At 43.9% G+C, this 71,569-nt stretch overlaps 2 protein-coding genes and 3 long non-coding RNA genes across 7 annotated transcripts; 2 read left to right on the top strand and 3 right to left on the bottom strand.

Moving 5' to 3' along the window:
* Nucleotides 1-82: 82 nt before the first annotated feature.
* Nucleotides 83-7,109, bottom strand: LOC103880047. Of its 2 annotated transcripts, none has more exons than XR_004180334.1 (3): nucleotides 7,025-7,109; nucleotides 1,360-1,472; nucleotides 83-351 (listed from the first exon to the last, which is right to left on the bottom strand). It is a non-coding gene; the product is annotated as an uncharacterized LOC103880047 (long non-coding RNA). The 2 variants fall into 2 exon arrangements; XR_004180335.1 differs by having other exon boundaries at nucleotides 7,009-7,048.
* A 22-nt stretch (nucleotides 7,110-7,131) lies between these two features.
* On the bottom strand, nucleotides 7,132-14,192 carry LOC116271671. The gene is made up of 3 exons (XR_004180336.1): nucleotides 14,106-14,192; nucleotides 12,023-12,193; nucleotides 7,132-7,171 (listed from the first exon to the last, which is right to left on the bottom strand). It is a non-coding gene; the product is annotated as an uncharacterized LOC116271671 (long non-coding RNA).
* A 366-nt stretch (nucleotides 14,193-14,558) lies between these two features.
* On the top strand, nucleotides 14,559-17,657 carry LOC103880048. The gene is made up of 2 exons (XR_640905.4): nucleotides 14,559-15,688; nucleotides 16,947-17,657. It is a non-coding gene; the product is annotated as an uncharacterized LOC103880048 (long non-coding RNA).
* Nucleotides 17,658-34,617: 16,960 nt separating this feature from the next.
* On the top strand, nucleotides 34,618-53,147 carry ZNF30 (zinc finger protein 30). The gene is given in 5 exon segments (XM_031659665.1): nucleotides 34,618-34,931; nucleotides 37,573-37,646; nucleotides 39,822-39,954; nucleotides 41,897-41,992; nucleotides 51,347-53,147. Coding segments are annotated over 4 exon segments (1,854 nt in total). The 5' UTR covers nucleotides 34,618-34,931; nucleotides 37,573-37,637; the 3' UTR covers nucleotides 52,963-53,147.
* Nucleotides 53,148-62,501: 9,354 nt separating this feature from the next.
* ZNF792 (zinc finger protein 792) lies at nucleotides 62,502-70,740 on the bottom strand. Of its 2 annotated transcripts, none has more exons than XM_003915315.4 (4): nucleotides 70,049-70,649; nucleotides 67,331-67,457; nucleotides 66,383-66,505; nucleotides 62,502-65,719 (listed from the first exon to the last, which is right to left on the bottom strand). In XM_003915315.4, exons 1-4 carry the CDS (start codon nucleotides 70,079-70,081, stop codon nucleotides 64,098-64,100), a joined length of 1,905 nt encoding a protein of 634 aa, XP_003915364.1. In that variant the 5' UTR covers nucleotides 70,082-70,649; the 3' UTR covers nucleotides 62,502-64,097. The 2 variants fall into 2 exon arrangements, with proteins under 2 accessions (XP_003915364.1, XP_031515524.1); XM_031659664.1 differs by lacking the exon at nucleotides 70,049-70,649 and adding an exon at nucleotides 70,660-70,740 and having other exon boundaries at nucleotides 63,584-65,719.
* Nucleotides 70,741-71,569: the final 829 nt, after the last annotated feature.

Here is a 71,569-nt window from a genome sequence, read left to right as displayed (position 1 = left end):
TGCTTAAGGCACCTTTGTCACCTGCCCAGGCTTCCTTTGGAGACCGAAGTTTGGGATCACCAACTCGTTCATTTTCTTCTAGTGAAAGAAACAATATCTCATCAACTCTAAGCAAAAGCTATCCAGAAGTAGCTGGTAGTGGTGGGGGACCACAACTTGCCATAAATGGACCTTGCTCCATTAGGAAGAGGCTCCGCCTCTTCTAGTTATGTCAAACAAACTTAACCTGCCCTCTATTATCCTAAAGAAAGCTGGCAGCCCAACCCTTCAGGGTGTTTTGTATATATGTTAAAGGGTGTGGGTTCAGATGAGGCTGGTCAGAAGTCAACACACTGGCCTTGAGGCAGTCTACTGTGGAAAGAAGAAAAAGATCAGTAAGTATCCACCACACCACACCCAGTTTCAACTATCAGTCTGGTAGAACCAAGCTATGGGTCAGTTTTCCTCCCGTCTTACACTGGCAGGACCCCCTGCTGCCTGTAGCTGCCTCCTTTTGTCTGGCCCATTTGCCTCAATGGGCCCTTTTCTTTCTTTCCTAGACTGATAAACACACACACACACACACATTATATATATGTGCATATGTATATATACACACACATACACATTATGTGTATGTATACATATATACATCGTGTGTATATATATATAGAGAGAGAATGCCTTGTTTTTGTTCATTGATCCTCTCTGCTCACATGTCTTTGCTCTTTTACTCAATTGTGGAAGAAAAATTGACTTCTATAAGTGGTGCTGTGTTGAGGCAGAAACAACTTTTCAAAGTTCTGTGGCTCAGCAAATAGGATGTGGCATAGCCACACTTTACAACTGCACAGGCTGACATCTGACATCTCTGTGTTTTGATGTAAGGGATAGCAGCCATGAGGAAGAGAAGCTCAAAGGAGGAAGGGATGGGTGACCCTCCCTTGCCTTTTCCCTCTTTGCTTCTCTTCCATCACTCTGATTTGGTCATAGGCTAGACCACCCCTGATGTGTGTAAGGGAAACAAACTTAACAAATTTGGTCTTTTGAAAATAATTAAATGTCTCCTTTGTGTCTTTCTCTTTCATTTAGACGTAAGAAAATCATCCCCACATATTCACACCTTGACTAGAGAGGATAGGTATGGCATAGAGGCCCTTATGTCTAGAAGAAAAAAAGGAAGAAAAAGCTCATGGCTCCTTTGTGATTATTGGAAATTTTAAGTCTAGGATGTCACATATTATATAGAAGTGTTTTCATGCTCCATGAAAATTCAGAAAAGATTATTTTTTCAAGAAAATACCTAGATAAGGTCTATTTGGAAAAGTAATTGGTCTGGCTCTAGTATAAAACCCTAAAATAGCAAATTACAGTCCTTACCATTTTATCCAAATCTAGCTGTCTGTGGAGTCCTGCTGTGTCTCTACTAGACTTAATTCCTGAAAATACAATCTTTCCTAAGATAATTCATCGTTCAGGAGAACCAGCTGAAGCTGGGGGGAAAAGAAAAATATAAGCATTTCACTTAGCTTACACATATTATTTTACTAAATGTTTATTCAGAGTTGATTCTACACTAGACATTGTGCTTGAGCCTAGTGACATATAGCTGAAAGGCATCTATTGCCTCAAAGGAATTTACAATATAGTAGGAGTGATGGGTGAATATATCAAAAGTAAAATTGGAGGGGTTACTAGTAGGGATATGGGAGCAGTAAGAACACTAAACTAAGAATATCATTTCTTCAGAAACTAACAGAACTAGACTAACAACAATGAAAAAAAAATAGTAAATCCTTCCCTATCGATAGTTACTTTAAATATAAATAGATTAAATTTCTCAATCAAAAGACACAGAGTAGCTGGATGGATAAAAAGAGTTACCGCCGGGTGCGGTGGCTCACACCTGTAATCCCAGCACTTTGGGAGGCCGAGGCAGGCGGATCACGAGGTCAGGAGATCGAGACCACGGTGAAACCCCGTCTCTACTAAAAATACAAAAAATTAGCTGGGTGAGGTGGCGGGCGCCTGTAGTCCCAGCTACTCAGGAGGCTGAGGCAGGAGAATGGCGTGAACCCGGGAAGCAGAGCTTGCAGTGAGCCGAGATTGCGCCACTGCACTCCAGCCTGGGCGACAGAGCAAGACTCCATCTCAAAAAAAAAAAAAAGAATTACCCAACTACATTCTGTTTACAGGAAACTCACTTTAGATTTAAGGACATACATCGTTTGAAATTGAATGAATGAAAAAAGATATTCCATGCAAATAGTAACCAGAAGTGCGTCAGGTGGCTACACCTATATTGGACAAAATAGACTTTAAGTCAAAAACTACCGTAAGAGACAGAGAAGGACATTATATAATGATACATGGGTCAATTCATCAGGAAAATATAACAATTATAAATATATATGAACCAAACATAAGAACACCAAAATATATAAAGCAAATATTGACAGGACTAAAGGGAGAAATAGACAATAATAGGAGACTTCAATTCCTGACTTTCTGTATGGATAGAAAGAACATGCAGACAGAAGATCAATTATAAACAGAAGTTAGTAAACAGAAGACTTAAACAACACTGAAGACCAAATAGACCTAACAGGCATATACAGAACATCTCACTCAATAGCAACAGAATACACATTATTCTCAAGCCCACATAAAATATTCTTGGGAATAGATCAATTACAATTTTATCTAGATCTGGCTGGCTCTCAAGTCCTGCTGTCTCCACTAGACTTAATTCCTGAAAATACAGTCTTTTCTAAGATAATTCACAGTTTAGGAGAGCCAGCTGAAGCTGAGGGGAAAAGGTCAGATAACAAATTTAAGAAGATCATATCAAGTATCTTATCTGAGCCAAATGGAATGAAACTAGAAATCAACACCAGAAGGGAAACTGGAAAATTCACATATATGTGGAAATTGAACATTGAAGAGGAGAGTACACTTCCAAACTCATTTTATGAGGCCAGCACTACCCTGACACCAATGCCAAAGATAGCACAAGAAAAGAAGACTATTGGCCAATATCCCTGATGAACACAGATGTGAAAATCCTTAGCAAAATATTAGCTAATTGAATTTAACAGCACATTAAAATAATCAGGTACCATAATCAAGTGGGATTTATCCCTGAGATGCAAGTATGGTTCAATATATGAAAATCAATTAATGTGATTTACTGTATTAACATAATCAAGGATAAAAATCATTTTATGTGGCTCTGAAACCCAATGGCAGCACAACTCCATCAGCTTTTGGAAATTGGAATATGCAGAAAAGGCATTTGATGAAATTTAACACCGTTTCGTAAGAAAAAATATCTCAACAAATTAGGTTAGACGGGATGTATCTCAACACAGTAAAGGCCAATAGGAAAAGGCCATAGCTAACATACAGTCAACAGTGAAAAACTAAAAGCTTTTCTTCTAAAATTAGGAACAAGGCAAGGACTCCTGCTCTTACTACTTCCATTTAACTTACTACTGGAAGTCCTGGCCAGAGCAATTAAGCAAGTAAAATAAATAAAAGGCATCCAAATTAGAAAGAAAGATGTAAAATTGTCTGTTTGCAGATGATATGATCGTACATATTGAGAATTCTAAAGAATCCATAAGAAAACTGAGAACTCAGCCCGGGCACGGTGGCTCACACCTGTAATTCCAGCATTTTGGAAGGCCTAGGTGGGCAGACCATGGGGTCAGGAATTCAAGACCATCCTGGTCAACATGGTGAAACTCCATCTCTACTAAAAATACAAAAATTAGCTGGGTGTGGTGGCGGGTACCTGTAATCCCAGCTACTTGGGAGGCTGAGGCAGGAGAATCGTTTGAACCCGGGAGGAGGCAGAGGTTGCAGTGAGCCAAGATTGCACCGTTGCACTCTAGCCTGGGAGACAAGGTGAGACTCTCAAAACAAAACAGCTGGGCATGGTGGCTCATGCCTGTAATCCCAGCACTTTGGGAGGCCAAGGCAGGCGGATCATAAAGTCAAAAGATCGAGACCATCCTGGCCAACATGGTGAATCCCTGTCTCTACTAAAAATACAAAAAAAATTAGCTGGGCATGGTGGTGCGTGCCTGTAGTCCCAGCTTCTCAGGAGGCTGAGGCAGAAGAATCACTTGAACCTGGAAGGTGGGGGTTGCAATGAGCGGAGATCACGCCATTGCACTCCAGCCTGGGCAACAGAGCGAGACTCCATCTAAAAAAAAAAATACTGTTCAAAAAAGCAGAATTCAGAAAATGAAAAGGTAAACCTTAACAAGAAAAAATATTTGCAAAATATGTGTCTAACAAAAGACTGCTACAACTCAATTATAAAATATCAGGCCATTGAATAAAAATTGGCAAACTTTTAGCTATACTGACCAAGATAAAAGGAGAAAAGATTCAAATTACCAAAATCAGAAATGAAAGAGGAAACGTTACTACCAACACTATAGAAATTAAAAGAACTATAAAGGAATACTAGTGCAATTTTATACCTAGAAATTCTATAATTTGGGTGAAATGGACAAATCCCTAGAATCATAGAAACTATGAAAGCTAACTTGAGAAGAAATAGGATCATCTAAATAGGCATACAACAAGTGAGGAGTAATTAATTCATAATCAAAAAACCACCCACAAAATATTCCAGTTCCAGGCCAGGAGCAGTGGCTCATCCCTGTAATCCCAGCACTGTGGGAGGCTAAGGCAGGCAGATCACTTGAGGTCAGTAGTTCAAGACCAACCTGGCCAGCATGGTGAAACCTATCTCTACTAAAAATACAAAAAAAAAAAAAAAAAAATTAGCCAGGTGTGGTGGTGCATGCCTGTAGTCCCAGCTACTCAGGAGGCTGAGAAAGGAGAATCGCTTGAACCCAGGATGCGGAGGCTGCAGTGATCCAAGATCACTCCACTGCACTGCACTCCAGCCTTTAGAGCAAGACTCCATCTAAAAAAAAAAAAAACCTTCCAGGTCCAGATGGCTGAATTTTGTTAAACATTTAACAAAGAATTAATACCAATTCTTTGTGAACTGTTCATTTTATGGACAGTTAACTCATTTTATGAAACCAGTATTACCTTGATACCAAAACAAGACAAAGACATCATAAAAAGAGAAAAGTACAGACCAATATGATTCTTATAAATATGGATGCAAAACTCTCAACAGAGTACTAGTAAACAAAGCCCAACAATATATAAAAAGAATGTATGCCAGCAATGCAAGGTTGGTTTAACATCCAAAAATAAACTATTGTAATACATAATATCAGTAGAACAAAAAACAAATCATATGGTCATTTCAACACATGCAGAAGAAGCATATCACAAAATTCAACATCTTTTCATAATAGTAATTTTTAAATTATTTTTATTTTTCAATATAGAGATGGAGTTTTGCCATGTTGCCCAGGCTGGTCTCAAACTGCTGAGCTCAAGTGATCTGCTGGCCTTGGCCTTCCAAAGTGCTAGGATTGCAGGTATGAGCCATCATGCCTGGCCATAATAATAATTTTTTAAAACTCAACAAAGTAGTAATAAAAATGAACTTCCTCAACCTGATAACAGCAAGTACAAAAAACCCACAGCAAACATCATAATGACTAAAGTTGGATGCTTTCCCTCTAAGTTTAAGAACAAGATTATAGGCTGGGCATAGTGGCTCATGTCTGTAATCCTACCACTTTGGGAGGTTGAGGCAGGCAGATTGCTTGAGCCCAGGAGTTCGAGACCAGCCTGGGCAACATGGCAAAACCCTGTCTCTACAAAAATTACAAAAAAATTAGCCAGGTGTGGTGGTGGGCACCTGTAGTCCCAACTACTTGGGAGGCTGAGGTGGGAGGATCACCTGAGCCCAGGAGGTCAAGGCTGTGGTAAGCTGTAATTATGCCACTGCATTCCAGACTGGGTGACAAAGTAAGACTCTGTCTCAAAAAACAAACAAACCAAACGAAACAAAAAAACAAGATTATAATGTCTACTCTCATCACTTTTATTTATTATTGTACTTGAGTCTGTAGCTAGGGAAATTTGCAGATTAGAGTTATTTTGTGGGAAATGTCCAAAAGAATCCAGTGAAAAATCTATTAGAACTAATAAACTAGTTCAGCAGTATTATATAAATTGATATATAAAAATCAATTGTATTTGTATACACTTGCAATGAATCATCCAAAACTAAAATTAAGTAAACAATTTCATTTACAGTAACATAAAGAATAAAACATTTAGGAATAAATTTAACAAAAATTTTCAATATGTACTCTGAAAACTACAAAACATTGTTTAAAGAGAGTCAAAAATATCTACAGAATAGGAAAAAGAATGCACATTCACGAATAAGAAGGCTTGATATTGTTAAGATGACAATATTCCCCAAACTGATCTACAGATTCAATGCAGACTCTAGCAGAATCCCAGCTGACCACTTTGTAGAAAGTGATAAGCTGATTGTAAAATTCATATGGAATCGCAAGGAACCCTAAGTAGCCAAACAGTTTGAAAAAGAAAAACAGCCGGGCATGGTGGCTCACGCCTGTGATTCCAGCACTTTGGGAGGCCAAGGCGGGCAGATCACCTGAGGTCAGGAGTTCGAGACCAGCCTGACCAACATGGCGAAATCCCATCTCTACTAAAAATACAAAAACTAGGCCAGATGTGGTGGCTTATGCCTGTAATCGCAGCACTTTGGGAGGCCAAGGCAGGCGGATCACAAGATCAAGAGGTCGAGACCATCCTGGCCAACATGGTGAAACCCCATCTCTACTAAAAATATAAAACTTAGGCAGGTGTGGTGGCACGTGCCTATAATCCCAGCTACTGGAGAGGCTGAGGCAGGAGAATTGCCTGAATCACGGAGTTGAGGTTGCAGTGAGCCGAGATCACGCCACTGCACTCCAGCCTGGGTGACAGAGTGAGACTCCATCTCAAAAAAATAAAAAAAAGAAAGAGAAAGAAAAAGAAGGAAGGAAGGAGGGAAGGAGGGAAGGAAGGAAGGAAGGAGAAAACCAAAGTAGGAGAATTCACACTTACTGATTTCAAAACTTACTGCAATGGGCCAGGCATGGTGGCTCATGCCTGTAATCCCAGCACTTTGGGAGGCCAAGGTGGGAGCATTGCTTGAAGCTGGGAGGTCAAGGCTGCAGTGAGCCATGCTCATATTACTGCACCCCAGCCTGGATGACACAGCAAGACCCTGTCTCAAAAAAAAACAAAAAAGAAAACAAAAGTTATTGCAATATAATGGTAATCAAGACTGTGTGGTGTTGGCACAAGGATAGACATATAGATCAATAAAATAGAATTGAGTGTCTACAATTGCATGAAATAAACCCATAAATCTTCTGTTCGATTTTTTAATTATTTCAATCATTTTGTTACATTTCTCTGATAAATTTCTGAATTGCTTTTCGGTATTATCTTGGAAATCACTGTATGATTTCCTTAAATCAAAACTGCTGGTTTGAATTCCTGATCATAGAGCTTGCCTATTGTCATCTTGCTAGGATTGGTCACTGGCTCTTTACTTTGTCCTTTTGGGGAGGTCATGGTTCCCTGTCTGCTATTGTTTCTTATGGATCTATATCTATGTCTTTGCACTGAAGGATGTGTTAGTTATTCCAGCTTTCTCTGTCTGGTTTGTTTTTGTTTTTCTTAGATATGTTTGCTTAGAGATTCTTTGCAGTTTATCTGTTGAGTATCTTTTTCATTAGGTCACTCTTTCCTTTATGGTGCTAGGTGGCACCTTAAGCCCAGGTGTGTCTTTGCCCTAGCAAACATTTTGAGATCTGCCCATCCTGAATGAGGGAGTCCCAAAGGGGCTACCCTGGCAGGGTAGGAAGGCTGGCTAGGGGTTTCTGCCCAGGAGACCCTCTCATCTGAGTTCTGGGATATTGCTGGTGATTATCTTTGTGCTGGATATTTGTTTCTGTTTTCTTGGTGAGAGTGAAGCCAGCTTGCTTCTACTCCACCATTTTGGACCTAGTACCAGTGCAAAACCCATATATCTTTGGTCAACTGATTTTTTAATAAAGGTGCTAAGACCATTCAATGAGGGAAAAGTAATCTTTCAACAAATAGTGCTGGGGCAACTGGATAGTCACATGCAAAAGAATAAAGTTGGACCATTGCCTTGCACCGTATACAAAAATTAACTCAATGTGAATTGACTACATAAATTAAGAGTTAAAACTATAAAACTCTTAGAAGAAAACATATAGAAAAAGCTTCATGACATTGATTTTGGGAATGGTTTCTTAGACATGGCAGCAAATAAAAAGCAAAAGAAAAACTAGATAAATTTTTTCCTACATCAAAATGAATAACTTTTGTACTTCAAAAGATACCATCGCCGGGCGCGGTGGCTCACGCCTGTAATCCCAGCACTTTGGGAGGCCGAGGCTGGCGGATCACAAGGTCAGGAGATCAAGACCATGGTGAAACCCCGTCTCTACTAAAAATACAAAAAATGAGCCGGGCGCGTTGGCGGGCGCCTGTAGTCCCAGCTACTCGGGAGGCTGAGGCAGGAGAATGGCGTGAACCCAGGAGGCGGAGCTTTCAGTGAGCCAGGATCGCGCCACTGCACTCCAGCTTGGGTGACAGAGCGAGACTCCGTCTCAAAAAAAAAAAAAAAAAAAAAGATACCATCAAGAAATTGAAAATAAAACCCATAGAATGGGAAAAAAAATTTGCAAATCATATATGTGGTAAGAGGCTTGTATTCATAATGTATAAATAACTCTTACAACTCAATAATAAAAGATAAAAACCTATTTTAAAATAAGCAAAGGATACGAATAGACATTTCTCCAAAGAAGACATACAAATGGTCAATTTGCAAACAAAAAGATGGTTAGCAACATTAGTCATTAGAGAAATACAAATCAAAACCACAATGATGTGTCATTTCATACCCACGAGGATGGCTAGAATCAAAAAGTCAAATAAGCAAAAACCTGGGGAAATTTGAACCTGGAACCTCGAACACTGTTGGTGGGAATGTTGAATGGGGTAGCCACTTTGGAAAACAACCTGTCAGTTTCTCAAACTATCAAAAAGAGTTACTGTATTACCTAGTAATTCTACTTCGAAGCATGTACCCAAGATAAATGAAAGCAACCCATGCCCACACAAAAACTTGTATATGAGTGTTTGCAGCATTATTCATAATGGCTGAAAGGTAGAAACAATCCAAAGTGATAAATGGGTAAAAGAAAGTGGTACATCCGGCCGGGCGCGGTGGCTCAAGCCTGTAATCCCAGCACTTTGGGAGGCCGAGACGGGCGGATCACAAGGTCAGGAGATCGAGACCATCCTGGCTAACACGGTGAAACCCCGTCTCTACTAAAAAAAAATACAAAAAACTAGCCGGGCGAGGTGGCAGGCACCTGTAGTCCCAGCTACTCGGGAGGCTGAGGCAGGAGAATGGCGTAAACCCAGGAGGTGGAGCTTGCAGTGAGCTGAGATCGGGCCACTGCACTCCAGCCTGGGCCACAGAGCAAGACTCCGTCTCAAAAAAAAAAAAAAAAACAAAAAAAAAAAAAAAAAAAAAGAAAGTGGTACATCCATATAACAGAATGTTATTCGGTCATAAAAACACATATTTGGCCATAAAAACATCCATGCTACAGCATGGATGAGTCTTAAAAGCATTATGCCAAGTGAAAAAAGCCAGACACGAAAGACCATATATCATATGGTTCCATTTATATGAAATGTCCGGAACAGGGGATCCATAGAAACAGAAAACAGATCAGTGGCTTCCAGGGGTTGAAGGATACAGACTCGTAGCTGAAAAGTAGAGGATTTTCTTGAGATGATAAAAGGTTCTAAAATTGACTCTGGTGATGGTTGTACATATCTATGAATATATTACAAAACATTGAATTATACACTTTGAGTAAATTATATGGCTATGTGAACTACATCTCAATAAAGTATAAAAACAAAACAAGAATTACCAATATCATGAATAAAAATGGGGCATGAATGCAGATCTGAAAGATATTAAAGGAACAAAAAGGAACTAAAAATATCTTTCCAAAAAGAAAACAGCAGGTCTTAATGATTTTAATGGTGAATTCTATGAAACATATAAGAAAGATGTTTTACCAGCATTAAACATAGTCTTTCAGAGAATAGAGAAAGCAATTTTTCCTGACTCATTCTGTGTAACTGACATTACCCTAATATAAAAACCGAGCAAGAAAGGGATACAACAGATTAATAAACCTCATGAACATAGACATAAAATTCTTTTTTTTTTTTTTTTTTTCTTCTCACTCTGTCACCCAGGCTGGAGTGCAGTGGCGTGATCTCAGCTCACTGCAACCTCTGCCTCCCAGGTTCAAGCAATTCTCCTGTCTCAGCCTCCCAAGTAGCTGGAACTACAGGCATGTACTACCACACCCAGTTAATTTTTGTATTTTTAGTAGAGACGGGGTTTCACCATATTGGTCAGGCTGGTCTCGAACTCCTGACCTCAGGTGATCCAACCGCCTCAGCCTCCAAAAGTGCTGGGATTACAGGCGTGAGCCACTGCCCCCAGCTGACATAAAATTCTTTCACAACATCTTTGGGAATTAAATTCAACCAAATAGAAAAGAATGACCTAGCATGACCAAGTGGGGTTTGTTCCAGATATGTAAGGTTGGTCTAACACTCAAAATTTAAAATGTAATTCACCATATTAAGAGAACAAACAAAAAGTCATATGATTATCTCAATAGCTTTGGACAAAGTAATTGAAAAAAAAGTTTTAATTCTGAATATCAATCCCTTCTCAAATATATGATTTACAAGTATTTTTTCCAATTGCCTGGGTTGTCTTTTCACTCTGTTAGATAGTGTCTTTTGATGCACAGAACTTTTTTGCATCATGTATTTTTTTGTGGCCTGGCACATTTGTTTTTGTAGTTACGGCAAGAGTTCTTAGATTAATTTTTTTTTTTTTTTTTGAGACGGAGTCTTGCTCTGTCACCCAGGCTGGAGTGCAGTGGCCGGATCTCAGCTCACTGCAAGCTCCTCCTCTCGGGTTCACGCCATTCTCCTGCCTCAGCCTCCCGAGTAGCTGGGACTACAGGCACCCGCCACTTCGCCCGGCTAGTTTTTTGTATTTTTTAGTAGAGACGGGGTTTCACCGTATTAGCCAGGATGGTCTCGATCTCCTGACCTCGTGATCCGCCCGTCTCGGCCTCCCAAAGTGCTGGGATTACAGGCTTGAGCCACCGCGCCCGGCCGAGTTCTTAGATTAATTTTAATACACCTTTGACTCCAGACACAATAGCTCACAACCAATCATTACTTAATTTATAAAAACATCTTTTCTATGACAACATGGGTTTCAAGGAATAGTTTTATTTTTCTTTCCAACTTTTATTTTAGGTTTAGGGGAGTACATATGCAGATTTGTGACATGGGTTGAAAAAATTTAACACCTCTTTCAAAAAATTTCACAGTATAGAAAGAATTGGAGAGAACAGCCTTTACATGATAAAGCACATCTATAAAAGCCTTAAATTAATAGCACACTGAGCACTTCCCCCGCTCCCCACTCCCATCAGGAGTTGGAAAGGTTATCTGTTGTCTCCACTTGTATTGAACATTTTACTGGAGATCATAGTAACGGTAAAAGGTAAGAAAAATAAAATCATACAGATTAAAAAGAAAAAGGTGTCTTTATGCATAGAAAACATAATTGTATATGTAGAAAACACTACCCGATATACAAAGAAATTACAAGACATACGAAGGGAATATACTGAGGTGCCATATAAAAAAGCGATTACTTTTGCTGTATCCTGCTACATACCAATAGATAGATAGGCAAAGATATATACGTGCATGTATATACACACATATATGTGAGCACATGCATATATATGCGTATATATATATAAATGTCTATCTATATGTACACACACACACACAAAATGCATACCATGATAGTGGAGTGGAAAAAGTTAAGTCATCCACTTAAGATGACGTTTAAGAAAGGTAAGTCATCCATTTCAACTAGGACCCTGAAAGTTGTCTATGAAATTATTACCAGAGATATTGGTGTCCATGGGGATAAGGCTTTTAAGCCAGGATAGATCCTGCACCCGTCATCTCATGTCCTTGCCCCCAGGAGGAGATGCCACACAAAACTGTGTAGGTAGCTGCAAAGCTCGGTTAGAAATGAAATGCTCAGTTTTGCTGTGCTGACAGTTGTTGGTCTCTGCAAACGTAGAAGATAAGAGAAATAAATAAAAGGCATACAGGTTGAAACAGAAGTAAAACTGACTTTATTCATACATGATGCATGGAAAATATATGTAGAAACCCCAAAGGAATCTGCACAAAAAAAAAAATCTACCAAAAATAAACAATGAATTTAGCAAGATCCCAATAATATAAGGTGTGTGTGTATATATGTGTGTGTGTATACAAGTACCATATATATACATATATATTTAATGCGCTTTCTGTGTTCTACTAATGAACTATTTGAAAATAATATTTGCGGGCCGGGCGCGGTGGCTCAAGCCTGTAATCCCAGCACTTTGGGAGGCCGAGACGGGTGGATCACGAGGTCGGGAGATCGAGACCATCCTGGCTAACACGGTGAAACCCCGTCTCTACTAAAAAAAATCCAAAAAACTAGCCGGACGAGGTGGCGGGCGCCTGTAGTCCCAGCTACTCGGGAGGCTGAGGCAGGAGAATGGCGTGAACCCGGGAGGCGGAGCTTGCAGTGAGCTGAGATCCGGCCACTGCACTCCAGCCTGGGCGACAGAGCGAGACTCCGTCTCAAAAAAAAAAAAAAAAAAAAAAAGAAAATAATATTTGCAAATCCCATAACATACTTAGGGATAAATTAGCAAAAGCCAAGTAAGACCTATACACAGAAAACTACAAAAGAGTAGCTGCAAACTTTCTCCATAAAGGGCCAGGGAGTAAATAATATAGGTTTTATAGGTCGCGTATGATCTCTGTCACATATTCTCTGGAATTTTCTGTTGTTTTTAAAGATCTTTTAAAGACATTAACATCATTCTTAGCTAACTGGCCTTATAAAAACAGGCTGTGAGTGGGGCATGGTGGCTCACACTCTTAATCCCAGCACTTTGGGAGGCCAAGGCGGGCGGATCATTTGAGGTCAGGAGTTTGAGACCAGCCTGACCAACATGGTAAAACCCATCTCTGCTAAAATACAAAAAGTAGCCGAGCGTGGTCACGGGCGCCTGTAATCTCAGCTACTCAGGAAGCTGAAGCAAGAGAATCACTTGAACTCGGGGGTGGGTGGAGGTTGCAGTGAGCCAAGATCATGCCACTGCACTCCAGCCTGGGTGACAGAGCGAGACTCCCCCTCAAAAATAAAAATAAAAAAGAAAATAAAACAGGCTATGGGCCACATTTGGCCCATGGGCTGAAATTTGCTGACCCTTGGTGTAAAACATTGCTGAGAAAAAATGTAAAAGATTGAAATATATGGAGATATATCCCATGAGATGGATTAGAAAAGTTAATATTGGTAAGTTTTACATTTTGGCCAAACTCTGAAATCTGTTCTGTGGAATTATTACGGAAGATCCTGGTCCCTTGGGGCACAAGGATGTTAAGCCAGGGTGAATCTTGCACCCGCCTGATGTGCCATCTTCTATGTTTGCTGAGACAGCTGTGTGGTTGGCTGCTGGGGTCCATTTGAAGAGAAAGGCCCTGTGGCCTATGCTGACAAGTGGAACTCCCTGCCCTACATCTTCTGAGGAAACTGGAACCCAGCCAAAGAAGACCTTCCAGTAGGCAGTGCCTGTGATCACTGTAGGTGTGCATGGTGCTAAGTACCCTACAGGCTATAAAAAATAGTAATGCACGATGCACACATGATAAGGCGGCATCACAGTACAGGTGGTTAAATTCAGGAACTCTGGAATCCGAGAGCCTGGGTCAAATCCTGGCAGGGCCACTACCACCTGTGTGAGCCAAGGAAGGTTCTAAAGTTTTACAAATGCTGTTTTACCAAATTTGCAAAATGAAGAGAACCTGCCTGCCAGGTAGAGCTATTGTGGGAAGCAACATCCAGGAAGGTCTGAGCACCTGGTCCCCAAGTCAGAAACCTTCACAGCCCAGATGGGGATGCCCTAAGTTCATACCCTTCTAGGCGACCACAGAGAAGTGCCGCCTGGCTCCAGGACTCGGAGAGGCGCTAGAGAGCTTCCTGGAGGAGGCGGCATCCTCCCATGCTACCTGCCTAGAGAGGAGAGAAGGGAAACTGGGTCCTCTGTGGCGGCTGCCTGAAAGGAAGCAGCTGGGGGCTCTTGCTCCCTGCCTGCGCTGGCGTCTTCTCCCCACGTTAGCCCAGGCCGGCTGCAGCGGCTGGGCTGCCTGGGCGGAGTCAGGAGACAGCACCGCCCGGCGCCTCCCCAGGCACCTTCCGTGTGAGCCAGCTCCCTACTGTGGGAGGATCTGGGGAGATCCCGCCTCCAGCTTTGGGCAAGGTCTGCCTCCAGAGTCCCCAGCGGCAAGGGCGGGCGCACCCAAGGGCACTGGTTGCCAAATCTCCCGCCCTCAGGCCAGGTGCCGAGCAAGCCTCTACAGTCCTGAACAATCCCCACTTAACGGCGGGGAGCCGCTGGGAGCCTAACGCTTGCAACCGAGTGAGCTCGAGTCCAGCTGGCATCGGACAGTTGGACCTCCCCGTTGGCCCTTTGTTGTATTTCTTCGCGCCCTGGGCTCGCGCAAGCGTTCTCTGCCGAGCGTTCCAACGGCCGCTCACCGGCATCTGGCTGAACAGGGTGCACTTCGCCTCGGAGTTCCCACTCCACTCCAAGGATCCAAGAGCGCACAAGCTGCTCTTCACGGGCAACTACCTCTGCAAGCTTCACCCCCGGCCCCGCCACGCCCCACAGGGTTCCCTGTCTGGTCTGGATCACCTCGCTCTCCCTGCGCCTCTCTCCTTGGCCTAGCTCGACAAGTGCTTCCCGCGATCCTGTGCCTCTACCCCTCGGTTTCGTCGCCGCTAAGGGGTGGTGGTGTCTGATCCATCAGGCTCTGCGCTCCTCCTTCGGATCCATCCTCAATGTCCAGGCAGGAATCTCACATGAAGCCGGTGCTGTCTGCTGTTCACTCTAAGATGCTCAGCCACTCAGGACAGTTACGATCTGTCATCCAGGGCGCGAACCGACTCTCCTCCATTGCTATCTGAGTAGGCAGTCTCCTCTGTGAGGTCGGTCCCATCCTTACTGCCTAGATCCCTGCCCAGGAAGACTGAGATGAGGACCCTAGGAGAGAGCAGCCAGGCATAGTGAAGGTGAAGGATGAGTATAAATAGTGATCCCAGCGCGATCAGAGCAGCTCCCCTACCCCCACCCATCGCAGTGGGAGTGAGTCATCAGATCTATCCCCAAGACAAGGAAGTCCTAACTTCATTCCCTTGCAGTCCCGGGCCATTGAAGGGAAACCTCCACTCCAACCCCCGGAAGACGCCTTAGATGAGAAAGTGAAGAGATATTGTATGAGCTCATTCATCAAAAGCCATGCCAACACCAGCTCAGGCAGTACTGCTAGGGGTTTCCTACCTCTCTGGAGGTCCAGTTCTCTCTGAAGACAGAGAAGATGAAGGGAAGAAGGGTTTCAAACAGGAACTCTCAACCCACGTCTGCCAGTTGTAGACTCTGTAAACAAAGTTCCAACTCGCCTGCTGCTGCCACTGCCGCTGCTATTTTTTGAGGTCAAGGTGAGCTGCCCAACCTCTCCTAAGCTTTTTTGTATAGTCATTGGAGAAGATGTAGGCTTGAAGAAGAAAGCAGAGCCCCAGTCTAACCACATGTTCTTAGAAGAGAAATCAAGGCCCCTTCAGATAGCAGTGCAGTGCCCCTCAGCCTGCCCCTTCTTTCTTCCTGCTTGTTGCAGGGACAGCAGGCACCCCACCCTTGGCCATTTTCACCTTGTAGTTTGCTGATACTATCATGTTATCAGCCACTGACTTGGCTGTCCTGTCTTCCAGGCCCCCAGTCCCTTCTGCCCCTGTACTAGTCCTCACCCCATACACAGATCATTAAATGAAATGCCCATATCCTAACTCTCCTTTTTTTTTTTCTTTCTGTTCTTGTTTCTCCCCTTAGGTTCAATATCATTTTGGGAGTTCCCCTTTATGGGAATAAAAGCCATTTCCATTTCTGTCCCTCATCTGCAGATTTTTTTTTTTTTTTTTGGAGGGGGTACACTATTTATCCATCCCAGGCTGGAATGTAGTGGTGCAATCATGGCTCACTGCAGCCTCAAACTCCTGGGCTCAAGTCATCCTCCCACCTCAGCTGCCAGAGCAGCTAGGACTACAGGCATTATTTTTTTGTAGAGATGGAGTCTCGCTATGTTGCCCAGGCTGGTCTAGAACTCCTGCTTTCGAATGATCCTTGTGCATCAGCCTCTCAAAGTGCTGGGATTACAGATGTGAGCCACCATACCCAGCCCAGACCATTACTTTTTTTTTTTTTTTTTTTGAGACAAAGTCTCGCACTGTCACCAGGCTGGAGTGCAGTGGTGCGATCTTGGCTCACTGCAACCTCCACCTCCCGGGTTCAAGCGATTCTCCTGCCTCAGCCTCCAGAGTAGCTGGGACTGCAGGCGTGTGCCACCACACCCAGCTAATTTTTGTATTTTTAGTAGGCAGTCTTCTCTGTGAGGTCGATCCCATCCTTACTGCCTAGATCCCTGCCCAGGAAGACTTCACCATGTTGGCCAGGATGGTCTCTATCTCCTGACCTCATGATCCGCCTGCCTCGGCCTCCCAAAGCGCTGAGATTACAGGTGTGAGCCACCACGCCTAGCCTAGATCTCTACTTTTGACCTCACCACATCTCCTAACCCCTTGCCCTTTGCTTCAAGTCTACCTCCTGCAGATTTGAGTCATCTGTCAGTCTAGTCATCTAATCAGAATCTATCTAGTCATCTAATCAAAATTAATTCATTGTGGATTTTTCTTTTTCTTACAGATTCTTCCACCTGTATGCCCATCTTCACAGACCAGTCCATCACTGGTGCCTCAAGCATTTTCACTATTACAACCAGTAATCTGCAGACGTAACCTCAAGCATACTTTGTACTTTGGTATAAACTATATGGATACCAATCCTTTTTCACAGGTTTTCATCTCCTGGTCTCCCCTAGGATCCAGGATGAGTATTCCCCCATTTGACCAGTTCCATCCCAGTATGGAACAGATATCCCTTGTAAGGAATGCAGTCTCCACCAGCCCACCTGTTTTTATGGTCAACAGCCCTACCTGAATTTCCAACATTGCCTTTTGACCCAGGAAACACCTGTCAGCTGAAATCTAGGGTTCCTGACAGGCCTCAACAGGAAACCACTCTCTTCAATGCCCTATCTTTTCTGGCCCTCCTACCACTGCTTCTGCAGTCACTTCCACTATAGTAAGCAGACCCTCTTCAGACTGCCTTTGACTCTGATGAAATCAACATGGATACCATGCCCATTTCCCCATCTGCTATCTTCCTGTCTCTCCCTGCAACATTAACAGCTGTTTCCCTTTGAAGAACCTGGCAGCCCCCCAAAACCCTTCAAACTTAACCAATGACAGCACCTGTCAGCTTTTGGGAATTTGACTCCCCCATGTCCACCTTTGGCATCTGCTATGGTTTGAATGTGTCAACTAAATTTCGTGTATTAAAAACTCAATCCCCAAATTCCTATGTCAATATGTTTGAAGGTGGGGGCCTTTGGGAGGTAATGAGGATTAGATAAAGTCATCAGGGTGGACCCCTATGATGGGACTGGTAAGAGGAAGAGACACCTGAGCTGACAGGATCTTGCTCTTGCCATGTGATGTGCTCCATCATGTAATGACGCAGCAAGAAGGCCCTCACCAGATGCCGGCACTGTGCTCTTGAATTGCTATCAGAAGGGACAGTGCCATACATCTGGTTGGAGATAGATGACTTACGTACAAAGCCTATGACCTCAGTCAGAGTGCCTGGGGTTCAAGTGGGTGTAGCACATCTGTTGCAGGTGCAAATGTGTGTTTAAAAGTCCCCATATTCCTGTCTCCCAATCAGAGTAGTAAGGGCTCACCTGGACAAAGCACAGAGCTATAATGGGTAGAGACCACACCATACCTGTGCTTGTCTATATGTCTCTTTCTACAATGACTCAGATATTCCTGACCAGACCATATTTGTTGTAATCAGAGGGTATAAGAGCATATAATTTTAGGGAGCCACTCCTATTCTTGCCTTCAGTGAGAACACCCAGAGTCCATCCATTCAGAATAGCACCTTTGACTTTTTTTTTTTTTTTTTTTTTGAGATGGAGTCTTGCTCTGTTTCCCTGGCTGGAGTACAGTGGCATGATCTCGGCTCACTGTAACCTCCACCTCCCAGGTTCAAGCAATTCTCCCTGCCTCAGCTTCCGAGTAGCTGGTATTACAGGTGCCCACCAACACACCTGGCTAATTTTTGTATTTTTAGTACAAACAGGGTTTCAGAATGTTGGCCAGGCTGCTCTTGACCTCCTGACCTTGGGTGATCTGCCCACCTCAGCCTCCCAAAGTGCTGGGATTACAGATGTGAGCCACTGTGCTCAGCCCCCTTTCAGAACCATTGAGAAAATTCATGTGCTTGGAAGCATTTGTGTTCCTAGCTTTGGTCAGAGCAACTTCCTTTCTGGTGTGGACATGGCGAGCAACAGTCTTGCTTTTGGGGCACTTTTTTGCATGCTCAGGGCTCACTGGAGACAGAGATTTGGGGTGGCCAATTAATTTATTTTATTTGGTGAAAGAATGAGGATCTCACCAACTAAGGAGCAAAAGCTTCCTCTAGAAGCAGAGAGAGGCCACTATCAGTCATGAATAGACCTTACACTTTAGGACGGAGGCTCAGTCCCACCTAGAGATGTCAAACAAACCAAACCTGCTCTCTGTCCTGCTAAAGCAAGGTGGAAGCCCACACATTGTGAGGCAGATGAGACCAGTCAGAAGTCAACACACTGGAATCAAGCAGTTCCACTGTGGGGAGTAGAGAAAACTAGTTAGGTATCATTAACCATGCATCCCTGGCTTTGACTGTCAGCCTGCCAGACCTAACCCCTGGCCCAATTTTCCTGTCTTGAAACTAGAAGAAAAGAAAAAAAGAAAGTAGCAGGATGCTCCATGCTACCTACAGCTGTCTCATTTCCCATCACCCATTTGCCTTGGTGGGCCCTCACCTTTCTTTCCTCGATTATATATAAGATGGGATGACTTGTCCTTTCCTCCTCCCTCTGTGCTTCTCCCCCGACCATCTGACCTCAATGTAGGCCAGATATCCTGGACATGTGTTAGATGACTCTTGACAATTTTATCCTTTCAAAATGCTTAACTGGCCGGGGGGTGGTGGCTCAAACCTGTAATCCCAACCCTTTCGGAGGCCAAGGTGGGTGGATCACCTGAGGTCAGGAGTTCCAAGCAGCCCGGCCAACATGGTAAAACCCCATCTCTACTAAAAATACAAAAATTAGCCAGGAGAGGTGGTGCATGCCTGTAGTCCCAGCTATTCAGGAGGCTGAGGTAGGAGAATCACTTGAACCTAAGAGGTGGAGGTTGCAGTGAGCCAAGATTGCACCACTGCACTCCAGAGTGGGTGACAGAGCGAAACTCTGTCTTGAAAAAAATAAAAATGCTTAAACATCTGAAGTGTCTCTTTCTTTCACTTTGACTTAAGTCAATCATCCCAAACATTCATACTTGAACCAGAGAGAGTGGATGTGGTATCCAGGCTCCCGGGCCTGTAGAAACAAAGGAGCTAAAAGCTCGTACTCTGTAATTACTGAAAATGTTAAGCCTAGGTGAGCGTATTTTTCCATTTCATCTAGGAGAATATGTATATACACATATATATGACAGATATGCACAAATATCCTGTTTTTAGAAGCTGTTACCATGCTGCTTTAAAAAGAAATCATTATTTGGCCAGGAGTGGTGGCTCATGCCTGCAATCCCAGCACTTTGGGAGGCCGAGGTGGTCAGATCACGAGGTCAGGAGATTGAGACCATACTGGCCAACATGGTGAAACCCTGTCTCTACTAAAAATACAAAAATTAGCCTGGCATGGGGGCGCATGTCTGTAGTCCTAGCTACTTGGGAGGCTGAGGCAGGAGAATCACTTGAACCAGGAGGCAGAGGTTGCAGTGAGCCGAAATCGCGCTACTGCACTCCAGCCTGGTGACAAAGCAAGATTCCCATCTCAAAAAAAAAAAAAAAAAAAAAAAATCAAGGAAATGCCCAGATGAGACCTATTTGGAAAACTAACTAGGCTGGCTGTACTCTAAACCCCTAAAATATTACCCCACAAGTGCTACAATTTACAATTTCATCCAGATCTGGCTGATGGTAGAGCAGTTCTCATCTCTGCTAGACTTATGTGCTAAAGTAAAATATTTTCATATGCCAGAAGAACCATCAGAAGCTAGTGAAAGTGATGCATACAAGCATTTCCTCAGCTCCTTACATATTAGTTTATAAAACAGTTATGATTCTACATGAGAGTCTTTCTCAGGCCTTACTCATATTGAGTTCAAAGACATCTCTTAGCCAGGCACAGTGACACATGCCTATAACCCCAGCACTTTGGGAGGCTGAGGCAGGAGGATCACTTGAGGCCAGGAGCCGGAGACTAGCCTGGGAAACATGGTAAGACCCCATCTCTACAAAATTAAAAAAATTAACTGGGCTTGGCATGCACCTGTAGTCCCAGATACTCAAGAGGCTAGAGCAGGAGGATCACTTGAGATCAGGAGGTCAAGGCTGCAGTGAGCTGTGATTGCACCAATGCACTCCGACTTGGGTGACAGAGTCAAACCCTGTCTCAAATTTAAAAAAAATAGAAGAAGAAGAAGACATCTTTCACCCCAGCAGAATTTACAAGGCAGTGTGGGAGATAAATGAACAACCAGAAGGAATGGTGATAGGGAGAAGGGAGCAGGTAAGGAAGAAGGACATAAAACTAAGTCTGGGGGAGATAAAACATGAACTGCACCTTAAAGAAGGAAGAACAGCGAAGTAGGTGGAAAAGGGCTATTTCCAAGGTCAAGAAAATGGCATGTGAAGAGGCAGGGAAAAAAGAGAGCCAGTGGGACACCAGGAAGATAGTCAGGTATGCATAGAAACTGAAACCAAAGGCCGGGCGCGGTGGCTCAAGCCTGTAATCCCAGCACTTTGGGAGGCCGAGGCGGGTGGATCATGAGGTCAGGAGATCGAGACTATCCTGGCTAACATGGTGAAACCCCGTCTCTACTAAAAATACAAAAAACTAGCTGGGCGTGGTGGCGGGCGCCTGTAGTCCCAGCTACTTGGGAGGCTGAGGCGGGAGAATGGCGTGAACCCGGGAGGCGGAGCTTGCAGTGAGCCGAGATCACGCCACTGCACTCCAGCCTGGGAGACACAGCGAGACTCCATCTCAAAAAAAAAAAAAAAAAAAAAAAGAAACTGAAACCAAAGTGGGAGATGTGGCTGCGGCATTTGGCAAGGACACATTTTGACAAATATATATACAATCATGGGACATTTGTTCATTATCCTGAGCATATAGGGAGTCACCAAGGGATTGGGAACAAAAAAAAAGTGGCATGATTCTATGTACACTTGAGAAATACACTTGGCTACCTGAGAGGGAGATTAGATGGGTGTCACACCAGGGGTGAGGAGGCTAAGGACTCCTTGCAGTGACTAAAGCAAAGTGAGACAATGGCTAAAGCTGTGACTAAAGCAAAGGTGAGGACTTGACAGTGGGGATGGCGAGGAGGCAACACAAGATAAAGTAGAGTAAGTGACAGCAAGGCCAAGGCTATTCTAGCCATCTGGTTGGACAAATGGACATGAGTCATTTGGACAAACATATAGTGAGTTCAGTTTTTAGCTGTGAAGTCCAGGTACTACTAAGAAGGCCATTCATTCATTTATCTATTTTTTTTTTTTTCTTTTTTTTGAGACAGAGTCTCACTGTCGCCCAGGCTGGAGTACAGTGGCGTGATCTCGGCTCACTGCAATCTCTGCCTCCTGGGTTCAAGCGATTCTCCTGCCTCAGCTTCCTCAGTAGCTGGGACTACAGGTGCCCTCCACCATGCCCAGCTAATTTTTTTTTGTATTTTTAGTAGAGATGGGGTTTCACCATGTTGGCTAGGCTGGTCTCGAACTCCTGACCCTCAGGTGATCCACTCACCTCGGCCTCCCAAAGTGCTGGGATTACAGGCGTGAGCCACCGCGCCCGGCTCATTTATCAATTTAACATACTTATTGAATATCAAGGACGTACTTGGGACAATTTCAAGTAGCATCAATTGCAAAAAAACGTAAATCCCTGCCTTATTGGTGCCTCTATCTTAATGGGGCGGGGGGAGAACAGGAACAACACACATAAAAAACATGTGCATTATTTTGTAGATTAGCTAGTTAATGAGTGCTATAGAGGATAAAGCAGTTTGTGAGAAACTAAATTTGGGAGTAAGGAGAATCATGGGTGTCTGTTTTTACACAGGATGGACAGAATGGGTCCCACTAGGAAGGTGAAATTTAAGCAAAATCAAGAAGCAGGCAGTTGAGGGAACCACGCAGATATCTGACAGAAGAACAACCCAGAGAGTGGGAATAGCCACTGCAAATGCCCAGAGGAAGGCTGCCCGGGGTCCCAGGGAGTAGATATTAAAGCCAATGGAGATAGCATGGAGCCAAGTATGACAGCAAGAGGAGGAGAGCGCAGAGGACAGGGCACAGTCTATGAAGGCCTAGTTAGAAGTCATAAGAAAGGGGCCTTTAACTTAGAGATGGGAATGATTGGAGGACTTAGGTTTTTTTTTTTTTTTTTTTAATTTTTATTCTAAGTTCCAGATACATGTGCAGGTTTGTTACATAGGTAAACGTGTGCCATGGTGGTTTGCTGCACCTATCAACCCATCACCTAGGTATTAAGCCCTGCATGCATTAGCTATTTTTCCTAATGCTCTCCCTTCCCCCACTGCACTCCCCAACAAGCCCCAGTGTGTGTTGTTCCTCTCCATGTATCCATGTGTTCTCATTGTTCAGCTCCCACTTATAAGTGAGAACATGTGGTGTTTGGTTTTCTGTTCCTGAGTTAGTTTGCTGGGGATAATGGCTTCCACCTCCATCAATGTCCCTGCAAAGGACGTGTTCTCATTTCTTTCTATGGCTGTATAGTATTCCATGGTATATACGTACCACATTTTCTTTATCCAGTCTACCACTGATGGGCATTTAGGTTGATTCCATGTCTTTGCTATTGTGAATAGTGCCTCAGTGAACATACACGTGTGTGTATCTTTGTAACAGAATGATTTATATTCCTTTGTGTATATAATTGCTGGGTCAAATGGTATTTCTGGTTCTAGATCTTTGAAGAATCGCCACACCATCTTCCACAATGGTTGAACTAATTTACACACCCACAAACCATGTAAAATTCCTGTTCCTGTTTCTCTGCAACTCTGCTAGCATCTGTTGACTTTTTAATAATAGCCATTCTGACAGCATTGTTCTGTAGCTGGGCAGGAGCATGGAAGCCAGGAGAACACCAAGATGCTAAGGCTGTGGTCAGGGCGAGGGACAGTGATGGCTCAGATTTGGCAATAGTGATGGAATATTACCTCTGGTCTGTCTCTATTTCCTTTCCATTTGCTGCTCCCACTAGGTTCATGTTGCTGTGCTTAGAGTTCATCAGAGAAGTCATCCAGTCTGGGCTTTTCTTTGTGTGGGGTTTTTGAAAACTGGCTCAGTCTCTTAAAATTTATTCAGATTTTCTATTTCTTCTTGAGTCAGTTTTGGTAGCTTGTGTGTTTCCAAGATTTGTCCATTTCATCTAGGAGAAAAACATACACACACACGTATGTGACATATATGTATATATATCCTGGGATTTTTTATATGACCATTTTTTACTTAGAAATGTGTATTCTTCCCTTTTTGTGTCAGTAACAAACAAAAGATATACGAAGAATTTGAGTACACTAAAGAGTTTCAGATATGGATGAAAGATACCAAGAATAGGAAGAATGAATCTGCTCCCTGGGTTGCACATGATAATCAGGTAGGAGCAGGAAGGTCACAACAACCTTGAAGAACAATGAATTAGCTTTGACAGAACAAGGGGTTGCATAACATTTTTAAAGTAGAAAAAACATTAAGCATTTTATTGTTAATATTTTTAAACATTTAATAATAAAGCAATGTTTTATTATTAAAGAAAATATAAAGTTTAGATTGATTGTTTAAATAATCTTATAAGGCCAAGCATTCATGCCTGTAATCCCAGCACTTTGGGAGGCTGAGGTAGGCAGACTGCTTGAGGCCCAGGAGTTCAAAACCAGCCTGGTCAATATAGCAACCCTGTCTCTACAAAAAATTTAAAAATTAGCCAGGTGTGGTGGCACATACCTGTGGTATTAGCTACTCAGGAGGCCGAGGCAGGAGGATCGCTTGAGCCCAAGAGATGGAGGCTGCAGTGAGCCGTGATCGCACTACTGCACTGCAGCCTAGGTGAAAGAGTAAGATCCTGTCTCTAAATAAATAAACAATCTTATAAGTATAAAAATCTTAAAAGGTCTAGCCGGGTGTGGTGGCGCATGCCGATAGTCCCAACTACTTGGAAGGCTGAGGTGGGAGGATCATTTGAGCCCAGGAGTTTGAGTGTGAACTGTAATCACAACAGTGGACTCCAGCCCGGGTAACAAGAGTGAAACTCTTATCTCAAAAAAAAAAAAATAATAATAATGATAACAGGATAATTGACATAGAGAATTAAAATAAATAGCATCTATCAATTAGATAAGTTGATCACTCATTTAGAGGTATGCAGTGGAAATCCTGCACTGGCACTCTGTGTTACTGGGTTTTTTGATCACATCATTGGGGTGATTCTCAGTATTTGCATCCTGTCCTCAGATATGTGAGATTTTTCCTATATGTATATCAACACTCAGTTTGGCAAAATACATTCATCCTACATTTCGGAGAGTATATGTCAACATACAAACACTCCTTCTCCTTATTCATATCTACTGACCAACTTCATAGAAATAGAAAATAAAACTGAAATCACAGATAATGTAGACAGAACAATGAAAAGACAGAAGGCTCTAAGACAGCAAAGATGAAGCATGGGTGCCTGCGAGGGTCTTCAGGGAACAGAACAGGTTGACTCCAGCACTTTGGAAGGTTGCAGGTGAAAGGCTGATCACTGTGAGCTCCACTTGTTGTTCCCAAAGACTACTTCTCGGAGCACTTCAAGGACTGGCGATAACCCCGTACCATACTGGCAAAAATGACAAAAAAAAATAGCCACATGTAGGTAAGGCGAAAGCACCTGCATGTCCCAGCTACCCTGCCAGGAGGCAGGAGAACTTCACTCTAGAATCCTGAGAGAGGCTGTCAGGTTGCAGTGAGCTATTACAGAGATCACACCACTGCTACTGCAGCCTGGGCATACAGAGCTAAGATGCAAGGGAAGGGGACATTAGCTTGGAGTACCCATACCTTTAGGATCTGCTGGGTTAGTGGTCCTAATTCCAAAAGAGGCCACTGTTGACTGGGACACAGCAGGATCCTTTTGAACTAGCTAGCAGTCATGGCTGCTCCCCCTGGGGACTTTGGAAGAGCTGCTCCATGAATGTGCCCAGGGAAGTGGCTCTGTGCAGCACTAGGGTGGACTGTGGTGGCCATGGAAGTGCTCCCTTGGATCTACCTTCATGAGACCTGTTGGGGCACAGGCACAACTAATGGACAGCTTCCAGGAGCTGTGCTTTAGATCCACCACAGGGTTTATTCCAGGCCTCCCTTCCCCTAGGCTCCTCCCATCTAATGACCATGTACAGCAAAGGTACAAGAATCTGGCCTTTCCTGCCCAATGGGCTAATCCTTTACAGGGTTTGTGTGGCTCCAGGACTCCCCACTAGCCTGGTCAAAAACTTATCAGAAGTGTGCTGAGATGTGACTCATTTGCTACCTAGTCCTTCCTTCTTTCACTGCTTTCACAGGAGGAGGAAAAACTCTCTCCAACCGTGTTTTTCCTCTGCACTCACACCACCATCACAATCATCAACACAGAATAAGCCTTCTGTGACCAAATGTGGGGGTTTTCCCCACACACCAAGAAGTGGACACCAGTTGGGTGTCTTCCAATTCAGTTCCAACACTACCTACCTGGAGATAGCTCCATATCCCACAGGTGATAGTCTCAGTCCCCAAGACTGCCCCCGCCGCCCCATACCCTCAGACACCAATCACAAGTCCAGTTCTCCAGAACTTCTGACCAACAGACTTCAAGTTACAGTTCCCATGGCCCCCTCTTTGGGTTTGATTAATTTGCTGGAGCAGCTCACAGAACTCAGGGAAGCACTTATTTACATTTACTATTATACTTTATCATAAAGGGCATTACAAAGGACACAGATGAAGAGATGGTATGGGGGAAGGAGCACAGAGCTTCCATGCCCTCCCCATGCACACCATCCTCCAGGAACCTCCATGTGTTCAGCGATCTGAAAGCTCTCCAAAGCCAGCTGTCTTGGGTTCTTATTGAAGCGTTTCTTCCCCCAGCATATGAGGCAGGACCCTCTCAAGAGAGGGTCTTAAGACCCACAATCAGAAAGGCAGGGGAATGTTTGAAATGCTTGTTTCCTGGTGCCATAAAGAAATAGCACTTGAACATAAATTTAGTTTTCTCAGCAAGGCCATTTTTATGCTTTCTGCAGAAAGGGTACACTCGCCAGCAGTTTTGCCACAAGAGTACACCAAACAAAGGAGACAGGGTCATTTATAACCTGATGCGTCCACCCTACTGCTGTGTCCAGTTTCCATTGGCTGGAACGGGACCTCACATTCTGTATTTGTCCCGATTGGCTAGCAACTTAGAACTTTTTAAGAGGCAAAGGCAGAGGAGAACAAAGGAAGGAGGAAGTAACTTGTGGAATGCTGAGCATGGTAAAAACACCTTCAAATAAGGAAGAGGAACATGCTATGACCTAATGCTTGCTTGGACCAGTATAAGCATGCCAGGGCAAATATTTAGGCTAAATTGTGGGAGCTAACAACATAAAGTACATTGATTTCTTTATTATGGTTAGCAGATATTTAAGAATGTTAGCACAGGTCTTTGAATAAATTTTGCTTCTAAGAGAAGTTACTATTTATTCCTAATTAGATGGGGAGGAAAATCTTTGAAGAGAAACCTCTACTTTACTTTTCACAGGAAGATTACAATCGTGCCTTGGGACAGATTAAATGAGGGCAGGAGGGAGATTCTGTTTCCTGAGGCCTGCCCTTCAGGCCCAACACACCCAACATTATACCAAAGACTGTAACAAGAGCTACGAGAGTTATGAGCCAGGAGCCGTGGATGAAAACCAATATATATGAAACTGCCTTTGCAAAAAATTGTAAGAGAAAATTCTGGCCAACTCCATCTTGCCTTTAACCTCCAAACTGCCCTTGGTCATTCCTGGGCATAAGTCAGCCTGACTTTGGAAGACAATAGCTCTTCCCAAGAACTAAACCACTCTTGTAAAACTAATGAAAGGCTACCAGGTTAGGAAAATCAGAGGGGCCTGAATTGTACTAAGATGTAGGTGTAGTTAAACAATTACCAGCCATTATTCCAGAGGTCCCAAGATCTGCAACTTCCCCAGCTCCTCCTGTGTTAATTACTATGTTAATGGTAATTAACATTACTATTGTGGAATCTAAGGCCTTTTGAGATGTCTTTTCAGGCTTTTGCATTTCTGACAACCAGATGGCTCCACCCACCCTGTGACTCAAGCAGTCCTGTTGCCCCCACACAGAAGCAGACTTAGTGAACGAGGACCATTTTCCTCATCCCTACAATTGCATTCCCCAACCAATCAGCAGCACCCATTCCCTAGTCCCCTGCCCACCAAAATATCTTTGAAAGGCCAGGGGCGGTGGCTCAAGCCTGTAATCCCAGCACTTTGGGAGGCCGAGACCATCCTGGCTAACACAGTGAAACCCCGTCTCTACTAAAAAGTATTAAAAAACTAGCTGGGCGAGGTGGCAGGCGCCTGTAGTCCCAGCTACTCGGGAGGCTGAGGCAGGAGAATGGTGTAAACCCGGGAGGCGGAGCTTGCAGTGAGCTGAGATCCGGCCACTGCACTCCAGCCTGGGCGACAGAGCGAGACTCCGTCTCAAAAAAAAAAAAAAAAAACAAAAAACAAAAAAAACAAAATATCTTTGAAAAACCCCAGCCTCCAAATTTCAGGGAGATTGACGACTAATAATTCCATCTCCTCGTGGCATGGTCAGCCTCTCATCAAACTTTTTCTTTACTGCAAAGCCATGGTCTCAGCGGATTGATTTTTTTCTGTGCAGTGGGCAGGAAGAAGGGGCCAAATTATATATATATATATATAATAACACAAAAGGAATCCCACAAGTACTGAGTTTTGCTTTGTTTTGTTTTGTTTTGTTTTGAGACAGAGTTTTACTCTTGTCATCCAGGCTAGAGTGCAGTGGTGTGATCTCAGCTCACTGCAACCTCCACCTCCCAGGTTCAAGCAATTCTCCTGCCTCAGCCTACCAAGTAGCTGCGATTACAGGCATGTGCCACCATGCCTGGCTAATTTTGTATTTTTAGTAGGGATGGGGTTTCACCATGTTGACCAGGCTGGTCTTGAACTCCTGACCTCATGTGATCTGCCTGATTCGGCCTCCCAAAGTGCTGGGATTACAGGCATGAGCCACCACACCCAGCCAGGGTTCTGAAAGCTCTCTCTCTGCACTTCTAGCTTCCCTTTATCCTTTAAAGGTGCTTTCCCCCAACAATTCCCTTGCGTCTAATCCTATTGTTGTATCTTCCCTTTGGGGGACACCTGCACTGACAGAACATGTTATATGTTGGTTTGGGACAAAATACGATTTCTAGTTGTCACGCTTACACGTAATTTGCTGCCACCATGTCAGCTGGAGAAAAGTCCTTCCCTATACCTTTAAAATGCTTGTCCACTTCCACTTGGAAACTGAATGGCACCAATGCCAGGCTAGTGGTTTTAGAGAGTAGCTCTCCAGATCTAAAATGTTTTCATGGGTAAACTCCCTGTGTCCTTGTATTCCCCTATTAGCTTTTTAAACTCTTCTGATTTCCACAAAATAGAAGTTGCATATGGAAATATGCAGTTAGATGGGCCACTGGACTCCAATTTCAGCCCTCAGTCTACCATCTGAAAAAGCCCAGGAGATCTCAGAATTCTCCTAGTCTAAATTGACCCTTTTATTATAATTATTTTTTCTTGAGATAGGGTCTCACTCTGTTACGCTGGCTGTTAAATCAATGACTCAAAACACAGCTTCTTGGTCTTCCTCTGAATCTGCAGTACAAAAGATTTTCTGCTCTCTCTATTTCTGATAGCCTCTTCCTATATTGATACTTTCTTTCTTTTTTTTGCTTTTTTTTTTTTTTTTTTTTTTTTTGCTTTTTTTGAGATGGCAGAGTCTCGCTCTGTTGCCCAGGCTGGAATGCAGTGGTGCAATCTTGGTTCACTGCAACCTCCACCTCCCGGGTTCATGCCATTCTCCTGCCTCAGCCTCCCAAGTAGCTGGGACTACAGGTGACTGCCACCACGCCTGGCTAATTTTTTGTACTTTTAGTAGAGATGGGGTTTCACCATGTTAGCCAGGATGGTCTCGATCTCCTGACCTCGTGATCTGCTCGCCTCGGCCTCCCAAAGTGCTGGGATTACAGGTATGAGTCACGGCGCCTGGCTTGATACTTTCTTTACTAACATACGTAGATTGCTTGCTTTAACAATTCAACCAAATATTTGATAACATCAAATTAATTTAGCTGTATCACAGGTTGGGTTCACAGGCAAGCAGACATTCAGATGGAGATTATCACACAGGACAATTATTTGGAATGGCTCTTGGCCTCAGTACCTGGGGAAGGCGAAGGAAGTAAACAGTATTGGGCAGAGGGAGTAGACATGTTATACATTCACAACAAATGCCTCAGCCAATCCCACAGGAAGCTCTGGATCTGTAAAAGACCTTCAATGTGGTCCCAAGTTGGGGAGGAAACCCTAGATTTTATCTTCTCACATTAACTAGTCAATAAATGTGGGCATCCTCCTGCCAAAAGGGCATTGTTCTGACCACTTCTTCATGGAACATCTTCATGTGTCTCCAAATCACTCATTCCCTCGCCTCCTTTAAATATTTGCTCAAGTATCATTTTCCCTATAAGATCAACCCTACCCCCTCTATTCCCTACTGGAGTCCCTCCTACTCCACAGGCTCCTCATCACTCGGTTCTGCTCCTCATGTTTCCTTTCCTATTGCACTTTTCACCTCATAAGTCACTATGTAACTTACAGCATTTCTTTGTTTGTTCACACATCTAGAAAGCATCTGCAACAGGGCGGGTGCTCAGTTAGTATTTGTTAAAACACACGGGAACCGGCCAGGCGCGGTGGCTCACGCCTGTAATCCCAGCACTTTGGGAGGCCGAGGCGGGCGGATCACAAGGTCAGGAGATCGAGACCACAGTGAAACCCCGTCTCTACTAAAAATACAAAAAATTAGCCGGGCGTGGTGGTGGGCGCCTGTAGTCCCAGCTACTCAGGAGGCTGAGGCAGGAGAATGGCGTGAACCCGGGAGGCGGAGCTTGCAGTGAGCCGAGATCGCGCCACTGCACTCCAGCCTGGGCGACAGCGCGAGACTCCGTCTCAAAAAAAAAAAAAAAAAAAACACACGGGAACCATGGCTTTGTACCTGTTTACTCTCTCTAAATCTACCCTCAACAATTCCTTTCCTTCCACATTTATGATTGTTCAATGTTATCAGGAAGAGAAATAAATCATAATCTGAAGGAACAAAAATTTAATGGTAGCCACAATTCTAGTAGAACCATTACCTCAACTAAATTTCCTCACATCTCAGAACTCAGTATTCTGTACTTACCTCCCACTGGGACGTATCTTTTCTCAGGCATCACAGATAATTTTCTCCTCCAGTTACCTTATGATTCTTTTTGTATAATTTCATTAATCAACATTAACAGCCTTCTGGGAATCACTCACTTCACAAATGTTTTTTGGAGGTAATCTCAATTCCTCCTGAAGACTCTGCACTTACAGATGAGAGTCTCTGCACTTACAGATGAGAAGAAAATCACTCCCAGAAAAAGATGAGAGCATGGAATCCCAAGACTTTATCTCAGTGTTCAGATGACCTCTCTTGACAAATGCACAAGATACTACAACTGCGGCCACTATCCTAGTTGGAAACACAATTTGGTAAGTGGCTGTTCTTTTCAGATAAACATATGGAACTTAGATGAAACGTATTTCAGGAAATGCAGTGAGAAACATTATATGGGGGAAAAATTCTGCTCTCCTGGATTAGAACATCACTGACAGAGGTCAGAGAAAATTTCCTGAGGGATCAGGGACTGTAATTTTCCACTGGATGCTAAGATTCCAGCTGTAGGGCTCGTAAGTATCCTTCCTCCCTCTTCCCTGAGACAGCTTCGTCTGAAATCTCCAATTTACCCTCAACGATTAAACACCTAGAACCTCACTAGAGTCACGCAAGTCTTCACTCAAAACACAAGGGCATAGCAGTAAGATTGTGATCCTTAGCTGTCATCTTTGGAGTGGGCACTTGGTATTTGAGGGGCACTTTTTGAATAAATAATTTCAAATCATTTCAAAAATTTTCTCAAAAACACCTGTGATTTAAACATTTCTTTGAGATTCTAAGTATTCTACTAATCTGTTGCATTTCTACCCACCAGGGAACTCACATTCCCCTCTGCAAAATACAAATTTCTATTGTATTCACCCCTCACTCCTGAACATAAATTTATCCTCACAAATTTCTGCCCAGATGACATTTTGATGGCTATTTACACATCCCCATCTCAGACCGCACAGTGTACATAATTTGGCCCCTAATGGAGCCTCTATGAAAAGTCCTTTAATCAGGGGAATAGATGAGTCCTTATTTGTCTTGAATGTCTCTACTTCCTCCAGGACAGAAGTGATCAGTGACCACAGCTGGTTCAGGAATCACAGGATCTTGCAAAGTTGTCTCCGATTGACATGAACTGGCTGGATTCTCACTCCAGGTCTATCACCTTCTTATTTGTTAATGAAATATTTGTCTTCAGACATTATGACAGATACCCAATGAGTTTCAGAGGGTTTGAAAATGATGGACACTTTAGACATGAATAGCCTACATGGTGAACTTACAGAGGCGAAGCAACTGGTCAACAAACAGCTGCTCTACCAAAAAAGCCTGGAATTACAAAGCGGACGAACGTTTTTGCAGAGCTAGAAACTAATTCCAATAAGGCTAAAAACCTGCTACTGCTGGTAGGGAAAATCCTAACTATTCACAGTCAAATGCTTTTGTTGCGAGGTTATTTAGGTTGATGTTGATAAGGGAAAAGTTCCCTTGTCCTCCTGGCAGGGCGTGCGATGGGGGTGTGGCTCGCTTCTTCAGTGCCCCGCTGCTCAAACCTCCAGGGGAATATACAGACGGGTGGGCTGTGGGGCTGCGAACCCATGGCAGTGTCTAGGGGTGAATGTTTACAGCTGAAGCCCCAGTGGGCATGTTACAGGGTGCCCTTTTAGTTTAGCCGTCAGCAGGCGGTTTATGTTAGTCAGCTCAATTAGATCCCTGCCTCATCGCAAGGACAGAGGGCTTTCTGTATCCCGGGGTTCCTGTCTTGGTGTATCAGAAGAATCAGATCACACATGGGCTTGGAGGATGACTGCAGGGTTTTGAGTGGAAGTAGCTCTCAACAGTTAGGGGAGCCAGAAGGCAGATGGTTTTCCCCTGGAGTCGGGCTGCTCTGCAGCACCTGCTCTCCTCCGACTGCCCCAGCCAAACTCTGCGTCCTTCTGGTGGGTGGCCTGCCCGCGTGCCAGCGTCTGTCACGTCTTCTTCCGCCAACATGTTCCTCTCGATGTCCGGTGGCATGTGTGTCTGCTTCCTAGGGTCTCGGAGTGTTTATAGGCACAGGATGGGGGCGGGAACAGGATGGGGGCCTGGCAGGCCAGGGCGGTCTTGGGAAATGCAAAATTTGGGCAGGAAAACAAAAATGCCTGTCCTCAACTAGGTCAGTGGGCACAGGGCCAGGGGTGGAGCCCTAGCCAGGGACCACACCCTCCTGTACCCAGCACTTCCCTTCCCCCCTTCCATATCATTTAAAGGGACCCCGACCTTCCCTCCCCAGCACTCCCCTTCACCGCTTCCCTATCAATGTCATCACCCTGGACTGACACCAGGAATCACTGTAATGTGGGCTTAATAAGAACAGAGCTCAGCTGGCCGCGGTGGCTCACCCTGTCATCCCAGCACTTTGGGAGGCCGAGGCGGGTGGATCACTCGAGCCCAGGAGTTCGAGACTAGCCTGGGCAAGATGGCAAAACCCCATCTCTACAAAAAATATATAAAAATTAGCCAGGTATAGTGGCGCGCGCCTCTGGAGGCCACTACTCTGTAGTCCCAGCTACTCTGGAGGCCGAGGTGGGAGAATCACTTGAACCTGGGAGGCGGAGATTACAGTGAGCCGAGATTGAGATCGCGCCACTACATTCCAGTCTGAGCAACAGAGGGAGACCCTGTCTCAAAACAAAACAAAAACAAAGCAAACAAACCAAAAGCGGAGCTGACAGTCAAGGTGAATTTCACGTTTGCCTGTATTCAGTTTTAGCATTATATAAACCAAAAGAAGAATGCCATAAAGGCTACAGGCAGATAATACAGAGAAGTATTACTGGAAACGGAACCAGAAAGAGTAAATATCTCCTAAACGTATGATGGGACAGAAAGATAAATGCCTTTTACATATAGTTAATGTCTGTTTGATTCGTCTTATTTACATTCTCCTTTTAAAAGGTCTTACATTTAGTATCTTAGATAGAACACACAAAATTTAAATATTTAATAGAAACTTAAAATTTCTGTATCAGAGAACAGAAATATATTTTTCTCACACGTGATCAGTCAAATTGCCACTATTAATCGTGTTATGCCCAGACCGTTTGTTCCCCAAAGAAGACCACCAGAGTCCAGAGTCAAAGCCAAGCGGCAAGGATCTTTACTACAAGTTCGAATTTGGTCCCTCCATTCCACAGCATACAAGAGGGCCTCGAACAATGCGAGTGCTTGCTTTTTATAGCCCGATGTAAACAGGATATGTAAAGTTACAGGGAACAAGGTAATTCTCTCGGTTACAGCATTACAATTGGTTAACATTATACATTTAGCATTCCTTATCGGAGATCTCCCAAGTGATGTTTTTCTGAAGTTTGAAAGAAATATGGAGGAATGTGTTTGTGCTGGGCTCAGGAAGTTGGGAGATATATGGGGGATGTGCCTCATTCCTTTCAATCGTATTAATGTTCTGTTAAATAATAGTGTTTCTGTAGCGAAAAGCAAACAGTACGGAAAGATAATTTCAAACACCTAGTTTTCATATTTTTGTGTTAAAGTAATAACATATTTTGGTATACATTATCATTTTTTGTTTTTGTTTTTGCTTTTTCTGACCTGGTGTGTTACTGCCCTGGGTTGGCCCTCTAAGAAGCTGGCCACCTACTTCGGGCCTCAGGTGTCAGTCCCGCCCCCCGACCCCCCAAAATCACCCAGCTTGGAGGTCTACGGCTTCCAGCTCTGCGAGCGCCTGCGCCTGCGCACTCTCAGCCGGACGGGAGCTCCCAGAAGTCTCCGAGCGCTGGTGGGAGGCCTTGTGGACTGCGCCGCGCATGCTCGACGGTGTGACGGCTCCGGACTACATTTCCCACAGGCTACTGCGATCCGGCCAATGTAACCTGAAACTACATTTCTCAGCTGCTCCTGGAACGACCTCACTCTACCTCCTTGCCAGTTCATTGTGGTCGTTGACCTGGCAGCGACCTTTGGAGTTCTGCGAGGTAGAAGTCAGCGCCCGGCTCAGAGGTTAGAGCATCCCCGCCAGGCAACCTGAATTTCTGCAAAGGAACACAGTTAGCACCGGGAGTTCTGCAGACCTGGGTCGGCGCAGAACCCGAACTGAGACTTGCGTGAGCGTTGGGTGGACCGGGCGAGGATCCCGGGCCCGCGAGTGCAGGAGAGGCAGGGAAAGGGAGGGTGCGTGGGACAGGGCCGGTGTGCACCCGCGAAGACTGGGTGCATGGCCTCCATGCGAATCTGAGCTATTAATATTTGATACTACTTTGGATAAAATCACTGTAATTGATTTATGTAAAGGAAGAAAAGACTCTTCAACTCTCAGTTTAAAAAGGAAACGATAGATATGATACCTTGTGCATGCAGCGGAAAGAAGTGGGAGTGCCAGGAAGCCTCTTCTTGTTTGGAAAAAACTTTATAAGTATTACACCTTTTTTAAAGATGAGAGCAATGTCATCTGAAAATTATCAGTGCAGGGAAAAGGACTTCAAAGTATCTGTTGTGCAGATTACTTTCCTAATGACAAAATTATGTAAGAAAGGAGAGCAAGATGACAGCTGTACACATTTCCGTCAATCTCCATATTGCACAGAAATAGGACCCAGCCTTTTCTTTTTTTTTTTTTTTTTTTTTTTTTTTTTTTTTTTTTGAGACGGAGTCTTGCTCTGTAGCCCAGGCTGGAGTGCAGTGGCCGGATCTCAGCTCACTGCAAGCTCCGCCTCCCGGGTTTACGCCATTCTCCTGCCTCAGCCTCCGGAGTAGCTGGGACCACAGGCGCCCGCCACCTCGCCCGGCTAGTTTTTTGTATTTTTAGTAGAGACGGGGTTTCACCATATTAGCCAGGATGGTCTCGATCTCCTGACCTCGTGATCCGCCCGTCTCGGCCTCCCAAAGTGCTGGGATTACAGGCTTGAGCCACCGCGCCCGGCCCCAGCCTTTTCTTAAGGGTCTTCAATTTTGCATTATCCCACAGCAGTAGCTCTCTCTCTCTAGCTGCTAGGGGACAGAGGAAATTTAAACATCAGAGAATCTTTTCTGTTGGTTTTTTGGTTGTTTTTAAAGAAGAGTTGCTCAATTTTTTAGTTAGAATTAAAAGAAAGCATGCCAGAGAAACACGTTTTAAGTAAAAAGTGGAAACACGTCGGGTGGCACGGCTCATGCCTGTAATCCCAGCACTTTGGGAAGCTGAGGCGGGTGGATTGCCTGAGCTCAGGAGTTCGAGACCAGCAACAGGGCAACATGGTGAAACCCCGTCTCTACTACAAATATAAAAATTAGCCAAGTGTGGTGGTGCGCGCTTGTAGTCACAGCTACTTGAGAGGCGGAGGTGGGAGAAGTGCTTGAAACTGGCAGTCGGTGGAGGTTGCAGTGAGTGGAGATGATGCCACTGCAATCCAGCCTGGGCGACAAAGCAAGGCCCTGTCTCTGAAAAAAAATAGATACATAAATAAATTAAGTGGAAATAAAGTGTTTCTTTAATTAAAATGAAATAAAGGTTGTATAATGTTTATGTAATGACAACTCCAATGCAGTCAGGAGTTTGAGACCAGCCTGGCCAACATGGCCAAACCCTGTCTCTACTAAAAATACAAAAGTTAGCCAGGCGTTTTGGCAGGCCCCTGTAATCCCAGCTACTCGGGAGGCTCCCAAGAGGTGGAGGTTGCAGTGAACCGAGATCACACTACTGCTTTCCAGCCTGGGCAACAGAGCGAGACCCTGTCACAAAACAACAACAAAAAAAAGAAAAAACAAAAAAATTCCCTTATGATGCCTAATATGTAAATTAAACGTAATCATAGGTGTGTAGGTATAAGAAAAAACATAGTATATGTGGGGTTCGGTCAGACATCTACTGAGGATCTTTGAGTGTATCTCCCCCCTGTGAAAAAGAGGGAACTACCATAATAAGAGTTAACTCGACCGCACGCTGTGGCTCTCGCCTGTAATTCCAGCACTGTGGGAGGCCGAGGCGGGTGGTTCACAAGGTCAGGAGATACAGACCATCCTGGCCAACACGGTGAAACCCCCCTACTAAAAATACAAAAATTAGCTGGGCTTGACTGCACCTGTAGTCCCAGCTACTCAGAAGGGAGGCAGAGGCAGGAGAATCGCTTGAATCTGGAGGCAGAGGTTGCAGTGAGCCAAGATGGCGCCACTGCACTCACTCCAGCCTGAGTGGCAGGGCAAGACTCTGTCTCAAAAAAAAAAAAAAAAAAAAAGAGCTAACTCATATTAAACAAGTATTCTATTAAGTTTTGGGGGTGGGTTTTCTTATTCTTCAGGACAACCACATGTTGGAGCTGATATTCCTATTACTATTTTAGTGATGAGAAAACTGAGCCATATTAGTGACTGCCTAATCATTTTCTCCTATGTTCTCTATCTCCCATGTCCTGACCAACCTCAGATTTATACTGCCACCATTAAAGAAGCTCTGGATTGGGTGATGTGGACTCTTTCTTAGGCTTAGAACATGGGAATGGAGTGAGGAGAATCTGTTCAAGAGAGGACTGAATTCCACTGTTCTCCAAATTTTGTTTGAGGGTTTTTGTAGCACAGTTCGGAAGCTGAAATGGAGGGACAAGAAGGTTTATTAATGTATGTCATTGAGAACACTAAAGCCTCCTTTTCCTCTTTCTGGATTTTCTAGAGTTTGAACTTCTCAGATAGAGGAACCCCAGTGAAGACTGATCAGTTCTTAAGAGTTCTCAAAGCATGGCCCACGTAAGTTGGTGTTTCTTCTTGAAATATTGGGATTTTTATATTATGTGGCTATTTTCCTTAATTGAGCTGAAGCATTCTGCATCAGAGTACACCATCTAATTGCCTACTTGATTCCTTCTGTGTGGCAGAAAGATGTCAAAGTATTGTTTCCTCCTTACAAGGTCCTCGTTTCTAATTGATGTTCCTGAATTCATTGAGCAAATTCTGAGCAGGTAAATAGTAAGTCTTAGCTGAAAGGCTGTGATAGAGCAGTGAAGGATTGAAGTCCCATGGCAGAAGTATTTGAGCTTCCTACATCCAGCTGTGGTTTGATGAGTTCGATCTGTTGGCTTCATTTGGCCACACATCAGAAGATTTGAAGTTTTCCACAGAGCTGATAAGATGGAATTTTGTACTAATTGGTCTCAATATGATGAGATAACATGCTCTCTGAGGCTTTTAAGATTGATTGAGGGGCCGGGCGCGGTGGCTCAAGCCTGTAATCCCAGCACTTTGGGAGGCTGAGACGGGCGGATCACGAGGTCACAAGATCAAGACCATCCTGGCTAACACGGTGAAACCCCGTCTCTACTAAAAAAAATACAAAAAACTAGCTGGGCGAGGTGGCGGGCGCCTGTAGTCCCAGCTACTCGGGAGGCTGAGGCAGGAGAATGGCGTGAACCCAGGAGGCGGAGCTTGCAGTGAGCTGAGATCCGGCCACTGCACTCCAGCCTGGGCGACAGAGCGAGACTCCGTCTCAAAAAAAAAAAAAAAAGATTGATTGGGAATGTGATTGTGACGTGAAACATTGATATGATTCTTCTTGGGATGCCCGAGAGTGATACTAGGTCAATTTTGTTATGGAATGGGACCTGCCAGACTTGGACAACATGCGTTTGGTTCTGAGTCATCTTCACCCTAATCCATTAACTCAAGCATAGCCAAATGGCCAGGTGCAGTGGCTCAGACCTGTAAACCCAGGACCTTGGGAGCCCAAGGTGGGAGGATCACTTGAGCCCAAGAGTTCAAGACCAGCCTAGGCAGCATAGCAAGACCCTGTCTCTACCAAAAAAAATTTTTTTAATTAGCCAGGCATGGGGGCACCTGCCTGTAGTCCTAACTACTTGGGAACCTCAGACAGAAAGACACTTTGAGCCCAGGAGTTCAAGGTTGCCGTGAGCTATGATCATAGCACTGCACTACACACTGGGCAACACAGTAAGACTCCGTCTCAAAAAAATTTTAAAAAACAACAGACAAAATATTAAGTGAAGGATATTGTGTGACACTGTAAGTATATTGTTATCAGTAGTAGATTAACAGATTACCAGAATTGGGGAACCTGAGGCGTTTGGTTCAGTCTTCATTTATAAGTATAAAATCATTACTTTTTTTTTTTTTTTTTTTGAGACAGTCTCGCTGTGTCACCCAGGCTAGAGTACAGTGGCACAATTTCGACTCACTGCAACCTCCACCTCCTGGATTCAAGTGATTCTCCTGCCTCAGCTTCCCAAGTAGATGGGATTACAGGCATCTGCCACAACGCCCAGCTAATTTTTGTATTTTTAGTAGAGACAAGTTTCACCATGTAGGCCAGGCTGGTCTCGAACTCCTGACCTCAAGTGATCTGCCCACCTCAGCCTCGCAAAGTTACTAACTCAATATAGATCCACAAGATAACTTTTATGTCACTATGGAAAAAAGTGTTTATTAATACAAGGAAAAACACTTACGATCTGACCATAATGAACTTGAAGCTTGAGGAGTTATTCAACAAATTTGTGTCATGGCTATTTTCTAAGACAGATTTTATTCTACAGTTGGAGAAATAAATCATAGCTATTTTCCTCTTAAAGGAAGAGTAATATAGAGACTAATCCTTTTTGAGAATTTGTTTAGTTGGATACCTAACAGGCAATATCTTTGTATATACTCTTTTACATAAAAGGGAAACTAGGATTATTTTGTCCATTTCACCACAGATATGGAGTATTGTGATATCCTACAATATATAGGACATTTTGTCCATAGCAGCAGGATTCTTCCAGAACATGCAGATACTATGCTCATCCACTTCCCACGTTATAAGCTTCCAGCCTATGTTATTGTTCCCTTACTACATCAAAACGTTTATTTCCTCTCCTTTCACCTTGAAAGCATTTTCTTTGATTTCACCAGAAATATGTGGGTTTGCAGTTTCAGGGATCAGTGACATTTGAGGATGTGGCCATAGCCTTCTCCCAGCAGGAGTGGGAGAGTCTGGACTCTTCCCAGAGGGGCTTGTACAGAGATGTGATGTTGGAGAACTACAGGAACTTGGTGTCAATGGGTAAGTGTACCTTTCTCAAATAATTGAGAATCTGCTCCCTGTTATACTTTCTCCATTATAGATTTTAGGGCTAGCTTAAGAACTGAACACAATTTCTTCTTGTTGCCAGAGAAATCATTTGAGCTTTGTTAGGTTGGAAATGATCCAATGGCAGGATTAGAATTCTGGATTGTTTATTGCAAAACATTGACAAAAGAGGCCAGGTTTTCTATTATGTTTTTGCTCTGAATTGCTCTGAACGTTCTGTGAAAATCTGACCCACCTTGCAGGCAAAACAGCTAGACAAAGGGTCTTGATTTGTTCTACCTGAAGAGCCTATACAACTTATATGCTGGCGGATTGGATAAACAAATCATTTAAAACTGGAGCTACCTCATTTTATTTCGTATGATATAATCTGATTTTGTGGTTAAAATTCATCATCTCTGAACTTTGCATTTAAGAGTAAATGCAAATTAAACCTATATCCTATAGATGTAGATGTCTAAGGAGACTTTGTTTTTCTCTTAGCAAAATAACAATAATAATGTTAGTAACACACAGTGTGCTTACTGTGTGCTGGTTCACTGTTCTCTGCTCTTTATATTAATATATATTTGTATTAACTGATTTTTATCGTTACAAGCACTCTATAGGTGCTAACCATTTTAGATGAGAATTCTAAAGCACAGTGTATTTAAGTGAGTTATGCAAGACCACAGAGCCCATAGGTGACGGTAGCAGAAACTTGAACCCAGGCACTTAGGTTCCACAATCCGTGTTCTCAATCACAATGTCATACTTTTTTTTTTTTTTTTTTTTGAGACGGAGTCTCGCTCTGTCGCCCAGGCTGGAGTGCAGTGGCCGGATCTCAGCTCACTGGAAGCTCTGCCTCCCGGGTTCACGCCATTCTCCTGCCTCAGCCTCCCGAGTAGCTGGGACTACAGGCGCCCGCCACCACGCCCGGCTAGTTTTTTGTACTTTTTTAGTAGAGACGGGGTTTCACCGTGTTAGCCAGGATGGTCTCGATCTCCTGACCTCGTGATCCGCCCGTCTCGGCCTCCCAAAGTGCTGGGATTACAGGCTTGAGCCACCACGCCCGGCCTTTTTTTTTTTTTTTTTTTTTTTGAGACATAGTCTCACTCTGTTGCCCAGGCTGGAAGGGAGTGTAATGCTCTCAGCTCACTGCAACCTCCACCTCCCAGGTTCAAGCAATTCTCCAGCCTCAGCCTCCCTAGTAGCTGGGATTATAAGCATACACCATCACACCCAGCTAATTTTTGTATTTTTGGTAGAAACAGGGCTTTACCATGTTGGCCAGGCTGGTCTCGAACTCCTGACATCAAGTGATCTGCCCACCCTGGCCTCCCAAAGTGCTGGGATTACAGGCATGAGCCACTGGGCCCCGTTTTTTATCAAGACACAAAAAATAAATGAGTATATACTTATCTATATTTATAATAGATAGATAGATAGATTTCATTTAAAATAAAACCTTTCAGCCAGGCGTGGTGGTTCATGCCTGTAATCCCAGCACTTTGGGAGGCCAAGGTGGGCGGATCACAAGGTCAAGAGATTGAGACCATCCTGGCCAACATGGTGAAATCCCATCTCTACTAAAAATACAAAAATCAGCTGGGCGTGGTGGCACATGCCTATAGTCCCAGCTACTCGGGAGGCTGAGGCAGCAGAATCACTTGAACCTGGGAGGCAGAGGTTGCAGTGAGCTGAGATCGCGCACTGCACTCCAGCCTGGTGACAGAGTGAGACTCCATCTCTAAATAAATAAATGAATAAAACCTTTCTCTACTTATCTGGAATTATGAATCCTCTTACTCTTCTCATCTCTGAGATATAAAGGTCACTGTCGTTTGACCTTTCATTTATGGCAAATTTAACCAAAGCTGAAAGTATTTTTGAACTCACATTTTATTTCTTTTCCACATTCTTATCTCATAAGCAGGACATTCCCTTTCTAAACCACATGTGATCGCCTTATTGGAACAATGGAAAGAGCCTGAGGTGACAGAGAGGAAAGATGAAAGAAGATGGTGCACAGGTGAGTAAGAGCATGGCAGGTAGGGAGGCCATCGTTGCTGGAAACAGCCCAGCTGTCAGGGAGGAGGTGCATCTCTGCCATGTTTGGAAGTTTCCCTTCAAAGCCCTAGGGCCTGGGTAGAAAAAGGCTGAGACTTGGGTAAGAAAGAAATATCTCACCAGCCTCTCCAAAGGAACTTCATTAACCATTTTAATACTCACTCACCTCTTGTTTCCCTCTCAGTTTATTACTGACTTAGTCACTTTCCCAGTGCATTATTCCATCTGTGTTTTGAATTTCACTGCTTTTACCTCCTCTTTTGCATTTGGATTTATTCATATATTCTTAGACAGTAATATTTGAACAGAGACAGGAACAAGAAGTGAGAGTTCAGGCCGTGTAATTATGTAAGACATGCCAAGCAGAGGGAATAGCAGATGTGGATGCTTTAGGTGGGAATGAGTTTTGTGTGTTTCAGGAGCAGTAAGTAGGTTCGGGCAGAATTAATGGGAGAAAAGTAAGAAGGAAAAAGCTAGAGTGCTAGCAGGAATTTGAATTTGTTTGTTTTGTTTTGTTTTTGAGTGAGACAGTCTTTTTTTGTCACCTAAGCTGGCGTACAGTGGTGCAATCATAGCTCACTGCAGCCTCGACCTCCTGGGCTCAAGCCATTTTCCTGCCTCAGCCTCCTGAGTAGCTGGGACTACAGGCACACGCCACCACACCTGGCTAATTTTTTTAATCTTCGGTAGAGACAAGGTCTCACTGTGTGGCTCAGGCTGGTCTTGAACTCCTGGGCTCAAGTGATCCTCCTGCCTTGGCCTCCCAAAGTACTGAGATTACAGGCATGAGCCATCGTGCCTGGCCGGGAATTTGGATTATTTTCTAATGTAACTAGAAACTATGACCTAATTTACATTTTTCCAATGTTTGAATTTTGGAAAATTCTATTAAATAGGAAACAGATACCAGAAAAACAATATGAAAATGTACAACTTGATGAGTTATTATAAAGCAGATACCTTTGTAACCATCACTCTGGTCAAAAGATAAAACATTTTTGCGGGGGCTGGGGGACAATGGGAGGGAGAGCATTTGGACAAATATATAATGCATGCAGGGCTTAAAGCCTAGATGACGGGTTGATGGGTGCAGCAAACCACCATGGCACTTGTATACCTATGTAACAAACCTGCATGTTCTACACGCATATCCCAGAACTTAAAGTAAAATAAAAAATGTTAAAAACAATTTTTATAAAATAATATCAGGCTTATAGAAAAGTTGGAAAGTTGTACTAAGAGTTTTCATATACCCTTCAACCTGGATTCTCCAAATGAAGAGAGAAAACTCTTTTACCTTCCCTTAAGGCTTATGCCCTGTACCTAATCACACTCACCTTTCTCCCTCCCTGATTAATCACCTCTAGCCACTTCAAACTTTGCCAGACATCCCATATTCTCACTCCCAGTCTTACCTGCTCTTCTCAAATCAGCCTGCTATGCTTATGGACACCTGCTGGTTATTTTGGGGTTCTCAGGTCTGTCAGACACCCCACATTGTCCCCCTCTGCTTTTTCCTGCACAGATGCCTAAACCACACAAGTCTTAGCTGTAGTATTTTGTCTCTGTCTGCTAGAATTTTGCCATTTTGAGGGTACCTCTTCCTGTAGTTTTGTTGTATATGTTATCTGTAGGTTTTTTTTGTTGTTTTTTGTTTTTTTAACAGTTTTGCTATCCTGTTTGCTCTGTTTTTATGGGGGTATTTGTTTAAATTCAAAAACAATGCTACCATTTCCACCATTGTGGTAGTCTGTTTTCACACTGCTTATAAAGATATACCTGAGACTGGGTAATTTATAAAGAAAAAGAGGTTTAACGGACTCACAGTTCCATGTGGCTGAGGAGGCCTCACAATGATGGCGGAAGGCAAAAGGCACGTCTTACATGGCAGCAGACAAGAGAGAATGAGGACCAAGTGACAGGGGTTTCCCCTTAGAAAGCCATCAGATCTCATGAGACTTATTCACTACCGTGAGAACAGTATGGGGGAAACTGCCCCCATGATTCAGTTATCTCCCACCAGATCCCTCCCACAACACATGAGAATTAGGAGAGCTACAATTCAAGATGCAATTTGGGTGGAGACACAGCCAAACCCTATCAACCATCATCCTAGTGTATGTTTTTAGATAATTACTGCAGGTATTTGTAGTGGGTAGTCTGAATGGGGGCAAGAGCAATGCAAGCTGGGGTTCTGAGTGGTTTGGATTAGGATGTTAGTGATGGACAGTGGTGAGAAGGCAGGGTGTTCATCATACATTTTTAATGTAAAACCCACAATGTGTAGGTGGATTGTAAATGGATATGGAGGCGAAGAGGGAAATCAAGAAGGATCAACAGGTTTGGACTTCAGCAGCTGAATGGGGATACAGTCATGTGAGATGGTAAAGAGGGAAGGGCAGGTTGAAGGGCATACCTAAAGGTGTCTGCTTTCCATATGTTAAGTTGGAGATGACTACTAGTGATCCAAGCAAAGATGCTGAGTGGGCTGTAGAATATGCAAGTCTGGAGCTCAGGGAAAGTTTAGGCTTACCCATGAGAACTTGGGATGCAGCTGTGCCTGGTGGCTCATACCTGGAATCCCAACGCTTTGGGAGGCCAAGTTGGGAGGGTCACTTGAGCCCAGGAGTTGGAGACCAGCCTGGGCAACACAGGGATATCCCATCTCTACTTAAAATGTACAAATTAGCCATGCGTGGTGGTACACACCGGTAGTCCCAGCTACTTGGGAGGCTGAGGCAGGAGGATGGCTTGAGCTCAGGAAGTCAAGGCTGCAGTGAGCTATGATCACACCACTGTACTCTAGCCTGGGCAACAGAGAAAAACCCTGTCTCAAAATAAATAAATAAAAATAAAAATTGGGATTCATTGGCATTTGGCTGCTATTTAAAGCCATGGCACTGGCTGAGGTCCCCTAGAGAGTCAGTGCAGGTAGTGACTATTCTTTTTTTTTTTTTTTTTTTGAGACGAAGTTTCACTCTTGTCACCCAGGCTGGAATGCAGTGATGCAATCTCAGCTCACTGCAACCTCTACCTCCTGGGTTAAAGTGATTCTCCTGCCTCAGCCTCCTGAGTACCTGGGATTACAGGTGCCTGCCACCAAGCCTTACTAATTTTTTATATTTTTAGTAGAGATGGGGTTTCATCATGTTGCCCATCATGTTGCCCAGGCTGGTCTTGAACTCCTGACCTCAGGAGATCCATCTGCCTTGGCCTCCCAAAGTGCAGGGATTACAGGCGTGAGCTACTGCACCCAGCCAGTAGTGGCTACTCTTAACATTTAGAGGTCTTCTAGAGGAGGCTGCAAAAGAGACTGCCTCTTTTAAGGTAGAATTAAAACCAGAAAGTGGTGCCACCAAAGACAAATGAAGAAAGTGTTTCAAGATAGAAGAGTAGGCCAGACACAGTGGCTTCTTCCTATAATCTCAACACTTTGGGAGGCCAAGGCAGGGGGAATCACTTCAAGCCAGGAGTTCAAGACCAGCCTGGGCAACATAGCAGGACCCCCATCTCTACAAAAAGTTTAAAAATTAGCCAGGCATAGAGTCATGCCCCTGTAATCCTAGCTACTCATGAGGCTGATGCAGGAAAACTGCTTGAGCCTAGGAGTTTGAGGCTGCAGTGAGCTATGATCACACCACTGCATTCCAGCCTGGGCAATAGAGCAAGACTGCATCTCTTAAAAAGAAAAAAAAAAAAAAAAGAAGAACGATCATCTGAAAAGAGAACTAAGCTAAGCAGTGATGAGAATTGACCACAATATATATATATTTTTTCAAGACAGAGTGCCACTCTTGTCGCCCAGGCTGGAGTGTAGTGGCACAATCTTGGCACACTGCAACCTCTGCCTCCAAAGATTCTCCTGCCTCAGCCTCTTGAGTAGCTGGGATTACAGGCGCTTGCCACTATGCTTGGCTAATTTTTGTATTTTTAGTAGAGGTGGGGTTTCATCATGTTGGCCAGGCTGGTCTCAATCTTCTGACCTCAGGTGATCTGCCCAAATCGGCCTCCCAAAGTGCTGGGATTACAGGTGTGAGCCATGGCTCCCAGTCTGACCACAATATTTAGCCTTGCTAAAGGAAATTTTCAGGGGCATCTAGGGGTAAAAGCCTGACTGGTCTGGTAAAAACAGAATGGGAGACAAGCCAGTGCCAAGAATGAACACAGCAGTCCTCTTGAGGCATTTGGTTCTGAAGAGATGGGAAAAAAAAAAAAAGAAAGAAAGAAGGTCACATTCTGAAGTACTGGGTGGAAGGACTTTGGGGGACAGTATTCAAACCAATACACCTTGTATCCTACCAGTCTCCTTATATTACTTGGAGGATTTTCTTTTTTGTTTTTTATAGTATTGCTTAATATCTGGAAGTATTATACCCTTCTTAAAAGTCTGAATTTGGGAACTTTTTTTGCATTTTGCCAACTGAGTTAAAAACTCCGTAACAATCTTCACCAAGATTCACTAGTCCTTAATAATTTACCACTTTGCTCTATATCTGTGTATACAAAATTTTTTTGCTGTACCATTTAAGTAACTTGTACAATTGCAAGACTTTATTCCTAAATACTGCAGAAGGTACTAAGAATTAAGGATATGATTCAAACACACAAAAGACCATTTCACCTGCAGTGCCCACCGGAGGTTCATCTTAGGCTCAACTGCGCATTCAGACTAAGACTGCCTGTGGTTGTCTTGGCACCATCTGTTCCGCAGCAGGAACCCCAGCTTGCCGGCAGGGCAGCCTCACCTGTTTTGTCAGGCTGCGTCCTTACAGTGGTTCACGCGGGATACACTCGCATAGCCATCCAAAAGTAAGGCGCAGATAGACGAGACACACACCAGGTGAGTTTGCGAGCTGCCACAACTTAAAGAAGATACAAGCATTTCACAGAACTCAGTACCCGTAGCAATTCCATGGGCATGGTTTCCAGGGTCCCCACAGAAGACATGCCATTTAAGAGATTCTACATTTAGGGAAGCTCAGAGTATGGAGTTCCCATCAGGTACTTATAGAGTTCCACTCAGTCCACATGCAACTTAGCTATCAGTGTCTCCTCTTCCCTCCCTTCCCCTGCCCTCTCCTCCCCTCCCCTGCCCTCCTCTCCCCTCCCCTGCCCTCCTCTCCCCTCCCCTCCCCTCTCCTCTCCTCTCTTTGTTTCAGATGGAGTCTTGCTCTGTCGCCCAGGCTGGAGTGCAGTGGCGCAATCTCAGCTCACTGTAACCTCTGCCTCCCAGGTTCAAGAAATTCTCCTGCCTTAGCCTCTAGAGTAGCTGGGATTACAGGCATACACCACCACACCAGATAATTTTGTATTTTTAATAGAGACAGGGTTTCACCATGTTGGCCAGGCTGGTCTCAAACTCCTGACCTCAACTGATCCACCCTGCTTGGCTTCCCAAGGGGCTGGGATTACTGGCATAAGCCACCGTGCCTAGTCTAAAAGCTAATTTTTTAAAAAAAAGACATGCAGGTGATGTGTCCAGACTTTTTTCAAGCTTTCAAAGGCACTGCAGGTTTTTGAGCAACACAGTAAGGATATGGAAGGATGGTGCAGCGTTGATTTATTTCACTACTGCATCATCTTTCTAGGCAGTGCCATCATTCATCCACTTTCTTATTTAGTCTTTCTGTTTTCACATGCTTGGGCATAATTGACAAATAATGATGAAATAACTCTCAGGATGATGAGACAGAAAAATGTTCCCAGGAAACTTATTCTTACATATGATTCTTACTGGAATAAATAAGATTACTGTCTCATAGTAGATTGTAGTTTTATAAAAAGGTGTAGTAGAGCTCTAATTGTAAAATTGAATGAAATTTAGTGTATTTTGAAAATAAGTAAATTTTCTCTTTGTTCTTTTGAAGGCCTTTAAGAAAGACTAAAAGTCATGAAATGCGAATTCTTAGAAATAGAACTGCTTGAAAAAGAAACTCAAAAACTAAAAATTGATCCCGTGGGCCCTGAGAGAATATTGAAGGTTAAGACAGGTTCAGGGAGGTATGCTGGTCTGTTTTCTTTAGCACAGAGATAGGGAATTTCATTGATTTCTGTTCTCAATTTCGCCCGTCTCCTTTTTGGTCATGCTTCAGCCTTGTCTGTAAAATAGGCTATTATCTTCTTGGGACCATGATTATCCAAATGTACACAACTATGTCATTTCAACCTCCAAAAGTTTTTTTTCTGTTCTTTTATTTAGAGTATCATTTGGAGTTGAACATGATGGCGCACACCTGTAATCCCAGCTCTTTGGGAGGCCGAGACAGGCAGATCACCTGAGGTCAGGAGTTTGACACCAGCCTGGCCAACATGGTGAAATGTCTCTACTAAAAATACAAAACTTAGCTGGGCATGGTGGTGCATGCCTGTAATCCCAGCTACTCAAGAGGCTGAGGCAGGAGAATCACTTGAACCAGGGAGGTGGAGGTTGCACTAAGCTGAGATAGCCACACCGCACTCCAGCCTGGGTGACATAGCGAGACTCTGTCTTAAAAAAAAAACAAACAGGCCAAGCGCAGTGGCTCATGCCTGTAATCTCAGCACTTTGAGAGGCCAAGGCGGACGGATCACGAGGTCACGAGATCGAGACCATCCTGGCCAACATGGGGAAACCCCGTCTCTACTAAAAATACAAAAAACTAGCCGGGCGTGGTGGCGGAAGCCTGTAGTCCCAGCTACTCGGGAGGCTGAGGCAGGAGAATGGCGTGAAGCTGGGAGGTGGAACTTGCAATGAGCTGAGATTGTGCCACTGCACTCCAGCCTGGGCGACAAAGCAAGACTCCGTCTCAAAAAAAAAAAAATTGAGTATCATTTGGATCATTTGATGAGAAAGTGGTTGCACAATAGCATTTATGACTCTAGGCATTTGAACCCTAGAGTATAGACAAATCCTAAGAGAATGGTTACGGTCAGAATTTATAGTTCACTTCTAAGCCAGGATCAAAGACTTATACCCAAATGCAACCACATGGACAGATCCCATCCCTAATCCAAAGAGCCTACAGAACCAGATATAGAAGAATTATCCCAATTATCTAATTTCGTGATTTCTTATTTCTTTCCTAAATCATTTTAGAGTTTTTAAAGATTTCAGAGGTCTTTAAAGATGCGAGTACAACATTCTTCTCATAAGAATAATGTTTCTTGCTTGGAAGGCAAGGTACTTTTTCTAAACAATGTATTTTGAACCGTTGCCTATTGAGTTTCATGGACATGAATTTGTGTCTTTGTGACATTGTCCAGATCTGTTATCTGGATTACAGGGCAAATATGGTTCTCCCCATTTTGAGGATCCTTTTGTGTAGCCTGACATTAAAAGGCTCGGAGGTAGAAGAAAACAGTCCAAAGTTCTCTTTCAGTGGTGACTGCAGTTTTGTTTTGTTTTGTTTTGTTTTTGAGATGGAGTCTCACTCTGTTGCCCAGGCTGGAGTGCAATGGCACAATCTTGGCTTACTGCAGCCTCCACCTCCTGGGTTCAAGCGATTCTTCTGCCTCAGCCTCCCGAATAGCTGGGATTACAAGTGCCTGCCACCATGCCCAGCTAATTTTTGTATTTTTAGTATAGACAGGGTTTCGCCATGTTGGCCAGGCTGGTCTTGAACTCCTGACCTCATGATCTGCCCGCCGGTTTCCCAAAGTGCTGGGATTACAGGTGTGAGCCACTGCACACAGCCTGACTGAAGTTTTTTGACACAAACTAAGGTCCAGTTTTTCTCCTCTTTGAATTAAGTTATCTAAAGGTTTCTTTTTCTGACAAGGGAGATGAATGGGCCACAGTGATCCTAGGAGATAACGGGAACCGTCCTAAAGGCAAGTATTGAGTTCAGTGAGATAACATCTAATCCAATTTTGCAGTTGGTTTTTGTGTACAAACCCAGTGCTTTAGTGGCCACCCCGGTGATCTTGTCCTATGGGCTTATCAAATAATATGGTAATATTTTAAAAGGTGGTAAACAGTTTTGTCTGAATATATCAAAGGAGGCAATGTGTATCTTATCAGGAGACATCTAACGTCTGGCTGTGCTCCTCATTAAAAGACTGTCTACTAGATTACAGTGATAATGGTCCAAGCCCACATTATTGAGTTACATGTTTCTCCTTGTGACTAAACAATAATCTGTGTGATCTTACTTTATTCTCAAGGAGTATGCATTTCTTCAGTTTAGCAATATGTCTTGTCATGGTTTTAACAACAAATGATAATTGTCATTGGAATTATAAAATATCATTCTTTGCATGGAGATATTTTATTACTATTATTTCTTTTGTATAGGAGGCTGGACTCAGTGGCTCATGCCTGTAATCCCAGGACTTTGGGAGGTGAGGTGGGAGGATGACTTGAGCCTAGGAGTTAGAGACCAGCCTAGGCAATGTGATGAGACCCCATCTCTATAAAAATTACAAAAACATTAGCTGGGCGTGGTGGCACATACCTGTAGTCCCAGCTACCGAGGAGGCTGAGGTAGAAGGGAATCACCTGAGCCTGGGAGTTTGAGGCTGCATTGAGCTGCAGTTGTGCCACTGCACTCCAGCCTGGGCAAGGGTGAGATCCTGTCTCAAAAAAGAAAAAAAGAAAAAGAAAACCAGTAGGAAACCAAGGAATGAAGTGCTGGAAAATAAAGACATGGACATCCTTAGACAAAGTTAGCAGTTTACCATATTCCTGATCAAGTGACATTTTATTTTAAACAGGGTAGGATAAGAAAGCTCCAGTCTACAAACAAAACATACCGGAAGATTTTTAGGCAATGATGCCACCTGCACATGGAACCAAAAGGTGAGGAAATTTGTAAGAACGTCAAGGTGCTAAAAGGGGGAAATTAGGTCAGTATGGGACAGAGGGAGCTGTGTCCTGATGTGAGGCATGAGAGGTGAACAGGGACTATATTATTTGTGGAAAGATACATGGATTTTAATGTAACTGCCACAAGAAACCCCCAGAAGGAACAATAAAATATGGATTATAAAAATTTCATCTGCATCAGAAACATTTGTTAGAAAGGTTGATAGTACTGATGCCCAGGAACTTCCCCTGTATCTGATTCAGAGGGCCTGGATGCCGCTTGAACATCCATTTTTTAACAGGCTCTTCAAAGATTTTTATGCACACCTAAATAAAAACTGTGTCACTAATCACCAACCTTACTATTTTACATAAACACTTGTTAATCTCTGTATTCCTTCTGTTTTTTGAATTTCATAATGGTATTTTAATATTACTGAGCTATTTATTTCTAGTTAGTGTTATTTTCAGTTTTTCTCTTCTCTAGAATTTTTTTTCATATAGAATAAGATATTTAAAAAATTTTTCTTTCAGATTTGCAGTTGGAAGATGATACAATTGGCCATAAAGAAATGCTCCCCTCTGAATACTGTCCATCTTTTGCCCCACATCAGAAAATTAGTAGACAGAAACCACGTGAATGTCAGGAATATGGAAAGACTCTTTGTCAAGACTCAAAGCCTGTTCAACATGAAAGAATACATAGTAGTGAAAAACCCAACAGATGTAAAGAATGTGGGAGGAACTTTAGTAATGGACATCAACTCACCATACATCAGAGATTGCATGTTGATGAGAAACCCTACAAATGTGAGAAATGTGGGAAGGCCTTTATCAGAGGTTCAGCCTTTGTTAAGCATAGGAGAATTCACACTGGTGAGAAGTCACTCAAATGTAAACGATGTGAAAAGACTTTTAGCGGTAACTATCAACTTACAGTACATGAGAGTATTCATACTGGGAAGAAACCATATGAGTGCAGGGAATGTGGGAAAGCTTTTCTAGCATATGGAAAGCTTACCCGGCATCAGAGTATTCACACTGGTGAAAAACCCTTTGTGTGTGAGGAGTGTGGGAAGGCCTTCAGTACCTTTTCATACCTGATTCAACATCAGCGAATTCATACTGGTGAAAAACCCTATGAATGCAAAGAATGTGGGAAGGCCTTTAGTACTAGCTCACCCCTTGCTAAGCATCAGAGAATTCATACTGGCGAGAAACCCTATGAATGTAAGGAGTGTGGGAAGGCTTTCACTGTGTATGGACGGCTTACTCGACATCAGAGTATTCATACTGGTGAGAAGCCTTTTGAATGTAAGGAATGTGGAAAGGCCTTTAGACTTAGTTCCTTCCTTCATGCACATCAGCGAATTCACGCAGGGATAAAGCCCTACAGATGCAAGGAATGTGGGAAGACCTTCAGTCGTGCCTCGTATCTTGTTCAACATGGAAGACTTCACACTGGCGAGAAGCCCTATGAATGTAAGGAGTGTGGCAAGGCCTTTAGTACTGGCTAATACCTTGTTCAGCATCAGAGGATTCATACTGGGGAGAAACCCCATGAATGTAAGGAATGTGGCAAAGCCTTTATTAGTCGCCATCAGCTTACTGTACATCAAAGGGTTCATACTGGAGAGAAACCCTATGAGTGTAAGGAATGTGGCAAGGCCTTCAGAGTGCACGTACATCTCACACAGCATCGGAAAATTCATACTGATGTAAAGCCCTACGAATGTAAGGAATGTGGAAAGACTTTTAGTTGAGCCTCGTACCTTGTGCAACATGGCAGAATCCATACTGGTAAGAAGCCCTATGAGTGTAAGGAGTGTGGCAAGGCCTTCAGTTCTGGCTCATACCTTGTTCAGCATCAAAGAATTCATACTGGGGAGAAACCCTATGAATGTAACAAATGTGGGAAAGCCTTTACCGTTTATGGACAACTTATTGGACATCAGAGTGTTCACACTGGTGAGAAACCTTTTGAATGTAAGGAATGTGGGAAGGCCTTTAGACTTAATTCATTCCTTACCGAACATCAGCGGGTACACACTGGTGAGAAACCCTTTAAATGTAAAATATGTGGGAAGACCTTTAGATACAGTTCAGCCCTTAAAGTGCATCTGAGAAAGCATATGGGTGTTATACCCTAAGAGTTTGAGGAATGTGGGAAGTGCTTTGTGTATGGCTCAAACATTGTTGAACATCAGGGGATTTATGCTGGTAGGAAACTTTCAAATGTGAAGAATATTGGCAGGCCTATTCTCATCTTTCTTATAATTCATGATATAATTCAGAAAACATAAGAATCTTCATTTAATTTTTAATATTTAATTTACCATTAAAAGACTTTAAGGCCAGGTGCGGTGGCTCACGCCTATAATCCCAGCATTTTGGGAGGCTGAGGCGGCTGGATCACCTGAGGTGGGGAGTTTGAGACCAATATGGAGAAATGCCGTCTCTACTAAAAATACAAAATTAGCCGGGTGTGGTGGTGCATGCCTGTAATCCCAGCTACTCAGGAGGCTGAGGCAGGAGAATCACTTGAACCTGGGAGGCGGAGGTTGCGGTGAGCCGAGACCATGGCATTGCATTCCAGCCTGGGCAACAAAACTGAAACTCCGTCTCAAAAAAAAAAAAAAAAAGACTTTAAAACAAGGTAAAATGTGATTGTAGCAGGTAAACTCTAAAAAAGAACCCCAAATCTCTACTTCCTGGAATTCTTACCCTTGGGTACCCTTCGCACATTTTACAAAGGTTGATCTGTAAAGCCCATATAAAACAGAAAAAGTGAGGACATATAACTTCCAATTTTAGGTTATCAAGGACACTGGTCTCCTTCTTGGGTAGACTCTCCTGCTCTTGGATCACTTTCTGTGTTTGAAAGAATCCATGTGATGAGCATCCCTATGGAGAGACCCATGTGGCAAGGAACTAAAGCTTCCTGTCAACTGCCATGGAAAAGAGATTAGAATTCAATCTTCCAGCCTCTAGCAAGTCTCCCGAGACTGTAGCTCCAGAGACAGCTTAACTGCAATTTCATGGGGGGATTCTCAACCCAGACCTACATAAGCTACCCCCAGATTAATGTAATATTCTAAAATATGTAAACAAATGTAGAGTGACAGAAAGCAGATCAGTGGTTTCCTGAAGATGGGTAGGTGGGTAAGGAGGAAGAGATTACAGAGGGCCCAAGAAAACCTCAATTTCATGGCTATAAACATGTAACAAAACTTGTACATGTTAAATATGTGTAGTTTAAACTTCAATAAAGCTGTTTTTCTAAACAAAAAAAAAAACTTTAAAAATCCTCATTTCCTAATTATTTTACTGTTTTCTATGCTTTAGAGGTTATTTACATTTATTGCATCTATTCAGTGGAAACAGAATACAATGGTGTGCTATTGCACATGTCTTCCCAACTCCATATTCAGAGACATTGTGTTGTAGCTTGAAATTGGCCAAGACAGAAGTATTTACACGTAGGGTATTGGTAAACACTACAAACCAGAAGTTGATCTGTTGTTTTATTGGCCATGTAGACTTAAAAAAGTAGAGAATATGTTAATCATTCAGATTAAACTTAAAAATGTTTCATGTCTCTAGTTTTCCATTGTGAACAGCACAAAATTTTGAGGAAATATTCTTCCAATATTCAAAATTACCCTATAAAACAAATAAGTCACTGCAGTTACTTATCGATGAATAACTGCAGTTCCAAAAAATGTCTTTACTAGTTCAATATCAACTAATATTTACTTTTAAAATAGGCAAGAGATATGAGTAGACATTTTACCATAGAAGTTATATGGGTGGCAAATAAAAATATGATTTAAAATATGCTCAAAATCATAAACCCTCAGAGAAATGCAAGTTAAAACTACAATGACAGGCTGGGCGCGGTGGCTCAAGCCTGTAATCCCAGCACTTTGGGAGGCCGAGACGGGCGGATCACAAGGTCAGGAGATCGAGACCATCCTGGCTAACACGGTGAAACCCCATCTCTACTAAAAAATACAAAAAACTAGCCGGGCGCGGTGGCGGGCGCCTGTAGTCCCAGCTACTCGGGAGGCTGAGGCAGGAGAATGGCGTGAACCCGGGAGGCGGAGCTTGCAGTGAGCTGAGCTCCGGCCACTGCACTCCAGCCTGGGCGGTAGAGCGAGACTCCGTCTCAAAAAAAAAAAAAAAAAAAAAAAACTACAATGAGATATTATTACTCCATCCCTAATAGCATTATGAACATTAAAAACACAGATCATAGCAATTGTTGGTGATTATGTGACAAAACTGGAACTCTTGCTCACAATCAGGGATGCAATTTCATGGGGGATTATACCATTTATGCCAATAGAAATCTGCAAAATGGCTCGAAATAGACAAACTCTCTTTGAAGACACAAACCACTAAAGTTCACTTAAGAAAAATAAATATGGCGAGGCAGTGGCTCAAACCTGTAATCAGCACTGGGAGGCCGAAGCCAGTAGGATCACGCGAGGTCAGGGAGATCCGAGACCATCCTGGCTAACACGATGAAACCGTCTCTACTAAAAGATACAAAACAGCGAGTGGTGTGAATCCCAGCTACTCGAACAAAGAGGCAGAGAATGGCGTGAACCAGGCCAGGCTTGCAGTGAGCGAGAATCAAGCCACTCCAGCCTGGGGCTGACAGAAGCGAGACCTCCGATCTCAAAAAAAAAAAAAAAAAAAAAAAAAGAAAAAATAAATACTCTCTCGGCGGTAGCGGTGGCTCAAGCCTGTAATCCAGGGAGGCGAGGCCAGGCCGGATCCACCGAGGTCAGGGGTCGAGAGACCATCCTGGCCTGGTGAAACCCGTCTCTACTAAAATAAAAAAAAAAAATTAGCCCGAGGCCCGAGGTGGCGTGCCTCTGGCAACTGCTTGGGAGGCTGAGGCAGGAGAATGGTGTGAACCCCGGAGGTGGGGCTTGCAGTGAGCTGAGATCCGGCCACTGCACTCCAGCCTGGGCAACAGAGCCAGACTCCGTCTCAAAAAAAAAAAAGAAAAAAAAAAAAGAAAAAGAAATATATATCCCTATATTTATTTTTAAATTTTTATTTTAATATTTAATATTTTAATAAATTTTAAATAAATATACATCCCTATATTTATTTTAAATTTTACATCCCAGGGGATGTAAAATGGTGTAATAATTTTAGAACACAATTTGGCAGTTTCCTAAAATGTAAAATATTCACCTGCCCTGCAACAAAGGCATTGCACTTTTAGATAATAACACAAGAGAAAGAATATTTCCACACAAAGACCTATACACTAATGGTTACAGTAGCTCAATTTGTAACAGACAAAAACCCACATGCAACTAATAGAAGAAAAGGTGGGAGTGCCAGAGGAAAGACAGAAACAAGGAGGAAGAGGGACTATTTTTAAGAAATGGCCAAAACTACCCAAATTTGATGACTTTTTTTTTTTGTACCCGCACTACACAGATGTAAAAAGACATAAATATAAACACCCAAGAAGCTCAATGAGCTCCAAGAAGGATGAATTCAAAGAGACTCATGCTGAGACACATTATAATCAAATTGTCAAGACAGAGACATAAAGAAAATACTGAAAGCAGCAAAAAAGAAGTGACTCATTACATTCAAGGGATACTTACTAAGATTATCAGATTTCTCATCAGAAACCTTAGAGGGCAGAAGGCAGAAGGCAGTGGGCTGACATGTTCAAAGTGCTAAAAGAAAAGAACTGACAGCCAAGACTCCTAAATCTGACAAAACTATCCACCAAAACTGAGGGAGAAGTGAAGACATTCCCAATTGAGGGAATGTGTTACCAAGAGAACTGCTCTGCAAGAAATGCTAAAGGGAGTCCTTTCAGTTGAAATGAAAGGACACTAGACAATAACTCAGTGCCATGAGAAGAAATAAGGATCTCTAGTAAAGGCAAATACCTGGAAAAATTTTAAAGTTCATATTATTGTAACTTTGGTTTGTACTCCACTTTTTGTTTTTTACGTGATTTAAGAGATGAATGCATTAAAAAATTATTAATCTATGTTTTTGGACACACAATGTATAAAGAGGTAATTTTATGACATTACTATCTAAAAGTGTTGGGGATGGAGTTGTATAAGATCAGAGTTTTTCTGTGTTATTAATGGTAAGCTGGTAAAAGTTCAAATCAGAGTATTACAAATCTAGGATGTGAAATGTAATCTCTGTGGTCACGACAAAGAAAATCATTATGGAATATACACAAAATGAAATGAGAATGAAATAAAAATGTTTCACATTTGAAAAATCAAACACACAAAATAGAGAGTAATATAGGAAATAAGGGACAAAAAAGCTAAAATCACATAGTAAATAAATAGCAAAATGACTGAAGTAAGTCCCTCCTTATCAGTAATTACTTTAAATATAACTGGATTAAATCCTCAGAGCAAAACACAGTAACTGGCAGAATGGGTTAAAAAACAAACAAATAACAACAACAAAAAACACCCATGATCCAACTATATGCTGTCTACTAAGTTTCATTTTAGATCCAAAGACACAAATAGATTGAAAGTAAAAGAATGGAAAAAGATATTCCATGCAAATAGTAACCAAAAGAAAGCAGGGATGGACATACTGGTACCAAACAAAATGGACCTTAAATCAAAATGAGGTTCCATAAGACAGAGACATTACATATTAAGATTCAAGACAGCAAGGACATATAACAATTATAAGCATTTATATACCTAATAACAGACCATCAAAATATACAAAGCAAAAATGGACAAAATTAACAGAAGAAATAGACAGTTCTACAACAATAGAGATTTCAATGACCCACTCTCAATAATAAAACAATCAGAAGGCCAATAAGGAAACAGAGGACTTGAACAATACAATAAGCCAATTAGATCTAACAGAAAATATATAGAATACACGATAACAATAGAATATACTTGCACATGGGATATGCTCCAAAATAGACCATGTTAGGCCATAAATTAAGGATCAATAGATTTTAAAAGATATATATCATATAAAATCCCTGATCACAAGAGGATAAAGTTAAGAAAACATGAAAATTCACAAATTTGTAGAAAGTAAATGACATTCTTAAATAATCATTATATCAAAGAAATCACAAAGGAAATTATAAAATGGAGATAAAAGAAAATGAAAACAATATACAAAAACTTGTAGGATACAACAAAAGCAGTGCCTAAGGAAGAAATTTATAGCTACAAAGATTATATTAAAACAGAAGAAAGATCTCAAATCAAAAATCTAACTTTACAACTTAAAAAAACTTAAGAAAAACTTTATAACTTAAGAAACTTAAGAACAACAGGCCAGGCGCGGTGGCTCAGGCCTGTAATCCCAGCACTTTAGAAGGCCAAGGCAGGCAGATCATGAGGTCAGGAGTTCGAGACCAGTCTGACCAACATGGTGAAACCCTGTCTCTACTAAAAATACAAAAATTAGCCGGGCGCACCTGTAATCCCAGCTACTCAGGAGGCTGAGGCAGGAGAATCACTTGAACCTGGGAGGTGGAGGTTGCCATGAGCCAAGATCGTGCCACTGCACTCCAGCCTGGGTGACAGAGCAAGGCTGTCTCAGAAAAAAAACAAACAAACAAACACTAAGCCAAAAAGCTAGCAGGAGGAAGGAAATAATAAAGATTAGAGCAGAGATAACCAGAGAATATAAAAGCAATAGAGAAATTTTAGTTAGAAATGACTAAAAAACAAAAAGAATATTCAAATTAATAAAATTAGAAATTAAAATGAAGGCACTATGATAGAGTCTATATAAATTTTAAAAATTCCAAGAGAGCTATGAACAATTGTATGCCAACAAATTGGATGCCCTAGAATGGATATATTCTGTGAAACACAAAATCTACTAAGACTGAATCATGAAAAACTAAAAGGCTGAGTACCATGGCTCATGCCAGTGATCCTAGCACTTTGGGAGACCAAAGCAGGAGGATGCTTAAGCCTAGGAGTTTGAGACTGGCCTGGGCAACACAGAGAGACCCTGTCTCTATAAAAATAAAAATTAGCTGGATATGATGTTGCATGCCTGTAGTCCCAGCTACTCAGGAAGCTGAAGTGGGAGGATCGTTGAGCCCAGCAGTTTGAGGCTGCAGTGAGCCATGATCATGCCACTGCACTCCAGCCTGGGTGACAAAGTGAGACTCTCACTCTCTGTCTCTCTCAATGATGAAGAAGAAGAGGAAGAGGAAGAAGAATAAGAAGAAAAGGAAGAAGAAAAAGAAAAGAAAAAAGAAAAATTTGAATAGGCCTATCAACAGTAAAGATAGACAATCAAAAACCTCCCAACAAGAAAAACACAAAAGCCCTGACCTGACAGCTTATCTGGTGAATACTACTTTACACTTAAAGAAGTAACACCAATCCTTCTTGAAATTTTCCACAAAACTGAAGGAGAGAACACTTCCTAACTCATTTTATGAAGCCAGAATTGCCCTGATGCCAAAGCCAGACAAACATAAGAAAACTACAGACCAATATCCTGTATGAACATTAATGCCAAAATCCTCAATCAAATATTAGCAAGCCAAATTAAGCAGCATGTTAAAAGGATTATACACCATGCCCAAGTGGGATTTATTTCTAGAAAGCAAGGATGGTTCAACGCATGAAAAACAATCAATACACTATTCCATATTAACAGAATAAAGGAAAAAAACCAGTCATCTCTTTTGATGCAGAAAAAGCATTTGACAAAACTTCAATACCATTTCATGTAAAAAAAAAAAAAAAACCCAAAAAATGAAATAAAAGGAAACTATGTCAACGTAATAAAAGCCAGATATTAAAAACCCATAGCTAACATCATTCTCAATGGTGAAAAACCAAAAGCTTTCTGATCAGGAACAAGGCAAAGATGTCCTCTTTCTCTATTTCTGTTCAACATGGTACTGTAAGTCCTAGCCAGAGTAATTAGGGAAGAAAAGAAGTAAAAGGCAGCCAAATTGGAAAGGAAGAAGTAAAATTATTTCTGATCACAGGTGATATTACATGTAGATAATTCTAAAGTTTTCACACACACAGAGACTGTCAAAATTAATAAATGAATTCAGCAAACTAGCAGGATAAAAAAATCAACACAGAAAAATGACTTACATTTCCATACACTAACAATGAACAATCCGAAAAGGAAATCATGAAAACAGTTCCATTTACATTAGCATCAAAAGTAATAGAATGCTTAGGAATTAACCAAGGAGGTGAAAACTTGTACAATGAAAAGTACAAATCACTCGTGAAAGAAAACAAAGACATAAATAAATGGAATGAAATTCCATATTCACAGATTGGGTAACAATATTATTAAGATGTCAATACCACCCAAAGTGATCTATAGATTTAATGGAATCCCTACTAAAATCCCAGTAATATCTTGTGCAGAAATATAAAGATCCATTCTAAAATTAATATGGAATCTCCAGGGACTCTGCACAGCCAAAAGAATATTGAAAAAGAACAAAGTTGAAGGTCTCACACTTCCTAATTTTAAAACTTACTACAAAGCTACAATAATCAAAACAGCATGAAACTGGTATAAGGACAGACAAACACACCAATAGAATAAAATGGAGCCCAGAAGTAAACCCTCACATATATGCTCAAATGATTTTTGACAGGGGTGCCAAGACCAACCAATGGGGAAAAGACAGTCTTTTGAACAAATGGTGTTAGGAAAATGGGATATCCACATGCAAAACAATGAATCTGGACCCTTACCTAACACCATATACAAAAATTAACTCCAAAAAGTGACTCAAAATGAATCAAAGACCTAGATGTAAGAGCTAAAACTCTTAGAGACATAGGTGGCAATGGTTCCTTAGATATGACACCAAAAGCAAAGACACCAAAAGAAAACATAGACAAATTGAACCTGATGAAAATTTAAAATTTTCTAATCAGACACTATGAACAGAGTAAAAAGGTCCACAGAATGGGAGAAAATATCTGATAAGGGATTAGTACTCAGAATGTACAGAAAAGTTGTAAAACTCAACAACAAAACAACCCAGTTCAAAAATGGAGATAAGGAGGGGTGAGTGGAAAAAAAAAAAAAATACTTGAGATAGAAATTTCACCGACCCCGGTAGCTGATGGCTCAAGCCTGTAATCCCAGCACTTTTGGGAGGCGAGGCAGGGCGGGATCCTGGGTCAGGAGATGGGGCCTCCTGGCAACCTGAGTGAAACCCGTCTCTACTAAAAAATAAAAACTAGCCCGAGGCCGAGTGGTGGGCGCCTGTGATTAGCTACTCCTGGAGGCCTGAGTCAGGAGAATAAGCGTGAACCGGGAAGTGAGCCTGCAGTGAGCTGAGATCAGGCCGCTGCCTCCAGCCCTGGAGGACAGAAGCGAGAGACTCCGTCTCAAAAAAAAAAAAAAAAAAGAAATTTCTCCAAAGATATACAAATGGCCAGTAAGCACATGAAATGATACTTAAAGTCACAAATCATTAGGGAAAGCATATCAAATGAGACACTACTTCACACCCATTAGAATGGCTATCACCAAAAACAAAAACAAAAACAAGTGCTGGTGAGGATGTAGAAAAAAAAAATTTTTTTTTTTTTTTTTTTGAGAGGGAATCTCGCTCTGCTGCCCAGGCTGGAGTGCAGTGGCATGATCTTGGCTCACTGCAAGCTCCGCCTCCTGTGTTCACACCATTCTCCTGCCTCAGCCTCCCAAGTAGCTGGGACTACAGGTGCCCACCACCACATCCAACTAATTTTTTGTATTTTTAGTAGAGACGGGGTTTCACCGTGTTAGCCAGGATGATCTCGATCTCCTGAACTCATGATCCACCCACCTCGACCTCCCAAAGTGCTGGGATTACAAGTGTGAACCACTGCGCCTGGCCCTGAAAAATTTAAAACTTTGTTTACTGTTGGTAAGAATGTGAAAGGGTGCAGCTCTGTGGAAAACAGTGTATGGCAAGTCCTCAAAAAACTAAAAATAGATTTACTATATCATCTAGTAATTCTCCTTCTGAGGACATACCCAAAAGAGTTGAAAGCAGGGTCTTGAAGAGATATTTGTGCACTCATGTTTGAAGCAGCATTATTTGCAATAGGTGAAAGGTGGAGGCGACCCAAGCATCCATTGACACATGATAGATAAGCAAAATGCAGCATATACAAGGAAATACTAATCAGCCTTAAAAAGGAAATTCTAACATATGCTCCAACATTGATGAACCTTGAGGATATTATGCTAAGTGTGAAATAAGCTAGTTACAAAAAGAAAAATACTTATTATTCTACTTATATGAGGTACCTAGAGTGGTCAAATTCATACAGACAAAAAGTAGAATGGTGGTTTTGAGGGGCTGGGGAAGGGAGAATGGGCAGTTATTGCTTGATGAGTACAGAATTTCAGTTTTGCAAGATTGAAGAGTTCTGGAGACAAATGGTGGCGATGGTTGCACAACAATACAAATCTACTTAATACCATTGAAGTATACACTAAAAATGGTTAGGATAGTAAATTTCATGTTAAGTGTATTTCATCAGATTTTTTTAACGTTTTTAAATAAATCATAAAAAACTATGGTGCACTCACCCAGAATAGCACTACTCAGTAGTAAAAGGAATGAACTATATATACACACAGCATGGATGATTCTCAAGATAATTACGCTGCATGAAAGAAACCAGACCAAAAAAAGAGTATAAATACTTTATGATTCCAATTGTGTTAATTCTAGAAAAGGCAAACAAATCTAAAGTAAAAAATGTAAATCAATGGTTTCCTGGGGAAGGCAAGGAGGGACTGTAAAGGGGCATGAGGTAGCTCTGCAGGTGATGGATACGTTCATTATCATGATTATGGTATTGGTTCCCTGAGTGTACATAATAAATGTACAAAACTTAACAAATATGTATAATTATTGCATGACAATTACGTATCAACAAAGCATTAAAACAAACTGTTGCACATAAAAATCCAACCTCCTACTCATTTTAGAAAATCCAATTTGGCAACCCTATATTGACTCTGCCATCTCTTTCTTCTTGCCTTGGGAGCAAAGAATGGCTGGCTATGTCATAGATGCTACAATCCCTATAGTATAGGATCTGCTTTTTTCTCAGTCCCTATTTTCCTGCTAGCACAGCACTGGCCTTGAGATGCACAGCACAGAGATGGTAACCCACAAAACCAAAACCTTTAGATTATTTGCTCTGCCAGTAACATTAGTCATAGGACAGAGGTCTAGAGGTCCTGAGAATTTCTGCAAACCCTGAATCCTGCACAGCCACATTCAAGGGAGCATTCATGGATGCACCTTTAGAACAGGTCTATTTCTGCTGGTTTGCTATAATCTCGCCTATTCCCTATTAATCACATCCAGTGTTTCTGTACAAATTATGGTCCCAACTGGGCCTGGTATGTCTTACAGTTAAGAGATACCTGCCTAAGGCTGAACTTCAGGGCATAAGGCTCCTTGGCAGGTGCTAAACAGCATCTGCTTTACAGTGTTGGGGAATATGGGGCAGCCCCTGGGAATAAGGGACCCAATTCACTCTGTTCCCACATGCACTAGGGTTTGTCACACCTGCCCCCTCCTCGGGGCAGATTCATGCCATTTAGACTACAATATTACACCCATAAATTCCTACACTTTTTCCTAGGAGGCCTTGGTGGCAATGCAAATGAGGCCAAGTCTGGATTGACAGTTGTTCTCTGTCATCCGCCTGTCCCCTCCAAGATAATCTGGAGACCCCTTCAGTCTGGTAGATCTTAACTCTGTTCTTGAACCACCCCACACAGTGATCAGAACATGGAAGATTAAAGGCGGCTTTATCATAAGGCCGTTATCATCGCATGAACCAGGGTGATGCACAGGAGGTAAGTTGTTGTACAGAGTAACATGAAGGCTGGACAAATCCTTCACAGGCATGAGACCAACAATGTCCCAGAAAAAGGGAAACCTTCTCTAGGACAAGCTGTCAGCAAAACCCTGCTCAGGACTTCACAGCCACAGGCTGGTCATGTCCACAGCTAAACCAGCCACACAGGGCGGGAATGACATCTTCCCACGACTTCAGACTACTCCTTATTCCCTTTAGGGATTGGAAAGAGAGAGGAGAGGTCTGCCTTCCCTGAGCAAAGTGGAGTGGTGGACACATTCTCTAGAGAGCTGCAGTGTGTGGTGCTGACATGGCTTCTATCACAACCCCAGCAGTGAAAAAACGCTGATAAAATCCATGGTAAGAGAATGTAACTTGTCCCCAGAAAGCTTCCAACAGAGCTAGCATTCCTAGGGAACCTCCTCAGGGTGGGTGCTTGGATGAACAAAGTTCAACTTGTAGTTGACAGCACCCTCATAAGGTCTGTTCTCAGAGCTTATCTCTGGGGTGTGCTGTTGCATTGAACAGGGAAGGAGCACATTCTCCATGCTCCTTTCTCTGGTATGAATCTTCTGATGCCGAATGAGGGTAGGCCTTTGGTTGAAGGCTTTCCCACATTCGCTGCATTCATAAGGCCTATCTGGTTTGTGAACTTTCAGGTGCTGCCTCAGATTGGACCTCTGCCTGAAGGTTTTCCCACATTCGCTGCACTCATAAGGCCGCTCGCCAGTGTGAAGTCTCCGGTGGTTATGGAGGCTGGAGCTTTGGTTGAAGAATTTCCCACATTCACTGCACTGGTAAGGCCGTTCGCCAGTGTGAAGTCTCCGATGGCTATTGAGGCTGGAGCTCTGGCTAAACAACTTCCCACATTCACTGCACTCATAAGGCCGTTCACCAGTGTGAACTCGCTGATGTTTCATGAGGTCAGAGCTTCGGCTGAAGGCTTTCCCACACTCACCACACCCATGAGGCCGCTCACCAGTGTGAACTATCTGATGTTGAATGAGGCTGGCGATGTGGCTGAAGAATTTCCCACATTCATTGCACTTGTAAGGTCTTTCTCCAGTGTGAACTCTCCAATGTTTAATTAGGCTGGAGTTGCAGTTGAAGGATTTCCCACATTCACTGCACTCATGGGCACTTCTGCCTGTATGAACCCTCTTATGATGAATGAGGTTGGAACGCTGGCTGAAGAACTTCCCACAGTCACTGCACTCATATGGCTTTTCACCAGTGTGAACCCTCTTATGCTGAATGAGGTTGGAGCTTCGGCTGAAGAATTTCCCACAGTCACCGCACACGTGAGGGCTTTCACCAGTGTGAACCCTGTGATGTTTAACAAGGCTAGAGTGCTGGCTGAAAAATTTCCCACATTCGCAGCACTCATACGGTTTTCCTCTATTGTGAACTTTCTGGTGTTGAGTGAGGTCAGCGGCGTAAGTGAAGAAGATTCCACATTTGCTGCATTCATAAGGCCTTTCTCTGCTGTGGATTCTCTGGTGCTGAACAAGAGTGGATTTGTCACTGAAGGCATCCCCAGAGTCACAGCACTTGTTATGCCTTAGTGCAATGTGAAAATCCACCATACTTTCGGTGGCCTTGTGCGGCTCCCCATCGCTGGGAGTGACCTCACACTGCAGAAACCCTGCTGTGGCCACAAAGTCCTCCCCGCCCTCCCTGCAGGTGGAAAGCTGATCTGATGTGTGGTCTCCCCAGGTCTTTATAGGCAAAGCCTGGTCCTCCTCCCTTCTGATAGGGTTGTGTATGTTCTGCTGCACCTGCCTCTGGGGAAGGTTTGCACTGAACTCAGAGCCTTTCACATATGCCTCACACAGAAATGGTTTCTGCCTGGGATGTGTTGTCTGGTGTTCAGCCAAATGCAAAATATCTTTCAAACGTAGGCCACATATGTCACAGGGGCAGGTCTTCTGGGGGCACAGAGTTGCCTCGGGACTCCTGTCCTGTGCCACTCCTTCTACAGAAACATTATGCTCAGAAGGTAAGTCCTTGCCCTCTGTTCCACGGCAAAAATCTGAAAGCAGAGAAATGCTAGTGAAGTTCGTATAAACTTTAATAGAAGGAAAGACCCCCATCACCTATGCTTGGCTGACCTAAGAATGAGTCCATGGGATTGTTGACAACACAAGAAGGCTCAGGTCAGGGTAAGGAATAATCTGCTCTGCCATACTGTGCCTGGCCAGGTCACAAAATACAGGAGGCCTTATCAGGACCAGAGACACAAGGATGGCAGAAAGTATTGGGCAGAAAGCCAAGGTCTCCCACTCACGTCTCTTTAAAGGCCTTTTGGCAGGGCCTGGGCTGCTGGTAACCTGTGAGGGCTATGCAGTGCGAGCATCTAGACCCAGTAAAACCTGCAACTGAGTAGCTGGTGTTCAAGCACATCAAGGAAAAGCATGTATCTCACAACATATTAAGCGTAGGCCAGTGTTGGAAAGTGCTGCAGAGGAAGCTGAAAGAGAGAAACGGAGGCCAGAAAGGTGGGGCATAGGCAAGAGGTCCAACTCAGAATAGCAATGGTAAGTGGATAATGTGTCAAGCACGGGGAAGGAAAAGCAGAGATGTGGTCTGGCTACTGGCTTTGGTATCAAATGATGATGAATAGGAGAGAAGATGCTGGTATGATGTAAACACAGTGGTGGTGTCACATCCTCCCCCAGCTCCCGTCACTGCTTACCAGAACCAGGCCTGCCATAAGCCCCTCTGGCCATGGCTGATGTCATATCCACACTGTCAGGCACCCAGGGCTCTTTCCCCATCTCCAGCTGGGAAACGATGTGGGACCTGAAAGATATAAGTCCTAAGGGAAAGACAGAGTGGGTGAGTGGCCAGCACCTGCCCAGTTGAACTACCCCATGACAGACTACAGGACAGGAAACTCCGTATGACACAGGGACATCGGGTGGTCGTGGCAAGAGGTAACCACGTCAGTGATTGGAATTCCTGGCACAGTCTGGCTAAGGAAATATTAGCAAGAGGAAAGGCACAGAATTTAAACCAGAGAACTGGCCGGGCGCAGTGGCTCAAGCCTTTAATCCCAGCACTTTGGGAGGCCGAGACGGGCGGATCACTAGGTCAGGAGATCGAGACCATCCTGGCTAACACGGTGAAACCCCGTCTCTACTAAAAAATACAAAAAACTAGCTGGGCGAGGTGGCGGGCGCCTGTAGTCCCGGCTACTCGGGAGGCTGAGGCCGGAGAATGGCGTAAACCTGGGAGGCAGAGCTTGCAGTGAGCTGAGATCCGGCCACTGCACTCCAGCCTGGGTGACAGAGTGAGACTCCATCTCAAAAAAAAAAAAAAAAAATTAAACCACAGAACTGTCAGATCTGGATAATCACCCAGGAGGGAATGGCCAAGTCAGAGGGAGCCACGCAGCTGACTGCAAGACCCCTCATGCCTGGAGCTTCCCTGCAAGTCTTCAGGCAGCAGGTGTGGGGGCTGCTCAGGGAGAGGAGGGAACAATGTACATAGCTTAGCCCCAGAAGCCACAACACACATACCAGGAAAGCGGGGATGGAAGCAGTGCCAGTGGTCTGGCTGTGGGAAGGAAAGAGCCGTTTCTTGGGCAAAGGGGACAGGCAGAGATGAGCTCGGGACACCAGGGTAGGGGTGACAGCCTTACCCAGCGAGGCTATAAGTGCAAAGTTTTCCAGCATCACATCGCAGTACAGGAGTCTCTGAGCCTCATCGAGGAGCCCCCACTCCTCCTGGGAGAAGTAAATGGTCACGTCCTCAAAGGTCACGCAGCCCTGCCATGATGGGGACAGTTTGTTCCATGATCAGTCTCTGTCCTTGGGACTCGCTGTCCATCCCCTGCTCACTCTCCTCCCCAGCTCCACAGCTCCAGGAGGCAGTAGGCCCTAGTTCTGTGGGCACCTCATGTGACCACTGTGTCAGCCCAGAGCAGCAACAGGCAGGGGACAGAGAGGCTCCCTCCAAGCTCTGCGCCTGAAGTCCATGGCCCAACTCCCTCTTCTGGGAGCCTCTTCCCCTAGTGTCACACTTCTCAGATACAGATGTGGACTTCTCTCCCTTAAACCCCAGTCCAGAGCCCTGGGGTAAACAGCTCACACTCCCTCCCACGTGCATTTCACTCTGGACTGCACCATCCTCACAGCTCCAGACCTCACCACAGCCTCCCATTGCCACTGCCACCCTCTCCCCATCCTGGTCCCTATCATAGCCATCTCCACAGGCTCCCATGTGTCACTCTGCACACAGCATCCAGAGAGTACCTGGCAAACACGGCCACCATCCCAGTCTGCCCCAGATCTTTGATGGCCTCCACTGCCAAGGGCAACACCCAGGTAACAGGGAGAGGGAGTGCTCCACCCTTGCCTTGGAGCCCCCCAGCTCCCCTGGCCTGGCTTCAACCTAAGCCACCCACGGCACACATGGATGTCACATACCCTTGGCCTTCTTTGTTGCACATTCTGACCGTGTCATCACTCACACTTATTGAAAAAATAAAAAAAAAAAGCCAACCTCTCTGGCCATCCTACCCCCACCCAAGGCCAGAAACTCTGCCAATTGACCCCTCTTGCCCCAAGTTAATTCCCCAGCCTGAGGACAAACCCCATCAAGGGTCACCACAGAAGCCTGGTGAGAACATAGGTGAGTGTGTAAGCACCAGCCCAGGCCTCACTGCAATATTACCTCCTCTACTGCTAAGCCTCAGCATCCATCTCATTCACGTCTACACTCTTTGGGATGATCTGGCCACCTGCCAGACCCTCTGATACACCCACACAGAGCCCCCACCACCACCACCATGACCACTACTGTTCCTCACCTGTCTTTATGATGCCAAACAGGCCACGGTCCCCAAGCAAGAACCCTGCTCTCAGTTTTCCAGCCCCACCTTCCTCTTTTTTTTTTTTAACATCATTGTCACCATGACCTGGAGTTTCACCTCCTAAATCTGACACACAGCTACGCTCCCGTCCACACACCAGATGGCACATTTTGGATGTTTCTAACAGTTGAAATAAACAAAGACCAATGAAATGAGAAAAGCCAAAGCTACTTACTCAAAGCAAGAGAGACTCAACGCAAGCTGGGAGTGGGAAAGTTTTATAGCGAAAGAGAAGGAAGGCTTCAGGCATGCCCTGGTTGGAGGCTCCTGTTCGTAGGTGGGTGACCTAGAAGTGGGCATCCTATGTGATTGGTTAGGGTGCGTATCTGCCTTTCTCTGGCTGGTCTTAAATCAGAAGCAGGAGCAAACATTAGGAAAGCTGTCTGTGATTAATCAAACCCTGGCCATTTGGGACTGCTCATTACAGAAGTTAGTGTTTTAACTTCCTGGATTGTCAGTTCAGATAGCAATCTGGCTTCCTGTGGGTTTGACAGACAGCAGGCTGGCTTCCTGCTGTATGGGTTGTTTATTGTAGATAAGGGGGTTGGTTTCCTGGGCAGGTTCTGGGGCAGAGTTCTATTTGTACACATCATCTGGCCATTGTTCTCATGAATATCCAGTCTCTCATAACCTTAACAACTCCCTCAGAACACCCTGAGTGTTTAGCTGCCCGCTCTTCAACTCCATTTGGGAGTCTCTGGGAAATCACAGGCTCAACCTGGCCGAAACCTAACTTCTACCGCTTCCACGGAAAATTCCTCCCACAACCAACTTCTCAGTTCATGAAGCTGGATTCACCAAACCAAAAACCATGGATTCTTCTCTCGTCTTTTTCACCCTCCACATCGGAAAATGTGTTCAGCTTGACTTAAAAGGCATCAAGTTCCCAATCACGTCCTCTACCTCCAGTCCCCACTCTGGTCCGGACAGCAGCAGCACTGGCCTGGGCTATTCCATTAGGCTACTCCTTGGCTTCCCCGCCTCCGGCCCACCCCCATGCAGTTCTCCACTCTGCATCCACAGGGAGCCTGTTAAGACCTGAGTCACAACATCTTCCTCCTCTGCCCTAAACCTTCCATGGCTCCTAACACCCTCAAAACAGAGGCCCAGGTCTTCAGCCCACCTGCTCTCTGGTTCCAGCAGACATAACAGTGACCTGGGTGGGGTTCCTTGAACACTCCCAACTCAGTCTCCACACCGTGCCCAACCCCACCCCCCAAGCTTTTGCGTATGCTGGTTCCTGTGCCTACAAAGCCCTTTCTCCCTTCATCCCCATTACATTTCAGAAACGGAAGCCACTCTATATAAACCCTGCCCTGATTCAGGATCCTAGCTGGGAACGACTCCTTTCCAGGGTCCCCTGACTCAAAAGCAAGGAAATGGAAAAGGTGAAAAGTCCTAGAACAAAGCCATCTTTTGCGTCTCAACGCCGGGAACAGGAGGGTGGGGGGCCGACAGCGGAGGGCCTAACGCCCAAGCACTCACCTGCGCGGGATCCCGCAGGGCCGCCTCCGCCATCGGAGTCTGTGGTCAGAGCAGGGCCCCACGGTGCGGGCGACCACGGGGCAGGAGAAGGGGGTCTCGCAGCCTCAGGCTACCACCCACCTGGCCGTGCCCCAGGCGAGGTGTGACCCCGGGTTGAGGGTCGCACTCCTAGCCTCAGTCTCCCCCGTGCAAAATGCGCGCGGCGCCCGGGGCGCAGGCTCTGGGGGCGCTGAGAGCGCGCAGCTCCGCCGGGCACCCCCGTTGCAAGGGGTCACGGCTGGTGCAAAGGCGCAGAGGGGGTCCCCGGCCTCACTGTCCCTGGCACGGTCCGGGAAAGCCGGCGCAGCAGCTTCAGGGGCGCAGCCGCACCCGCCCCGCCCCCAGCCCGGGGTCCCCAGCTGCTTAGGACTCAGCCTCCCTGCCGGGAAATGACCGGCGAGGCTGCAGCACAGGAAGTTCCGGCCCCCACCCAGGCGGCCGGGAGAGTCGCGCTCTCCCAGACTGTCATTGGCCTGGCGCCAGCCGCCGGTGCACAGGCAGGGTCTGGGGGTCGCGAGTTTCTGCCCAACCTCTCGTCAGGCTGGGGATCCAGGACCGGAAGGAGAACGGACCTTGCCAAGTCTCCACCGCCGCCGCCTGCAGCCCTCGGGCCTTCCCCTTAAAGGGGCCGCTCCCGAGCCTGCGGCCGCTAGCGCTAAACCCCGCCCACCAAAGGCCCAGGCCGTGCTCTTCCTGCGCGTGTGGGCATCGGCAAGCCGCTTCACCCCTAAAAGACCTAAATTCACACTGGAAATAGGGATAGTACCCAATGGGCGGGGTCTTTGCTTAGTAATATTAAATGTCGCTCTCGTTCAGGGCTTCTCAAACCAGCAACAGCCGCATCACCTGGGGACTGGCTGAAAATGCAAGTTCTGGGGCAACAACTTAAATCTAAGGACTCAGAAATTCTGGGGATGGGATTCAGCCTTCTCTACTTTTGGGGGAGGAGGAGGTGGGGGATGGGTCTCGTTCTTTTGTCCAGGCTGGAGTGCAGTGGCCTGATCATAGCTCACTGAAGCCTCCATCTCGGGCTCAAGTTATCCTCCTGCCTCAGCCTACCAGGTAGATGGGACTACAGGCGTGCACGATCATACACAGCTAATGTTTAAATTTTTTATGAAGACTGGATCTCCCTGTGTGGCCTAGGCTGGTCTCAAACTCCTGAGCTCAAGCAGTCCTCGCCTCGGCCTCCAAAAGTATTGGGATTGCAGGCGTGAGCTACGGTGCCGGGCCTCCTTCTCTGTTTTAACAAGCCCTCTGGGGACTCCAATGCTGGCTCCAACTTTAGAGCAGGGATTTTCATTGAAATCCAGTAAATAAAATGGGAAAAATAACACTACATGTTGCATGGTGAAACCACCTTTGCAAAAATTATAACTGAGAAAATTATGACAGTGAGAGATCTGACTTAACAAACTCCATCTTGCTTCTAATCTCCAAGCTGTCCTTGTTCATTCCTGAGCATAGGCCTAACTAACTTTG

This window comes from Papio anubis, chromosome 20, assembly GCF_008728515.1.
Source record: "Papio anubis isolate 15944 chromosome 20, Panubis1.0, whole genome shotgun sequence".
NCBI classification, from domain to species: domain Eukaryota; kingdom Metazoa; phylum Chordata; class Mammalia; order Primates; family Cercopithecidae; genus Papio; species Papio anubis.
Note: the sequence above shows the minus strand (reverse complement) of the source record. Positions and strands in the feature narration are given on the sequence as shown.

Excerpts from the sequence above, each read along its gene's own strand:
- ZNF792 (XM_003915315.4), bottom strand. The coding sequence starts at position 70,081 with ATGGCGGAGGCGGCCCTGCGGGATCCCGCGCAG. Across the intron at positions 67,458-70,048 it reads CCCTGCGGGATCCCGCGCAG|GGCTGCGTGACCTTTGAGGA; the intron begins GTGAGTGCTTGG and ends CCATCATGGCAG. Across the intron at positions 66,506-67,330 it reads TGCACTTATAGCCTCGCTGG|GACTTATATCTTTCAGGTCC; the intron begins GTAAGGCTGTCA and ends TCTTTCCCTTAG.